The sequence below is a fragment of the Oncorhynchus nerka genome, linkage group LG7 (genome assembly GCF_034236695.1).
Source record: "Oncorhynchus nerka isolate Pitt River linkage group LG7, Oner_Uvic_2.0, whole genome shotgun sequence".
Taxonomy (NCBI): Eukaryota; Metazoa; Chordata; class Actinopteri; order Salmoniformes; family Salmonidae; genus Oncorhynchus; species Oncorhynchus nerka.
This window is the reverse complement of record NC_088402.1, coordinates 55,432,644-55,493,591: the sequence shown is the minus strand read 5'-3', so window position 1 is coordinate 55,493,591 and position 60,948 is coordinate 55,432,644. Positions and strand designations below refer to the sequence as shown.

Sequence of the window (60,948 nt, the reverse complement as noted above, 5' to 3'; positions counted from 1 at the left end):
GGATGGAGATGCTAATGCATGGCAGGGAGGAGAGAAGATGGACTGACTGACTGCATTAGAGCTCTTACTTCCATTAGACCACGTACACCTTTAATTTCCCTCTCAACAGCCTTCATTATACTACTCTATTGCCTAGTTGTATTACCTTGGTCTTGATTTCTTCATTTTTTTTCTCCCTATGTTTTCATTATCCCACCCATGTTGTAGCTATTCTCACAGTATTACTGTATCTCTTCTTCTCGTGCCTCACCCCCCACCCGCCATCAGATCCGCTTCCTACCTGAGTTGAACGCTGTCGCCACCTGCTGTGCGTCTGACCAAACTTCACTGGTGCTCACCATTGTCCCCACTCTCAAAAGGCTCAAATACAGTAGCTTCCCCTGCTTACATAGTGGTCCTCATCCAGAAACCAGGGTTGCAACTTTCACTGGGGTAGCACCATAAAGTGTGATGATGCTAGGTGTCAAGTAAAGTGTTACCAAAAAGTGTTAGCTAGCACGGCTAATTGAGGGACTGTCAGTGACTGACATAACAAGAGGAAAACTGCTGTTGCACAACCAAATTTCGAAATTTAACCCGGTGTAATCTACTATTCTTTACTCTCAATAGTAAATTTCCTCAAATATAAATTAAGTGGCCGTGGAGCTTAAATTCTGACACGTGGTCCCTTTTAAAACCTGCCTTCTCAAATATGATCGGCCGCGGTGGTGGTGGGTCAAACCGAGTACACCTCTGAGCTCCCACGCGTACTACCTTAGCGGTGTCTCTGCGGTTAAACCAACGAGGTTTTTGGACGAACGGTAGACCACCTCCACTTCAGGGCAAAACGGATACCATTGCAGATAAAAATGTCATATTTCAGTATGAATGCAATAGGTGTTCTTTGAATGGAAGAAGGGTATATCAAGTCAAGTGGTGTTCGACCTAGCACGTCGAAACAGAAAGGCCTTGTCTCGCAAGTCCCAGTGAATCTTGTTTGCGTGCTACTTTCCTAGCTGCTAAAGGAGCTATTGTATGCTAGCTAAAACGTACAAGGATTTGAACTCTAGCCAGCTCAAACTGAAAATGCAGTTGCATTGAAACACTTTTCTTAGCAAAAAAGTCTATTTTAACTTTTTCTAGAGATGGCTAGTTGATGTAAGTAGTTCGCTGCTAGTTCATTTATTTGGGTTCCACTGCCTAATAACATTGATTTGAATGTGCAACCAGCCAACGTTAGCTAGCTGACCTTTTCTCAGTAGCTAACTACATTGCTTTATTATGCTTCTTTAGCTACCATAGTTGTAAGCATTAACGTGGAAGTAGCTAGTAGGCGGCTAAAGGAGCATCCGCAGTCAAACAAGGAAGTACATTAATTTGGCTAACTAGCCCTTGTTTTTGTGCCAGACCAATGAGAGGGTGACTCACTGGAGGCTGGTTTGATTTGTACGTTACTAGAGCTGCATTGGGCACGAGCAATTTTTTTTTTTTTAGCCTCAAACCATTCTAGGTAATTTTGCCACCTGTCTCGTATCTCGACAGCTAATCGATAGGCAGGCTAGCTAGTCAGGCAGCTGACTCGAGAGCAAAATGATTCCAGATAAAGCACCAAAGGAGGATGTTTTTCATGCAGGAGGAGCCTTGAAGAAGAATGCTCATGTTCCCAACTTTGAAAATTACAAAGAACTCTACCTGAAATCCATTGAAAATCCAGATGGTAGGCTTTCGCTACACTCGCAATAACATCTGCTAAATATGTTTATGTGACCCATACTTTTTTATTTGATTTCTACAAATACACGTATCAAAGCCTTGTCAACAACTTGTGGAAGTACAAGCATTGCATGAGCGAACACCTTTTCACTTCTGTTTTTACAAATGATTTGCCTCGTCTTTCGAGAAGCTGAAATGAATGTATACTGATTGCACACTCCACACAGCACCTACAGCCAGTGAGCTCACTGACTCATAGAAACGAGTTAGTTTCAGAATGGGTAATTAACAATAAACTGTTCATAAATGCATCTACAACCAAAAGCATTGTATTTGGTTCAAAGCATTCTCTTAGACCTAATCCTCGCCTGGAGTTGTGCATCAAGGGTGTAACCATTGAACAAGTTGAAGTAACATTGGATGGTCATTTATCACGGTCAAGTCATATTGATAAAGTTTTTGTGAAGATGGGGAGAGGTATGTCTGCTTATAAAAATATCTGTATTTTTGATAGAGGTCAACTCTACTAGCTAGTTGTTCAGGCCCTAATCTTGTCCCATCTTCATTATAATCCAGTACTATGTTAATTAAGGTGCAGAAAATAAAGTCCTAGCAGCACACCTTCCCCTTAACTGCATACCAAGAAATAACAACAACCATGCATGATAGTGTTACATGGGTGTGGAGAACTACTTCTAGTCTTTAAGAAAAACGTGTGAAAACGCCCAACCCCTTGTATAATGTATTTGCATACACTTCAAACATACACCACTATGGATTTCTTCACGATACCCAAACCAAAAACAGATTTAATGAGTCGCTCAGTTGTGTATAGAGCCATGTCGTCATTGAGTGCTCTGCCGCCAGAGGTTACTCAGGCAAAAAGCCAGTTTAGCTTTCAAAAACAAACAAATCTTGTATCACAGCGCCTATACTATTTTTCTAAAGATATAACTATACTCTATATATGAATAGTGTGTAAATAGTATATATGTTTCTTTGTGACTTTTAATTTGAATTGAATGTTATATCTTCTTGTCTATAACTGTTCTGTACTTTGTTGTGTATTTGTATGGTTTATGTGGACCCCAGGAAGAGTATCTGCTGCATGTGCAGTAGCTGATGGGGATCCTAATAAACTAAACTTATGCCAGTAGGTCTTGTTTTACTTGGGACCCAACAATGTATACATTTTGCCAGCATATCCTTAATATTTCTGTGCTAATGAGCATAAAACACGCCCCTTCCCTACTTGCCTCGCTTCATGCTCTCTCATATCTGCAGGGGTGGATAAGGATAGCTAGCCAACATCATGCAGTAATACTGTTTTAAATTTTTTTTCTTCTCTGTCTAACATGGATGGCAGTTCATGAGTGTTTACACATTTGCAAATGTCACAAGAAATGCATCTGTCTGACATTTCTGTTCTTCCTGGTGGTGGAGGCTGCAGGTGGCCTTGCATGATTGTCCCTTTCAACCACCAGTTAGTGGTCATCATAATGGCTCATTGTTTCCTTATTCCAGAGTTCTGGGGTGACATTGCAAAAGACTTCTACTGGAAGTCGAAGCACACGGGCCAGTTCTTGGACTACAACTTTGACGTGACGAAGGGGGAGATCTACATCAAGTGCATGGAGGGGGCCACCACCAACATCTGCTACAACGTCCTTGACCGCAACGTTTATGAGCGGAAGCTTGGGGACAAAGTGGCGTTCTACTGGTCAGTGTGTGTGTGTGTGTCAAGGGAATTACGGAGGTTGTCAAAGCACTCTCTTGTTGGCCGTTCTATGGTTCTCTGCTTGAGGGGTGGTGTCCCTCAGGAACAATGGGATGGAATGCTAGGTGAGGAGGCTAAATAGTTCAACAGTGATCCTTGGTCCTTCGTCTCTTGCCTCATTGCGCATTAGTCATATCAAATATTTTTTCCCCCCTCCTTTGTGAAAGCTAGCCTCAGTTCAAAGATGTCCCCATGAATGAATAGTGAATCCATGGGGACGAATGGGCTTCTAGTGCTGGATGGGTTATTTAGGGATGTGTTAGCTATTTGTGTGTTATGTTTGTATAAGTGAGCTTTGAAGTTGAGACGCAAAAATACACATATAAAATTGGTTGTTTGGATCCTGGCTGCTGATTGGACTAGCAGCGTTCCAAGCCTTTCTGTTTTAGCGTCACAGACACACCTATGCCTGCTAATAGTTAAATCTGAAAATTATCACTGCGCCGCCATGAGAATATCATGTTCCTCTCCGAATCATCTCTTGTATTTATCTCATCTCGTGGATTATTTCTTCTTGCTTCCAACCTAGCATTTAGTTTGGTACAGCGGGGCTTAATTAATACAAACCTCGCTGTCTGATTATCGGGAAACAATATTTCACTTTTTAATTTTGATCTCTGTAGTACCAGTGCTCCCGAGTGGTGCAGCGGTCTAAGGCACTGCATCTCAGTGCAAGAGGCGTCCTACAGTCCCGGGTTCGATTCCAGTCTGTATCACATCCGGCCGTGATTGGGAGTCCCATAAGGCGGCGCACAATTGGCCCAGCGTCGTCCGGGTTTGGCCGGGGTAGGCTGTCATTGTAAATAAGAATGTGTTCTTAACTGACTTGCCTAGTTAAATAAAGGATATACGTACATGCATGCATACATACATACATACATACATACATACATACATACATACTATTGTTCAAAAGTTTGGGGTCACTTAGAAATGTCCTTGTTTTTGAAAGAAAATCACATTCTGTCCATTTAAAATAACATTAAATTAGAAATGCTGTATAAACATTGTTAATGTTGTAAATTACTATTGTGGCTGGAAATGGCTTAATTAAAAACATTTTTTTTGAATATCTACATAGGCGTACAGAGGCCCATTATCGGCAACCATCACTCCTGTGTTCCAATGACACGTTGTGTTAGCTAATCCAAGTTATCATTTTAAAAGGCTAATTGATCATTAGAAAACCCTTTTGCAATTATGTTAGCACAGCTGAAAACTTGTTCTGATTAAAGAAGCAATACAACTGGCCTTCTTTAGACTAGTTGAGTATCTGGAGCATCAGCATTTGTGGGTTCAAAATGTCCAGAAACAAAACTTTCTTCTGAAACTCGTCAGTCTATTCTTGTTCTGAGAAATGAAGGCTATTCCATGTGAGAAATTGCCAAGAAACTGAAGATCTCGTACAACGCTGTGTACTACTCCCTTCACAGAACAGTGCAAACTGTCTCTTACCAGAATAGAAAGAGTGGGAGGCCCCGGTGCACAACTGAGCAAGGGGACAAGTACATTAGTGTCTAGTTTGAGAAACAGACGCCTCACAAGTCCTCAACTGGCAGCTTCATTAAATAGTGTCCGCAAAATAACGGTCTCAACGTCCACATTGCGAGGCCACTCTGGGAAACTGGCCTCCTAGGCAGAGTTCCTCTGTCTAGTGTCCGTGTTCTTTTGCCCTTAATCTTTTCTTTTTATTGGCCAGTCTGAGATATGTCTTTTTCTTTGCAACTCTGTAGTCTCAATTAATTGGTTTACGGACACCCAAGCTCCCAGTCACATCAAAGTTGAATTAATTTAGGTGTCTGCGTTGCGTGTCTTGCAAATTGTAGCGCAGATATTGGCTAATGATGAACAACATTAGGCCTACACATAACTTGTACTATGGTGACTGAGGTCTCAACTCTGATTTTTAGAAAGCTGACTTCTCACTACAGGAGAAGTTCTCACTAGTCAAATTTTGAAGTGTATTCCGTACCGACGGGCTACTCATTACATTGGTTAAAGTTAGAAGAGATTTTGCAGAACGTCCTACATTGCTGTAGCTTGAAATGCCATTCTCTGTGCTCATGACTTCTCAAGTGTGAAATGTTTGTCCCATCAGTTCCCATGTCCGATCAGCCTGTGCATACCATTATTTTGGCCCTGCTGCTTATCTTAGTCAGTCCAATGGATATGTCCTTTCTTTAGGAATGACTTTTTTTTGTCTCTGACTGATGTTGTAATAGGAAAGCCTATCGTCTGTTGCTAGGCTACTTTAGCTGTTTTTGTCCCTAAATGCTCTCATTTGTACTGTAGTTCATTGTGTTTATTCTGTGCTGATGTAGGTGCTAGGCAGGCATGTTTTTTCTTTCTGTCCTCTGCTAACCTCTACAACAGTGGAGTGTTTCATCATCTTGTCTGTGAGTGCTGAAAGTGTATTCATAGGACTGGCTGCCTTGACTTGTGTGTGTTTAGTCACACTCTGTCACCACCGTGGGGAGGGGAACTAGTTGGATAACCTTGACCTGCCAGCAGTCGTGTGAGACTCCACCAGAGAGCAGAGTGAAGCTCATAAATAAACATCAATCTAAAAGGGAGGAGTGTACAGTCTATTGAGAAATCCATGTTGTGTGAAAGCAGAGCTTTGCATGGGCCTTTTCGTGCTTGCACATAAACAGTTGCGAGATAACAACAGTGGCCCTTTACAGTATCTGGCAGGCCTATTGTTTCTCAATCTAAATTCACAGCCAGACCCAGAAGCACTCTCTTCCCTTTAGATTTCCTATTACACACAGCCTAATAGGCTGTGTCCCTAAATGCCCTAATTTTTACTGTAGTTCGTTATGTTTATTCTGTGCTGATGTAGGTGCAAGGCGGGCCATGAACCATTTTAGGAATGTTTTACTTGTCTGAAAGCTCAAATTATAGGTGACTTGAAATTGCGCTATTGTGTTATTAAAAATGTACATTTATTATTACCATACAGAGAATCATACAAACATGTATGATACCATCTGCCTATTGGCTTATTTGCAAATTCAAGCCAGTCTCAAAATTGGACACTTTTTCCCTTCTAAGAAAAAAGCTCGCTTTTCATAGACTGATATGTACAAATTCATGCTCTTGTAGGAAGCAATGACTCTCCCATTGCTGACTAAAATTGGCTATAAGTGGGCTAGAAACGAACTAGCAAATAATGTCAACAATGTGCAAACTTTGCTGCACGCGTGCCAAGTGGTTAAGTTCGTTGGACCAGTAACCGCAAGGTAGTTTGTTTGAATCCCCAAGATGACTAAGGTGAAAAATCTGTCGATGTGCCATTGAGCAAGGCACTTAACCCTAATTGCTACTGTAAATCACTCTGGATAAGCGCTTCTGCTAAATGACGTGAGTGTAAAATGCTCTGTGATTTCAGATGTGCATCTACTAGTACTCTGACTACAGGTGATGGAAAGACCGCTCGTGCCAGTGAAATAGAACAAGGCTACTCCAATGCGCTCCTCAGCCTACAAAAAAATGACCAATTCTGTTTTAAAGTGTGGTTACTGGGCAAGTTTGTTTCTCTGTTAAAGCACTATGTCCCTCCTAACACAGTTGGCTATGTCATCCCTCTGTGCGAACACTGGCCCATAACAGGAGCCCCAAGAGACTGCTGAGAAGTCAGAGCAAAGGTCACTTATCAAGTTCATCCATCTATCCCACATTCTGCCCAAGGATAGCAATCACTGTGCCATCCTAAAACATACTTTTACCGGGGGGTGGAAATCCGATTGTGAAACTCCAGATTGCTTAATATTACACAAGGCTCGGTGAATTGATGATAAAATAACTGACAATATAAACTAGCCAACGCCCTGTGAGAAATGTTCCCTCTAAGCTGTGGTGCAACAAACCAAATCAGTGCACACTCTGCAGTCTTAAGGGCTTGTCTTTAGAGTTTACCAGTCCTGCTTTTTTCATTTTAAGAGGATATTTCAAGAGATAAATTACTCCACAGCTCAGGCACATTGCTGAGTAAAGCAGAGGCAAAATGTCAGTATATTACTTCAACCTTTGGCACACGAGACTTAGTTAGAATATATCCATCGTGAGCACGAGCTTTGTGAGCATGTTGGTATGAGTGAATGTTTTGAGTAGAGTTCGACCAATTCTGATTTTTCAACGCCGATACTGATTATTGGAGGACCAAATAAACCCGATGCCGATTTTTGTATATATATTTGTAATAATGATAATTACAGCAATACTGAATGAACACTTTTATTTTAACTTAATATAATACATAAATACAATCAATTTAGTCTCAAATAAAAAATGAAACATGTTCAATTTGGTTTAAATTATGCAAAAACACAGTGTTGGAGAAGAAAGTAAAAGTGCAATATGTGCTATGTAAAAAAAGCTAACGTTGAAGTTCCTTGCTCAGAACATGAGAACATATGAAAGCTGGTGGTTCAATATTCCCAGTTAAGAAGTTATAGGTTGTAGTTATTATAGGAAATATGATGTGTCGGCTATTTATCTCTATACCATTTGTATTTCCTATACCTTTGATCGGCTATGAAAAGCCAACTGACATTTACTCCTGTGGTGCTGACTTGTTGCACCCTCGACAACCACTGTGATTATTATTATTTGACCCTGCTGGTCATTTTTGAACATCTTGGCCATGTTCTGTTATCTCTACCCGGCACAGCCAGAAGAGGACCGGCCACCCCTCATAGCCTGGTTCCTCTCTAGGTTTCTTCCTAGGTTCTGGCCTTTTCTAGGGAGTTTTTCCTAGCCACCGTGCTTCTACACCTGCATTGCTTGCTGTTTGAGGTTTTAGGCTGGGTTTCTATACAGCACTTTGAGATATCAGCTGATGCAAGAAGGGCTTTATAAAATAATTTGATTTGATTTTACTATTGGATGTACTTATAGGCACTATAGTATTGCCAGCCTAATCTCGGGAGTTGATAGGCTTTGAAGTCATAAACAGCACTGTGCTTCAAGCATTGCAAAGAGCTGCTGGCAAATGCAGGAATGTGCTGTTTGAATGAATGCTTACGAACCTGCTGCTGCCTACTACCGCTCAGACTGCTCTATAAAATATCAAATCATAGACTTAATTATAATATAATAAACACAGAAATATGAACCGTTGGTCATTCATATGGTCAAATCCAGAAACTATCATTTTGTTTATTCTTTCAGTGAAATACAGATCCGTTCCATATTTTATCGAACGGGTGGGAACCCTAAGTTTAAATATTGCTGTTACATTGCACAACCTTCAATGTTATGTCCTAATTATGTAAAATTCTAGCAAAATAATTACGGTCACACAGTTCGCAACGAGCCAGGCGGCCCAAACTGTTGCATATACCCTGACTTTGCTTGCACTGAACGCAAGAGAAGTGACAATTTCCCTAGTTAATATTGCCTGCTAACATGAATTTCTTTTAACTAAATATGCAGGTTAAAAAAAAATATACTTCTGTGAATTCATTTTAAGAAGGGCATTGATGTTTATGGTTAGGTACGTTTGCGCGTTTGTTAAATTACCCGTTTGGCGAAGTTGAAGTAGGCTGTGATTCGATGATAAATTAACAGGCACTGCATTGATTATATGCAACGCAGGACAAGCTAGTTAACCTAGTAATATCATCAACCATGTGTAGTTAACTAGTGATTATGTGAAGATTGATTTTTACAAGATAAGTTTAACTTCATTGGGATAGGGGGCAGCATTTTCACTTTTGGAAGAATAGCCTGCCCAGAGTAAACTGCCTCAAACTCAGTCCCAGATGCTAATATATGCATATTATTATTCGTTTTGGATAGAAAACACTCTGAAGTTTCTAAAACTGTTTGAATTATGTCTGTGAGTATAACAGAACTCATATGGCAGGCAAAAACCTGAGAAAAAAATCCAAACAGGAAGTGGGAAATCTGAGGTTTGTACTTTTTTAACTCAGCCCCTATCGAATACACAGTGGGATATGAGTTATTTTGCACTTCCTAAGGCTTCCACTAGATGTCAACTGTCTTTATAACGTTGTTTCAGGCTTCTACTGTGAAGGGGAGCGAATGAGAGCTGTTTGACTAAGGGGTCTGGCAGCAGCCTCGTTCTCAGTCACGCGCTTTCACATGAGAGGTATCTCTCGTTCCATTGCTTTTCTACAGACAATGGAATTCTCTGTTTGGAACATTATTGAACATTTATGATAACATCCTAAAGATTGATTCTATACTTAGTTTGTTTGACAAGTTTCTATGACCTGTAATATACATTTTTTTAATTTTTATTTTTTGGAATTTTACCCCTTTTTCTCCCCAATTTCGTGGTATCCAATTGTTTAGTAGCTACTATCTTGTCTCATCGTTACAACTCCCGTATGGGCTCGGGAGAGACGAAAGTTGAAAGTCATGCGTCCTCTGATACACAACCCAACCAAGCCGCACTGCTTCTTAACACAGCGCAGGAAACACAGGAAACACCGTGCACCTGGCAACCTTGGTTAGCGCGCACTGCGCCCGGCCCGCCACAGGAGTCGCTGGTGCGCGATGAGACAAGGATTTCCCTACCGGCCAAACCCTCCCTAACCCGGACGACGCTAGGCCAATTGTGCGTCGCCCCACGGTCCTCCCGGTCGCGGCCGGTTACGACAGAGCCTGGGCGCGAACCCAGAGTCTCTGGTGGCACAGCTGGCGCTGCAGTACAGCGCCCTTAACCACTGCGCCACCCGGGAGTGTAATATCACTTTTTGAACTTTTAGTCCGACGTTCGGCTGGACCTGAACGCGCGTTTGGATTTGTTTACCAAACGCCCTAACAAAAGAAGCTATTTGGACATAAATGAATGACATTATCAAACAAAACAAACATTTATTGTGGAACTGCAATTCCTGGGAATGCATTCTGATGAAGATCATCAAAGGTAAGTGACTATTTATAATGCTATTTCTGACTAATGTTGACTGCGCAACATGGCGGATATTTCTTTTGGCTGGTTTGGGCTCTGAGCGCCGTACTCAGATTATGCTTTTTCCGTAAAGTTTTTAAAAAATCTGACACAGCGGTTGCATTAAGGAGAAGTGTATCTGAAGTTCCATGCATAACACTTGAATTTTCATCAACATTTATAATGAGTATTTCTGTAAATTGATGTGGCTCTCTGCAAAATCACAGCATGTTTTTGAACTACTGAACATAACACACCAATGTAAAATGAGATTTTTGGATATAAATAATGCACTTTATCGAACAAAACATGTATTGTGTAACATGAAGTCATATGACTGTCATCTGATGAAGATCATCAAAGGTTAGTGATTAATTTTATCTCTATTTGTGATTTTTGTGACTCCTCTCTTTGGCTGGACAAATGGCTGGGTTTTTCTTTGACTTGGTGGTGACATAACATAATCGTTTGTGGAGCTTTCGCTGTAAAGCATTTTTGAAATCAGACACTGTGGCTGGATTAACGAGAATTCCGCTAGCAGAACCCCAGTCCTAGACGGGTTAATGCTAGCTAGCAACTTACCTTGGCTCCTTGCAGCCACAAGGTCCTTTTGACACTGCACTCGTGTAACAGGTGGTCAGCCTGCCACGCAGTTTCCTTGTGGATTGCAATATAATCGGTGTCCAAAAGGCCGATTTTACAGATTGTTATGAAAACTTGAAATCGGCCCTAATTAATCAGCCAGTGGTTAAATTGAACACTGGACATTGGCATCCCGGCAACATGAAAAAACTAAAACTATGGCCGTCTTGGTCGGGAATTATCTCTACAAACATTATGTATGATACATCTCTGTTCTTGATCTCATCACAGGGAAGGGAATGAGCCTGGCGACATGATGAAGGTGACCTACAGAGAGCTGCTCCAGCAGGTGTGCCAGTTTGCCAACGTGCTCAAGTCCCAGGGGGTGAAGAAGGGGGACCGCGTGTCAATCTACATGCCCATGGTGGTGGAGCTGGTGGTGGCCATGCTGGCCTGCGTCCGCATCGGGGCTGTGCACTCAATCGTGGTAAGTAGCTAACAGCCACAATCTCAACCATGTCTGGATGAGGCCTTTAGGTACATATCATACCAGCCTGATTTTTCTACGGCTTGCCATGCTTTCCACCTGGCTACCCCTACCCCGGTCAACAGCACAGCACTCCTTCTCCCAAATCCAGTCAGCTGATGTTCTGAAAGAACTGCAAAATCAGGACCACTATAAATCAGCCGGTCAAGACAATCTGGGCCCTTTCTTAATAAAATTATCTGCCGAAATTGTTGCAACCCTTATTACTAGAATGTTCAACCTCTCGTGTCGTCTGAGATTCCCAAAGATTGGAAAGCAGCTGCGGTCATCCCCCTCTTCAAAGGGGGACACACTCTTGACCCAAACTGCTACAGACCTATATCTATCCTACCATGCCTTTCTAAGGTCTTCGAAAATCAAGTCAACACGCAGATTACCGACCATTTCGAATCCCCACCGCACCTTCTCCGCTATACAATCTGGTTTCAGAGCTGGTCATGGGTGCACCTCAGCCACGCTCAAGGTCCTAAACGATATCTTAACCGCCATCGATAAGAAACAATACTGTGGTTCACCAACTACTTCTCTGATAGAGTTCAGTGTGTCAAATCGGAGGGCCTGTTGTACGGGCCTCTGGCAGTCTCTATGGGGGTGCCATAGGGTTCAATTCTTGGGCCGACTCTCTTCTCTGTATACATCAATGATGTCGCTCTTGCTGCTGGTGAGTCTCTGATCCACCTCTACGCAGACGACACCATTCTGTATACTTCTGGCCCTTCTTTGGAGACTGTGTTAACAACCCTCCAGACGAGCTTCAATGTCATACAACTCTCCTTCCGTGGCCTCCAACTGCTCTTAAATACAAGTAAGACTAAATGCATGCTCTTCAACCGATCATTGCCTGCACCTGCCCGCCCGTCCAACATCACTACTCTGGACGGTTCTGACTTATATGAGTATGTGGACACCTACAAATACCTAGGTGTCTGGTTAGACTGTAAACTCTCCTTCCAGACTCGCATCAAACATCTCCAATCCGAAGTTAAATCTAGAATTGGCTTCCTATTTCACAACAAAGCATCCTTCACTCATGCTGCCAAACATACCCTCGTAAAACTGACCATCCTACCGATCCTCGACTTCGGCAATGTAATTTACAAAATAGCCTCCAATACCCTACTCAACAAATTGGATGCAGTCTATCACAGTGCCATCCGTTTTGTCACCAAAGCCCCATATACTACCCACCACTGCGACCTGTATGCTCTCGTTGGCTGGCCCTCGCTTCATACTCGTCGCCAAATCCACTGGCTCCATGTCATCTACAAGACCCTGCTAGGTAAAGTCCCCACTTATCTCAGCTCGCTGGTCACCATAGCAGCACCCACCTGTAGCACACGCTCCAGCTGGTATATCTCTCTGGTCACCCCCAAAACCAATTCTTTCTTTGGCCGCCTCTCCTTCCAGTTCTTTGCTGCCAATGACTGGAACGAACTACAAAAATCTCTGAAACTGGAAACACTTATCTCCCTCACTAGCTTTAAGCACCAGTTGTCAGAGCAGCTCACAGATTACTGCACCTGTACATAGCCCATCTATAATTTAGCCCAAACAACTACCTCTTCCCCTACTGTATTTATTTATTTTGCTCCTTTGCACCCCATTATTTCTATCTCTACTTTGCACATTCTTCCACTGCAAATCTACCATTCCAGTGTTTTACTTGCTATATTGTATTTACTTCGCCACCATGGCCTTTTTTTCCCTTTTACCTCCCTTATCTCACCTCATTTGCTGACATTGTATATAGACTTCTTTTTCTACTGTATTATTGACTGTATGTTTGTTTTACTCCATGTGTAACTCTGTGTCGTTGTATGTGTCGAACTGCTTTGCTTTATCTTGGCCAGGTCGCAATTGTAAATGAGAACTTGTTCTCAACTTGCCTACCTGGTTAAATAAAGGTGAAATAAATACAAATAAAAAATTAGATGCCGTCTTAAGCCACTTAAGTGCTAAATGGATGGAATAGCCATTTTACCAGCTCTTCCTCGTACAGATTTCGAAGGAACAAAATTATCTACCCACACCCTACAAGGCAAACACTTACGCACACACTGCACAGTGTATTTGATTAGTGTACTTGTGTTTTTATTTGTGTGCTTTCCAGTTTGCAGGCTTTTCGGCAGAGTCGCTGTGCGATAGGATCCTGAACTCCCAGTGCTCGTTGCTGATCACGGCCGGTGAGACTGCAAACTAAACTGCAGTAATAATGAAACTCTTATTAGATGGATTATAGTGCCATATATTATCCCATGACCTCCTAATCCACAGTTTTAATTAGCCCTGCTTTATTTTGCTCATAGAGAGAGAGAGCCCAGTGTATAGGCTTACCGCATCACACTACAGATATTGATCTAGAGTGACGCTAATCGTATAAACGCCATAACCATAACCTCTTTAGATGGGGTTCCTTTGTGTGCGCCAGTGGTGCGGTCATTGGCAATTTCTCCCCTCTGATAACGACTGTTGCTAAGGGGACTAAAAGTTGTTGTTTTTAAACTATTAAATTATACTAGAACCCTAGATGTGCATTTTGGGATTGTTTGACATCTGAAAACCCTCAATACTAAAGTGTTTTGCCACTTAGCTATACATATAATCTAAGACGGAATCATTCCTTTTCATAGTCAGTGGGTTTCAAAATATCAAGATGAAGATTGTTCCCGGACTGTGACTGGTTCATGCCAGTTCACTGACAATCACATCTTACAGTACCAGTAACGTCCTGTCTATGTCAATAACTGCCCTGCCTTTCTCTCATTGTTCGGTGTGCACCCTTTCACCTCATCCATTCTGAACTCCCCCAACACTGACATGCCCCCCCCCCCCCCCCCCTCTCAGATGGTTTCTACAGAGGAGATAAGCTGATCAACCTGAAGGTGATCGCTGACAACGCGCTGCAGAAATGCAGGGACCGGTAAGGACCAAGCTTTTCATGACGCACTGCTTTATCTGACTAGCTCACAGGAGGTTGGTGACACCTTCATTGGGGAGGACGGGCTGGTGGTAATGGCTGGAGCGGAATCGGTTGAATGGTATCAAATACACCAAACGCATGGTTTCCATGTGTTTGATTCCATGCAATCTGTTCCAGTCATTATTATGAGCCGTCCTCCACTCAGCAGCCTCCACTGGACTAGCTAGTCGCATTTACACACTTCTACTCGGTTTGCCGTTCCTGAAGAGATGGTTTGTCTTGGTATTTCCAACAACACATGCCCATGCTTGCCTCCATTAGATGTCTCCTATTTTTCTAGAGTGGGCCGTGAAGACGTGAATCACGACTCTCTTCTTTCTCTCTTCCTCGTCTTCTTACTCTTCCCCCCCTCTTCTCCTTCTGTCAGGAGTTTCCCAGTTCAGAGGTGTATCATGCTGAAACATCTGTCCAAGGAGGTGGAAGCCATTCCCCTGGTCTCCCAGTCCCCCCCTGCCAAGCGGCCCTGTCCTGACCTGCAGGTGAGACCAGCAGCAGAAGCCCCACTGTCCTATTCATCAGGGCACACCATAGTAAAAGGTTTTGCAATGGAAAATAAAAATGGGTGTCGCTTATTAAGAAGATCAGGTAGTCCCTCCCTTTTCTTCCAGTTGGTGCCTAATGAATACGACCCATTTGTTCATAGAGCAGGTCGATCAACTTTACCACATGCTACGGGGGCTACTGTTTTGTAAATAATGGCTTAAGCTGTTAACTAATGTTAACTCCCTCCTGTCTTTTGTTTTTCCAGTTGTATTTCCCGAAACAGTCAAGACTTTTGCCTTGGTGTTTGTATAAGATTAGAAGTATAGATGTATGCCCCTGTATGGCTTTGTCTCAGATGTCACAGTTCAAATGACATGAAGCCACCCCTCTTTTTTTATATACGTCTGTTGAAATAACCGTTTCTATTAACCCCTTCTAGCAGGAGAAACAGAGAGACGGCGTCAAGAAAATCCATCCCGTTCCTCAGGTATTTCAGATTTCCCTGAGCTTGAATTTCTTGTTTCCTTGTTTATTTTTTTAATAAACACCTTTGCCTGATCCTCTTCTCAGCGGTAGCCTAACCCTGGGGGTCGATCCTGTGTTCCACCTATATTAACACCTTAACTGCTGTCTCTAGAGGTTCTCTCTCTGTCAGTGTCTGTCTATGGCCTTACTAACAGCACTCTGCTCACAGCTGGTCTGGGGTCCCTTACCTTCTCTGCCTGGATTTAGCCTTTACTTTTAGCTATACTTAAGTTAAGACGATCAGATCATTGGGTTTAAATTGGACCTGAAAGCAACACTGAAGGATAAACAATAACTAGAAGGTTTCAAATGGGAATTGACCCCTGACTAACCATGTAGATGTAGTGTATCGATATTGATCTCTTATGCCGTCAGTGGGGCCTTTCGTTTCCTGCTGTAGATAATGGCAATATTTCTCTTACTGTGATTGTGCAGCACTGTCAATATACACTGAGTGAGTGTACAAAACATTAGGAACACTTGCTCTTTCCTCGACAGACTGACCAGGTGAATGCTATGGTCCCTTATTGATGTCAGTTGTTAAATCCACTTCAATCAGTGTAGATGAAGGGGAGGAGACGGGTTAAATAAGGATGTTTAAGCCTTGATACAATTGAGACATGGATTGTGTATGTGTGCCATTCAAAGGGTGAATGGGTCAGACAAAATATTTAAGTGCCTTTTAAATTGGGTATGGTAGTAGGTGCCAGGCGCACTGGTTTTAACATGTCAAGAACTGCAACGTTTCTGGGTTTTTCACACTCAACAGTTTCCCGTGTCTATCTAGAATTGGCCACCACACAAAGGATCTCCAGCCAATTTGACACAACTGTGGGTAGCATTGGAGTCAACGTGGGCCAGCATCCCTGTGGAACGCTTTCCACACCTTGTAGAGCCCATTCCCTGACGAATTGAGGCTGTTCTGAGGGCAAAAAGGGATGCAACTCAATATTAGGAATGCGTTCCCAGTATTCTGTACACTCAGTGTATATCAGTATATGTGCAGCACTATCAATGTGATGCACATGTATGGCATTTTTCAGAAACACTATGACGATAAAAGTAGTTGAAGAACATCTGTACAGTATATTTCATTAACCCCACCAGTGACGTTTAACCCCCAAGAACAGCAGCCTGGGAGATGTGTTTGATTATGAATTCTGGAAGTTGCATTATTTGCTCACTTCTCTCACCGTTGTTTCACAGACTGCTCAAGTGTATACACTGCTGCTTCACTTAGACTTGAATCCCTGGCGCCTCGCTTTCTTATTCTCTCGTTTGTTCTATTCTTTCTTGTCTAAGCGGCAGGTTTGATATGAGCTGACTTCTGATTCAAGCGATTTAAAGGCATTTAATACTTCTTCCTACTGCTTAATATGAGTGTTGTCTGTTAGGCTTGGATGTTGCTCTTGACTGAATAGAATCAGCTGAATTAATCATTATTGTTGATGCGGTCTCTCGCACGGGCTGAAAACATTCAGCTTATCTGTTTCACCCGGTCAATTATTCTGTGTGGGTTTTACCTGTGTGTGTGTGTGTGTGTGTGTGTGTGTGTGTGGTTCCGCCAGGTGCCGTGGAACCCAGAGGTGGATCAGTGCTGGCAAAGCTTGCTGAGCGGCGTGTCTGACGAGTGCGAGCCGGAGTGGTGTGACTCTGAGGACCCCCTTTTCATCCTCTATACCAGCGGCTCCACGGGGAAACCCAAGGTGCGCAATATCGCACGCAAAAATGACACTCCGTTTCTGTCTCTCTGTGTCCACTCGGGGAAACTTAAAGTGCACGTCTTCATCTTTCTCGTTCACGTTATCAATTTGTTTGCCTCCCTCTCTCTCTGTCTCTTCTAGGTTTTTGCACTCTTGTTTTTCTTTCTTTCTTCACATGCACGTCAGTGCTGCTGTCATGATCATGTTGTGTGCTTCTTCTCGTCAGGGTGTTTTACACACCGTCAGTGGATATATGCTCTACGTGGCCACCACCTTCAAGCTGGTGTTTGACTACCAGCCTGACGACGTGTACTGGTGTACGGCCGACATCGGCTGGATCACGGGCCACTCCTACATCACCTATGGACCCCTGGCCAACGGTGCCACCAGCGTCCTGGTGAGTGGAGGACCCCACAGGCTTACTACTGTCATCAGTTCCGTTTGGGCTCTGGTGCACTATATAGGGAGGCTTTTTGTGATTAATTATGAGGAACTTGTTGCTTTTCTGGGCTTCCACTTCAAATTTTGTGCAACAGGTTTATAATATCGTTTGATTTTAAATGGTGTCAAAAACCTCCACACTCCATGTTGACAAACTGTATAGAGATATTTGTTGTAATCAAGTCATGTTTTTATTGTGACTCATCTCGTACAGCGACTCATTAAAATGTCTTCTCATAAAAAAAGTTGTAAAACCGGAGGAGAGCGATCAAAGGAGATGTTATTTTCCACCTCTACTCCCCACGTAGTTGAGACGGCATTATCTTTGTTATCAGACAGCCAATGATGACTTAGTTAGTTTATGATCATAGTTGTTTTGACATAATCTGCCTCGGGCTCTGTGTGGTGGTCATTTTGTGACTGCCTCTGACTCTGTTGTGATGTGAATGTGATCGGTGTCCAGTTCGAGGGTCTGCCCACCTACCCGGATGTGAGCCGCATGTGGGAGATAGTGGACAAGTACCAAGTTACCAAGTTCTACACGGCGCCCACAGCCATCCGCCTCCTCATGAAGTATGGCAGCGAGCCCGTCCAGAAGTGAGTCTCCACACACTTGGCTCATACACCCTGTTTCTAACCAGGATTGTGTTCATTAGGGCACACTGTCACAAAATGTTTTGCAACAGAAAACAAAACTGTTCTAATTGGAGAGTACTTCATGGTTTGACCCAGTTTCAACCATTCTGCCCTATTGAACACAACCTAGGCCTGAATATGACAGGACTTCATACAGAAAAGGGTCAGTGTCTACAGATGGGGCTATTGAGTGCTCCATCTGCTTAAATGATCCTTTAAGTACGTCTATTGTGTAGATAGTCTGTTTTTGCCTTCTCAATATACTGCTATATACACAAATGCCTGCATGTTTGATTTTGTCCTTTTGTGTGAGTCTATGGGAGTGTGTCTTCCAGGTTAACACGTCCCTCCCCGTGTTTGTGTCAGGTACAATCGGGAGTCTCTGAAGGTGCTGGGGACGGTGGGGGAGCCCATCAATCCAGAGGCGTGGCAGTGGTACTACAGCGTGGTCGGGGAAAAGAGGTGCCCTGTGGTCGACACCTTCTGGCAGACTGAGACCGTCAGTACCCACTTGTTTGTTTTTAATGAATTGGTCTTTCTCTGAATTCAGCACACACAGCTGTGTTTCTGTTAGTAAAAATAGAAAACAATAACGGGCCACGGTGGCTTCCTTGCAGCATCGACATCTCTCCTCTGTTTCTGTCACTGTAAACAGTAAATACTGAAAGGTAGTTTCATTTTGCCCTTTTGTGTGTGACTGAATCTCTCTTTCCATTTGTTTTTCTCTCAGGGTGGCCACGTGTTGACTCCTCTTCCTGCTGCCACGCCCATGAAGCCTGGCTCTGCTGTAAGTGTTACGTTGATTCTATCAAGTTCTCCATTCCTGCCCACTAAGATGATGCCTGCCTCCTGTCATTATGAGGGCAGAGTCGGTCTAATTTGCTCTCTGGTCTTTCTCCTCCACCACCAGACCTTCCCTTTCTTTGGAGTTGTCCCAGCCATTTTGAATGAGTCTGGGGAGGAGCTGGAGGGACCATGCGAGGGTTACCTAGTAAGAAAACTGTAGAAATTACCCAGTACTTTAATTTAGCTGCAAAAGTAATTATTTCTCATATATGCAATATGTTGTCGGCATTTGATGAATTGGACTTTCAATGCTTTTTTGACTTTGGACATCCTTGCATCTTGTCCTCCTCCTCAGGTGTTCAAACAGCCCTGGCCAGGAGTCATGAGGACGGTGTATGGCAACCACCAGAGGTTTGAGACCACCTATTTCAAGAAATTCCCTGGATACTACGTCACTGGTGATGGTAAGATGAGGCTAACATGGTCTTGAGCACCATCATGACAGATGTTTATAGAATACCGCACAAATATGTATTCTTTAAGTGGCATCATATTATAGACTTCCAATTTGTTTTATGTATACCTGTTTAAATCAAGACCCCCTGTAAATGGCACTTATGTATTAACGTTTCCCATCCAGGTTGCCATAGGGACAAGGATGGTTACTACTGGATCACAGGGAGGATGGATGACATGTTGAATGTCTCAGGTCAGTACTATCAGCTGGAGCTCTGTGAAATGTAATGCGTAGTGTTGGTATGTCTACTATGTGGTCTCTTGTTCTGCCCTACTGCTAATGGTGGAATTCCCCTTTGTGTTGTAGAACATAATACATTATGCACAGGATACAGAAGATGTGAAATGGTTACTTGTTTTTAGACTTGTAGCTAGCTAGCTAAACAATATGCCATGATTCCAACTCTAATGCAGAGTTCAAAACAACTGTGAACTCGGAAATCTCTGACTTCAGTGGGTTCAAAACAACTGCGAACTTAGGGTAAAAAACGTGCTCCAACTGGGGAAAATCTATTTGAACGGTCATCCAACTTGGAATTCCAACTCGGGAACTAGAGCTCCGACTTTCCGACCAGAAGATTAGATCTCTGACGTCGTGATTTGAACTAGTATTTTTAAGAGTTGCCCGTTCTCCCCCTCTGTCATGGATGCCCTTAATTTGAAGATGTAATCCGGAGACAGGTGTTTTATATAACAGCCTTCTGCGTTCTCGTTTGGACACTCTCCGCATATGGCACCCCTCTCTGCTTCCACTGAGCATTCCACTGATTTAGAAACTCGAGTCAACCTTTCCTGTGATAACGGCACCGTTTCCTCCCACAACTGTCATCAGACGAATCTACAATGTCTGGTTCAATGATAAATGTTTTTAACTAAATCAAGGATTTCCTCATTGTCTGATTCATGGAGTGTATGTATATCTGGGTCATGTTAAGTAGGGCACACCGTAGCACAATATTTTGCAACAGAAAATTATTATCTGTGTTGTACAAGTTTAGCTACTACCTCCCCGGTTCTAAAGGTTTTCCCCCTACTGAACACACACCAGGCCATCTGCTGAGTACGGCAGAGGTGGAGTCAGCCCTGGGAGAGCATGCGGCGGTGGCCGAGGCAGCAGTGGTGAGCCGGCTGCACCCTGTCAAGGGGGAGAGTCTCTACTGCTTTGTCACGCTCACCGATGGAGTCGGATTCAACCACACCCTGGAGGCCGAGCTCAAAAAACAAGGTGTTTGCATGCGCGTTAGGCCAAGTACTGCCACTGAACATGACGAAAGGGAATGTCCTCGAAGGCACCATCCTTGTTTACATGCATCTCAGAGACGATAGGTTCCTGTGTTGAAGCAGATGAATTATAACTGGGATTGAGGATGTTCAGATGACTAATGCTGTGTATTATTATCTGTTGTGACAGTGAGAGAGAAGATTGGTGCCATTGCCACCCCCGACTTCATACAGAATGCCCCAAGCCTTCCAAAGACCAGATCAGGTGAGAGAATAGCACATATGATGCAACATTTTACCCTATGATTTGAAAGCCGTTCTGAATGAGCGCTTGTAAATTGCGTTATTGAACAAATTGCCTTTCTTTCTCTCTGTGTATACAGGTAAGATCATGCGGCGCGTGCTACGTAAGATTGCCCGTAACGAGCGGGACCTGGGGGACTTGTCCACCCTAGCCGACTCCTCGGTCATCGAGCAGCTCTTTCTGAACCGCTGCTGTGGCGCAGTGTGAGCTTCCACCTGCAGAGGGAGCCAGAGAGCCCTGCCAGGGCAAAGCTGGAAGGAAGGGGAGGAAGAGTTGCAGAAGGAGATGCATGCATTGAACTGTAGAGCCGTCACTGTGGGGCTCAAGCCAAAACTGGGTTTGAGGAATCACATCCCTCTAGTTTGTCAGGAGTTTCAGTTCTCCCCAGTTATAAAGTACACTTGATGTACTATTAGATTCAAAGTTGGCTTTTTTTTCATTTGAACTATGTAGACTTTTGTCATCTTGTTTTATGTTCTTTGCAGGTTGACATAGGATCGCTATGTGTGTTTGTGTCTGCATGCTTGAAATGTTTTAAGTTGTTGGTGTATTTTCTACTCCCTCTGTAATCTAGAGACAGGGAGTTTGTTAGTGTGTACATCTCTTTTAGTCTGTGAGTGTGGGATGATTGTACTAGAAAGAAAAGGTCACATTTTGAAAAAAAACAACTTTTGTGGTGCCTACCTACTGGACGTCAGCCCCCGGTTCTGTGGTAGAACGTTGCTGTCATTCATGAACAAATGTCATGGGGGGGTACATATTTGGCATAGATGCAAGGGCCTGTTATTGCCCTTTATGTCATAGGACCTCGCTTATACATGATTGTAGTTCTAATGAAGACTTGTTTATTTCAAAGTGGGACCAAACATAAAATGCAGGACCCGTTTAGGTTATTATTATTATTTTAAATGTAATAGCAGAACTGTCATTGTGTTCATGTGCCAACATAACATTGAAGCTGGATGTTATAATCATGTCGGTTAAATTTAAAATGTTTTATTTTGAAATAACTTCTGTTATTAGGGCCTGGGCAAAAATGTTTATACGTTTTGCAATTTTATCTTTTGTTGCCCCTTTGTATCAAAGTGACATGCAATAACTCATTTTAATTTGACTTGACTACTTCATCTAGTTTTAGTGGTCGTTATTTTAGATGGAACCTGGGTTGCATTCACTAGGCACTAAACTGTAGAAAACAAACAAACGGAGAGGACTTTTTAATTTAACCTTTATTTTATTAGTCAAGTTAGTTAAGAGCAAACTTATTTGTCCAATAAGAAATGCTCAATTTTGTCCTCTTGTAAAATGTTTAAAATATTTTCTTTTGCATACCCTAATGAATACAACCCTGTCCTGGGCATGTTTATTCATTCACTTGCATCTCTCATCTCGCACCTCTTTGTGCAGTTTGTCTTGACCTTTCTTACATTCTCCAGTAGATGGTGCTATAACATGTTTTCTGAATTCCTCAGGTTCCTCAACTCTACTACATCTTTTCCCTGTAGTGTTCTTCTTCTATAGCCAGTTTGATCTGTCAGTCAGCAGACAGTTCAATGGATATTATATGCACACAATGATAGACCTATGTTGTGTCCACGTTCTGTATCTGAGTGAACAGGACATGATGCATAGCATGGATGTGATGGAATTGTTTAGTTAGAAGCAGAATACTCTAGGAGACATGAGTATCGCAGAAATACTACTTTATGCACTGCTGCCTGTCGAAACAAATCCGTGGACGACTTATCTTTCTTGTCGACAATTTAGCATTTTCTGCTATAATTGGCATTATTTTTCTTACAAGGATACATTATCATAAGATGAATTATAAAGTCCTTAATCGTTTTAGTATGGCATCCATTTTTCATATAGTTTAATCTTGGTCAGAAAATGTGTATTATTTAAAAGTGTGAATGTATTATAGAATACCAGTATGCTGCTGCTGTAAAGGAAATAATTCTGCAGATTGTGTGTGTGTGTGTACATGCGTCTTGGCCAGGTCGTCATTGTAAATGAGAATTGTTTTTTTTCAGTTGACTCATTTGGTTAAATAAAGGTCAAATAAAAAGCGTATTGTCTGGCTTGTTGAATTGTAGTAGCTGCCCAAATGCTCGGTGTATTCGTTGATGCTCTAGTGTTTCATCAACTGCCTCGTTTACTGGAAGCCACCAGACCATATCTTCTAGGACGAATGCACATGTTAATCATCCATTCCACCTCCATTGTGTTCCATTTGATTCCTTTTCAGATTTCCCCCAGAATGGAACCTACTATCTGAGTGGAACCGGCACCACCCTCAAACTGGCAGTGTTGAAGCATCGATAAGACCTGGTATTTGTCGTTGTGTGTCGACTGGAGAGAGGGTATACTCTTGTGAATATGTTGGTATTGATTCTTCAACTGATGTCTCTCTCCATTTCATCTTTGTACTAGGAATCATGCTTATCTAGTATAGAAATGAAATATGCACTTGTACGATATGCCACGTTGCTCAGTAAGATGAGCCATCTGCTGCCAATGGGGATGGCTGGGATTGAATAATTGATGGCGTTGTGCTTGTTTTTGGGCCAGCCAGTAGCATGTGTGTTCATGTTTATCTCGATTCCCCACCATCTCAGTGTTTGCGAACAGCACTAATGACGCCGTGGTCATTAATCACACGGACAGGTGAAGCTAAGGGGTTTGTCCTTGTTTTTGGGGTTGTGTGTGTGGTTTGTGTGCGCCTGCGTGTGAAAGAAAAGTTCAGGGACACCCCATTTATGTCAGGTTATTGTATTTCCTGTGCATCAAAATCCATAACTAGTGCACATGAACAGCACGGGTCCTACAGTATCTGCCTCTGCTTTGTTCTCTGAGCATTCCCCTCCACACATGAAATCTGAGCAACCTCAGATTGATCCTTTCTTCATCTCAACCCTCTTCTGGGCATGGTGATAGATATATTCAGGTCAATAATAGTAGACCCTGGCTATCCAGTTATATTGCCTACTTGCAGTTTCTGTAAAGGGATGGAGCTGGTCTTGTTTGTGCTGCAGTCTGACTAGTAAGTGCAGCTCCGCTGAGACATGTAAATCATAGGACACTCCCTCTCACACTGCATTTGTGTGTGTGTATGGGGGGGGGTTGATTAGTTACATATCACAATATTATTTTTGGATGAATTATCGATGTGTAAAAAAAAAAGTGTTTTATTTCCTACTGTATGTAGTGTCAGCTGGCGCTAGTCGGCTGTATCTGTGCTAAAATGCTAGTATTTTTCATTCTATAGCTTGTTCTCCATCTTTTGAAAGAGCGAGGCAACATGTTTTCAGCACATATTTCCCTGATTGATGAAAACAATTTTTATATCTCTTGTCTCTATAGTGAGCAATAAGTTTGGAACATCAAATTGCAGTATTGAATCGTTCTGTGTGTGTGTTAAATAGAATCTCAATATATCGTATCGGCACCTAAGTATTGTGATCGTATCGTGAGGTCCCTGGCAATTCCCAGCCTTAGCGTTACTGTACGTGGTTGTTTGTGTACTGCACCCATACATGTGTAATTGTAGGACTGGAGCAGAGTCAGTTCCATCACCCCCACCATGGCCTGTTGATGGGAGACAATGAGGGGACAGCCCTGGGGGTCCCCCGGGTGTGCTGCCTGGGCGTGTTTGCCCAGCTGTCTCAGCCGCTTGACCCCTGTGAGCATATGTGCTGTGGAGAGGCCGCTATTGTTTGTGCACGCAGTGGGCCAACCGTGACAGAAGGAGGAGACTGCACAGGACAGGTGGGAAAGAAGGATCTTGAGATCTCAGAGAGGTGGAAGGGAGCTAAAGAATATGACTGAGAAAGTGATGAGAGAAATTTAGATCTGTGGTGTAAGACAGGAGAATTTGAGGATGTTGGTAAAGAAAGACTGGGGAAGGGAGGCGCAAATATAGAGAGGGAGAAAGTAGTCTCAGATGTCCCATGCCTTGGAGCAACGTAAGGCAACGGCTCAAGATCTGGGGAGGATTTCTGCTTTTTTCAGACATTAAAAAAAAAAAAAATCCTGGGAGGGTTCTCTTTTAGACAACAACAAATCACGAGTTTGGGTAGGCAGTGCTTCAAATGTGGGCAGGAATTGTGCTCATGTTTAGCAAGGTCAACAAGCGGATACGGCAGTGACGTTACCGCCGATGTGCTTCCCATTTCCGACTCGTCCTCGATGTCTGAACTTATGCCAGAACCTCTACAGACGTGTAAGCTGGAGCATTGGTACATTGCCACAAGCAACCCGTCTGTCTGAAGAGACTAGAGAAAGAAACAAAGGGGGGAAATAAGTAACAGATGGAGAAAGAGAGGCTTGATTAGCCTTGATCATGGCCTGGCAAATCTACTCCAGCACCTTACTGGCTTTTCCCCTCAAAGTCCCTTTCTATGGGACACGGTTCATTCAGGCTGGATGTTCCATACAGCCCCTGGGGCTTGAGGAAGGAGGGAAGACGGTGCAAGGGAAATGGAGAACTAGCCAGTAACCTCTCCATAAGTCCCTCTTCTCTTCCTCATCCCCCACCCCCTTCATCACGCCTCCCTGGGCTGTGTGCTCTGGTCCAAGGGGATTTGAGTGTGGTGGTTGGTTGGTTGGGTGGGTGGGTGAGGAGCTGAAGCTATTGAGCAGCTCAGAGACAAGACAGCAGGTGGTGATCTCTGCTAGAGATCTGCACTACGATCAACTGACCAGATTGCCTCCAGGGAAAAGTCGCTTTCTGTTTGTTGAAAGCTTACTGTTGAGCTCAATCTTTACTATGCCATGAGACTAATGTATAAGAACAGATGTGGTTGTATTTTCATCGTTCCTTACTGATCTATCCATCTGACCAATGGTTTATCTGTCTGTTTCTACCTCACCTACTTTTTTCCTCTTCTCTCATTTAGTCAAATGATAGGATTTACCACTCACTCCATCTACCTAGCTGGTGTCGGTCTGTCTCTCTCTCTATAGCTGGGGTCTTACATTCCGATCTAGCATGTAAGGGTGTGTCCATACTGAGTAAATTAGAGATCTGTGTGGGCCCAGGCTGAGTAAATCCATGTTATTACAGATCAGATGAAGGAGGAATGTGAAGCCTCGTCTCCACACAATAACCCCTATGACTGTCATCACAATGAAGCCCTGTTGTTCTCTCCTCTGTCAGCTCTCTCTCTCTCTCAAATTATTTCTACTCACTCTTTCTTCCTCTCAAATGATCTGTTCTCTTTCTTTTCTCTCTCTCTCTGCCCCCGTCCGTCCGTCCGTCCGTCCGTCTTTCTAACCGACTTCAGTAATGATCAGAACTTTGGAATAGCCTCTTGTCTCACAGTGTCTGTGGTCAGCCTGTCCAGTGGACTGATCTGACTGGAGTGACCTGCCAATTCAGTACAGCTCAGACACCCATTTAGAGCTGACCTGCACCCAGACCGGCTTAGATGAACAAGTCTGAGAAGTCAGCCAAGAGTCACTGTGCACTGTTTTTTTGTTGTCTACAACAGATCAAGTGTTTTGTATGAAATTGCTGCATCAGGCACAGCACATGGATAATAAGTAAGTATCATAAAATGACATCTGACGGGAAAATGTAGTTCAGTAATACATGGCTCCAAGAGCTAAGAAGTGGTAGATCTCTCTCGCTAAGTTGATGACACAGCAACATAAACCAACCACCTAATTGGTGTGTGCATGCGTTGGAAATTATGCTCGTTCATGAATATTTGCTAGTGAGCATATCTGCTAGTGTTTCTTCACAAGTAAAACCCAGATTGTATCCAGACTGGAGTTGAATCAGGAAAAAACAGGCATTGCTACCCTCTCACTGGTGCATGAAGGGCAAATGTGTTTGTGTGGGGTTAAAGTTGAACTTTCTGGGTGTTCTTCAGGGAACAAATGCAATTTAAAAAAGTAATTACTGGGTCACTTCAGTGTCACCTTCCGTCTACCCCAGGATCTTACATCCCTTCTAATAATCTGAAGTTCTCTCATCTGAAACCCAAATGGCACCCTATTCCCTATTTAGTGAACTACTTTTGACAAAGACCCATAGGGCTTGAAAAATAGGTGTAGGGTTGTCAAGAATCGAAGGACCATGAATGTAATAAGAAATCTTAGGTGCTTGCTTAAGGCCGGCAGCAACCACTTCAGAATGTACTGTCAGAACAAGGATGAGGCGGATGTCCAGGTTAAGGGGAGTTTAATGGAAGAAGTTCACACATCTGATCACTCATAGTTCAGATAACTGAGAATCATGTCCGGTGAGAACTTACATTAACTCTGGTTCTGAAAGGAAAGAGGCGAAAGAACAGGCTATAGCACTGCTATAATATGAATGAGATGGCTGTGTAAGCTAGCACAGGTAAGTGTATAAAACAGTAAGGGCTACACACTACAGCTGGCATAAGGCCTCGTCACATGGCAATAGACTGAACAACCTATTGGACTTGTACACATGAAACTCAGGCAAATGTTCTCAAATAAACATTACAGTAATGTTGAAATGTGTACATAATATAAATACAGTGAGCATGAGTGATTTATATATAGAATAGAAAATAGCCTAGCACCCTAATGGAGAAATGCTAGTAAACGGCTAATTGCTAAAAAGCTCATGCATTCCAATGCAAAATGCTAACGGTAGTGCTAACGCTAGCGCGAGCTAACTAACAAGGTAATTATACACAACAGACCACAAAACGTAGCTCCACATAATATGACGCCGATCTCAAGGCACTTACGTTTAGATGCAAGCACACTTAAACATCAGACATACAGGGATTTAGTCAAAGGAGGAACAGATCAGCAGGAGGGAAAACTGTGGAAATGCTCATCAGGATGGGGAAAGGATGTTTCTGACCACACAGTGTGCTGGGGTCATAGACTAACTGAAACTGAAGTCCTGGGAATGAAGGCCACTGATAGGCTGAATGAGATGTGGTGATAAGTATTTGGCGTAACACTAACGAAAGTGGGGGTCCTCTGAATGGGACACTAAGCTGCCTGACTAGAACTAACCAGAAGAGATGACTAGAATCAGCTGACTGAAGCTGGCTGTTTTAACAGCCACCCCCAAATATGTTGACAGATTTGTAATCAACAATAAAGGGGAGCAAGGGCTGAGAGGAATGACGTGAATATTTGTGGTCATCCAGATAGGCAGAAATGTAGACCAGACGGGCGACTGGTCCAACAGAAGGCTTGTCTTTTGGTGCACCTGGCCGCCCCATCACAAAGGTGTTGGAGGTCACCAGAACAGGGCGAGTGATACTGTGGGTGCCAGTGCAGGCTGTGAAGCAGTTCTGGAATCGGGGAGCCAACAAGATGCGGTGGTGGATCCGGTGAAGGCTGCCCCCCTTTGCCCAGGAACAGGCAACAGGAGTACCTCAATAGTGAGGGCTTGTAAGACCCCCAGGGGAGGAGCAGGAGTCATATTGACCCCTGGCTTGGTGTCAGCTGATGACTGGAGACTGCAGGGCTACAGCGACAGAGCTCGATGAGGGTCTCGGGACTAGAGACCGCAGGGCTGCTGCAGCAGAGCACGACGAGGACCCTGGGACTGGGTACTTGGAGCCATGAAGCAGCAACGGGCAGTGGCCCCTGGACAGGCTGGGCCTAGGCAGAGGAACCAGGTGAGGGCCCTGGATCAGGAGGTCGGGCCGCAGCAGCAGAGCTCCTTGATGGTCTCAGCGCGGCAGACAGCAGAGGTTCGGCCGCAGGTCTCGACGAATCTCTCAGGACTAAAGACCATAGGTCCGCAGCAGCAGAGCTCGATGAGGGTCTCCGGACTGCAGATGGCGAGGCCACTCCATTTCCACAGGAGAGGTCCCAGGGAAAGGAGTTTGGGTCTCCACACCAGCGACGGACTGAGATCTCAGGACAATAGTAGACCGGACCACCACGGCAGTGAAAGGAGATGGCTCTGGGACCGGAACTGAGATCAACTGGATCCCCACAGCAGCAACAGGCGAAGATATCAGGAGAGGAGACAGCTGCACAACTGAAAAGGTGGGGGTAAAAGACCCAAAGGTGGGAGAGAGCTGGACCCTGGGTTCAAGAGAAACTGACTGAGTGCCTAGAGCTGTTAACTTGGGGCCTGACTGGGTAATAGACTGTGAGCTATGGGATGTTAGATCTATAAGGACAGAAAGCTCTGGGCCTACTGGGATAGGAAAGCTTAGCAGAAAACTGAAGCCACTAGGCGATCTGGGAACTGAGGGCTAAGATACTCTGGGCCTACCGAGGCTATAGACTGAGGACCTAGTAGGGTAGAAGGTGAGGTGTCTTCTACGACAGGACACTGAACACCTTGGTCAGGAGGGTTCCCCACGGGGACGTCAGTAGGGTCTCCCAAGGCTGGAGATAGCGGGAAACAGTTTGGGTGGGCTAGCAAGAATCCCAGGGCTGAGAATGGCAGGTTCTACCAGGCAGGGACTGACAGGGCCTGGACAGCAGACACAGACCAAGCCACTGCAGGAGAGACTGGAGGGGGCTCCCATGGAGGATCAGGGAGATGTCTTTGGATGGTAGTAGGCTGGATGTTGAAGGTAGGATGAGGCAGATCCCACCAGACAGGGGCCGACGCGGTCTGAGTAGCAGGACTGGACTTGGCACTTTCAGCAGCTACAGACAGGGATCCTGCATTATGGACCAACTGACATTCAGAGGTGTCAGCTGGAGTAGGGTTCTCCCTCAGGGTGAGCTCTGGTATCTCCTCCGTCCCTGGAGAAGGCTGTAGGTCTTCCTGCTCGTGAACAGGCAGGGAGGTAAGGATTAATCTTGGGTCCAGAACAGGGGTCGGCAGAACCTCTGTCACTGGAGACATCGATGGCACAACTGTGGGAACCAGTTGAGACTTTGCGACAGGAGCTGGTTGAAGCACAGCTGTGGGAGTGGCGAGCTGTAGCTCCATGGCAGGAGCCGCTATGGCATGAGTCGCTATGGCAGGAGCCGCTGTAGTAGGCCCCGTTACTAACTTGAGCTCCATTGTCAAAAAAAGGCTGTATTTGCTCTGCTGGGGTCGACTGGAGCACAGTGGTAGGGTGCTCTGCCAGGGTGAGCTCTGGTAGTTCCTCTGGCCTTGGAGAAAGCTGTAGCACAGCTGTGAGGGACTCCACAGCAGGGGTCGGATCCGAGACTGGGGCTAATGGTGAAGCTGATGTAGAACGGTGCTGCGTCTCATGCATTTTCTGACGTCTGGTGTAAATGAGCTGGTCGCGCTGGCACCGCAGAACATCATTCTGGCACTTCTGGTGTAGTATCTGTTGCATGACGATGTCTGAGATGATGTCATCAACTTCTTGAGCAGCTTGGTTGCAGAGGTCCCTTTCTCCCCATCTAAGATGTATTTCAGTTGTAAGAGGAGAGGACTGGCTGAGACGGTCAAGTGACAACTGGGAGTGTCCATCAGGTAAGTACTTGCGACGGTGGTCGGGTGGACTGTAGGAACCTTCCATCTTCCAGACTGCTTCAACGAACTCCTCAATCTCGTCACACTGGCTGTGTAAACGCACTGAGACCTACCCGGTTGTCACTGGCGGTCCACGCTCAAGTCGATGCTGATCCTGAGGATCTCAGGTCGAGGTTCGATGCTGATCCTGAGGATCCCAGGCCGAGGTTAGCCTGAGGTGGGAACCCGGTGAATCAGCAACCAATGAAAAGGCTGAGGTACTGTCCTCTATTCTGCTGATCAGCCTGGGTGATGACTTGGACCGGTGAATTGTTGAAGGGGAAGAAGGCCACTTTGACTGCAGTATATCCTTTCTCAAGTGCTTAACTGCTCTCCCTTGTAGGAGTGGTATGCGGATGTGTGTGGTAGTCTATGCCTTGACTCGGAGCCATCGGCGTAATTGTCGAGATATTTTGGCAGGTGAGCTGGTCAGCGCAGACGGACCACATCATCTTGAGAATCTTCTCTGTTAACTGGCATCCTTGGGCTGTAGCAGTTACTAGATCTGGCTTGAAGGACCATGAAAAATAGGGGCAGGGTTGTAGAGAATCGATGGACAGTAAATGTAATAAGAAATCTTAGGTGCTTGCTTATGGCCGGTAGCAACCACTACAGAATGTACTGTCAGAACATGGATGAGGCGGATGTCCAGGATAAGGGGAGTTTAATGGAAGAAGATGTTCACATCACACACACACATCTGACCGCTCATGGTTCAGATAACTGAGAATCCAGTGAAAACTGACATTAATTATGGTTCTGAAAGGAAAGCAGAGAAAGAACTTAGGCTATAGCACTGCTATTGTGCTATAATATGAATGACATGAGCTAGCACAGGTAAGTATATACCTGGCTCCCGAGTGGCACAGCGGTCTAAGGCACTGCATCGCAGTGGGAGAGGCGGCACAGTCCCTGGTTCGTATCCAGGCTGTATCACAGCCGGCCGTGATTGGGAGTCCCATAGGGCGGCTCGTAATTGGCCCAGCGTCTTCCGAGTTTGGCCGAGGTAGGCCGTCATTGTTAATAAGAATTGGTTCCTAACTGACTTGCCTCGTTAAATAAAATAACAGCAAGGACTATACACCACAGCAGACATAAGGCCTCATCACATGGCAATAGACAAAACAACCTATTGGACTTGTACACATGAAACTCAGGCGAATGTGCTCAAATAAACATTACAGTAATGTTGAAATGTTAACATAATACATGAAATAAATACAATGAGCATGAGGGATTCAGTCCACAGGAGGAAAAGGTCAGCAGTGGGGAAAACTGTGGAAATGCTCATCAGGATGGGGAAAGCATGTTTCTGACCACACAGCATGCTGGGGTCATAGACTAACTGAAACTGTAGTCCTGGGAATGAAGGCCACTGATAGGCTGAACGAGATGACCAATAAGACACTAACAAAAGGTGGGGGTCCTCTGAATGGGACACTAAGCTGCCCGACTAGAACTAACAAGAAGGGATGGCTAGAATCAGCTGACTGATGCTGGCCATTTTTAACCGGGCTCTTGTCAAAACTGAGGCGTTACACACAATAGGGAATAGGGTACCTTTTGGAACTCATACCCCTGATAAGTGTATATAGTGTAAACAATACATTCTTTCACAGTAACGTTCTTGCTAAATCTTACTTGTTCACTATGAGTGACATCTTGCTTAGTTTCCTTTTGACACGCACATAGGTGTGTATGTACAAACACTCTCTCACTCACTGACACACACACACACACACACACACACACACACACACACACACACACACACACACACACACACACACACACTAGTTATCCTGTGTAATTAGAAGCAGCAGTAGCACCAGCCCTCAGAGTTATCAGTGATTCTCTAGCTAACGGCTCCTCCCCTCCTCGTTTGGTACAGCCAGCCTCAACAGCCCTAACTGTTTTTTGTGTGTTTTTTTTTTACATTTGTCATTTGCTCTTATCCAGAATGACTTAGAGTAAGATAGCTAGGTTGAGACAACCACATCACAGGCATACTAAGTACATTTTTCCCGAATAAAGTAGCTATCAGCAAAGTCAGCGCTAGTAAGGGTGAAACAAGTCAAGTGCCAGTGTTACACAAAAATAGAAACGCAACATGCAACCATTTCAAAAATGTTACTGAGTTACAGTTCATATAAGGAAATCATCTCTGTTGCAGAGAGTTGATCAGGCTGTTGATTGTTATCTGTGGAATGTTGTCCCACTCCTCTTCGATGGCTGTGCGAAGTTGCTGGATATTGGCAGGAACTGAAACACACTGTCGTACACGTCGATCCAGAGCATCCCAAACATGCTCAATGGGTGACGTCTGGTGAGTATGCAGGCCATGGAGGGTTGCTGTAGGATTATTTAAGCTACTCTGTTTTTAATGCTGCAGCTCCCAGCCGTCACTGCCCGGCCCTGCTGCATACTGCTCCCATACAGCGTTGCAGATGGTCTGTCGGTCGGTCAATCAATCAGTCACTTAGTAAGTAATTCCATCTCTGCAACATACACTCAGTGATTCTGACTTAAATAGCCTGTCCTAGTCCTCTGATCTACACAACCTGAGTCACCAAAGAGGCCCTTTCCTCAATGGTCTGCCCAGCCCAGCCCACCACCTCTCCTCTCCACCTCATCCATTGGTTTGACTCTGCATAGCCCCCTCTGCCTAAGGCCATAACCTTTTTTGGCCATTAGTGGCATCTTCGTACGGCAACATACCAGTGTGTGGCTCTGTGGTTCTGGTGAGTAGTTGGAGAAGATACTGTAAATGCAAAGCTGTTGAATAGCTCTTCTGCACTGTTGGAGGTTAGCAGACCTTAGTTAGCATTCCGTCTCGGTCCTCAATCAGTACAGTTGTAGACGAGTCGACTGAAGGAGTGTAGCGTACTCTGCTCAAGCTCCTGCTCTTCATGTCGGTCTCCTCTTCCTCCATTGAATAATTTGTTCACTGTCCTCTGACTTGTGTCTTCCTGTACACCTCTCTTCTTTGTTCCAGGTTGTTTGTGTTGAGATGCTTCTACTTTCCGTTTGTCCCCTTGTCAACCGTGGTAGAAAATAATAATCCCAAACTGTCTCAAATCTGACACTATCATTCTGTATCTGTCTGTATGTAGCTTTTCTTTTTCCTCACTGTCCACCTTGTTACCAGTGGTTCTACACGGGTTGCTCTGTGGTTGCTCCGTGGTTGCTCCGTGGTTGCTCTATGATTGATCCGTGGCTGCTCCGTGGTTGCTCCGTGGTTGTTCCGTGGTTGCTCTATGATTGATCCATGGTTGCTCCGTGGTTGCTCCGTGGTTGCTCCGTGGTTGCTCCGTGATTGATCCGTGGTTGCTCCGTGGTTGCTCTATGATTGATCCATGGTTGCTCCGTGGTTGCTCCGTGGTTGCTCTATGATTGATCCGTGGTTGCTCCGTGGTTGCTCTATGATTGATCCATGGTTGATTATCACCACCGACACCGAGGCAGTTCAGTTCAGTAGTTTTGTTATCACCACCTGATCTAGCCCTCTCTTCTTGATCTACCCCCACTAACCCACTTTTCCATAATCGTGCTCACCAGAGACCATCTCCGAGGGGTAAAGCAACCCAGTTATCATGACACACATGGAAGAGCCATATGGGCAATTACATATTGCCCTCATATGATCATGCAGTGGTTCAGAGAGAGATGAGAGACGAGCATCGTGTTTTTACTCCCTGATTGCCTCTCATATCACTGCTGCCTTATTCCTCCTCCACTAGAGTCGATCCACAAATGGATGTGTGGTTGACTTGACGGCATGTGTGTTTGTGTGTGTACGTGCTAACGTGTGTGTGTGTGTGTGAATGTAGTGCACGTCTCTGGATGTTGGATTTGCATTAGTCTCATCTCATTTCTCCTCTGTGTGATAGTTCGGGACAAATCCTTAGGGGGGGGGGGGGGGGGGTAACAGGGTGTGTGTGTGGTCTCACGTGTGTAGGTCTCTTCATGCTGTATCTATTTCTCTCACCCTGGTTGAAATGCGAGGACATTTTCTGAGCCTGACCACTGGATCTAATTGGGCAATACAGGGCTCAAGTGGCATTGATATTACAGTTATGGTTGAGTTTTTTTAGGAAGCAATGTAGCTTGTGTGTGTGTGTGTGTGTGTGTGTGTGTGTGTGTGTGTGTGTGTGTGTGTGTGTGTGTGTGTGTGTTCATGCGCCGAGTGTAAGTGTTTGTGTGTGCCCACGCATGCATGTGTATATACGTGTGTATTTTACTCTTCGCATCATCCAAATAAAGGCATTGTAAAAACGCCAAGAAAATAACATCCTTGACTTGCAACAATTTTCTCTCTCTATCCATCGAATTATCTCTATCTGTACAGACCATATAATCCAGGGCAATTTAGAGGGCTTGTAATTCTGCTGTCTTTTGTCATCTGATGGCACATCTGGATGTGCTTCTGATCCGAACCTGTGGTGGTTCAAAGCTTGGGGAGGGGAGAGAAAGGAACACATCTGTACCCCATCAGGAGATGAAGGACTTTGACCCTGCTGCACCTCAATGACGAGTGAGGGGGCACTGTAGCTTTTTTGTTGTTGAAAGTCTTCTGACATTGCCTTTGTTTGAAAGAAGGCTGAAAAAGATAGTGGTAAGTGGCTTGCTATAGAAAGACCTGTTTTGGGCTAAATGACAGACCGTGAAAACAATTCCCAAGTACTTTACTTTGGTAGAGATAGAGGAGAGAGCGGGAGTGGCGCTTGGAGAGGGACATGGAGAGGGTAACATTGTTTATCCTGCACAGAGGAGTAGATTGACAACTAGATGTCAAAATGCTTTCGAGATGTTGCACCGTTTTCCTGCAGCTGTATTCATTTGGTAATGCGGATCTTTTAATGCTGTGAAATTGATAATGGATACAAAGCCAATGTTCTACCTACAACAACTTGTTCTGTAATGCGTTGGGTTACTCAAATGAACAAATACTGTAATGAAGAGATGTATACTGAACCAAAATGGAAATGCAACAATTTCAAAGTTACAGTTGATATAAGGAAATCAGTTAATTGAAATTAATTAATTAGTCCCTAATCTATGGATTTCACATGACTGGGAATACAGATATGCATCTGTTGGTCACAGATTCCTTCAAAAACAAAAAAGGGAGGGACGTGGATCAGAAAACCAGTCAGTATCTGTTGTGACCATCATTTGCCTCATGCAGAGCGACACATCTCTTTCGTATAGAGTTGATCAGGCTGTTGATTGTGGCCTGTGGAATGTTGTCCCACTCCTCTTCAATGGCTGTGCAAAGTTGCTGGATGTTGTCAGGAACTGGAACACGCTGTCATTCACGTTGATCCAGAGCATCCCAAACGTGCTCAATGGGTGACATGTCTGGTGAGTATGCAGGCCATGGAAGAAGTGGGACATTTTCAGCTTCTAGGAATTGTGTACAGATCCTTACGACATGGGGCTGCGCTGTCATGATCGTCGTAAGAAGCGGACCAAAGCGCAGCGTCGTGTGAATGCATAATTTTAATGGATGATGAAAAACACGAAGTAAACTTAAAACAACAAACGTGACTGCTAATGAAACATAGTGCTAACATGCAACTAGATATAGACAATAACCCACGAAACACCCAAAGAAGATGGCTGCCTAAATATGGTTCCCAATCAGAGACAACGATAAACACCTGCCTCTGGTTGAGAACCAATCTAGGCAACCATAGACCTACGTAAACACCTAGATGGAAACAACCCCATAAATCTACAAAAACCCTAGACAGTACAAACACCCTAGATGAGACAAAAACACACATACCACCCTCGTCACACCCTGACCAAACCAAAATATATAAAGAAAACAAAGAATACTCAGGTCAGGGTGTGACATGCGCATTATCATGCTGAAACTTGAGGTAATGGTGGCAGATGAATGGGCATGACAATGGATCTGTCACGGTATGTCCGTGCATTCAAATTACCATCGATAAAATGCAGTTGTGTTTGTTGTCCATAGATTATGCTTGCCCATACCATAACCGCACCGTCACCATGTGGCACTCTGTTCACAACGTTGACATCAGCAAACCGCTTGCCCACATGAGGCCATACATGTTGTCTGCGGTTGTGAGGCCGGTTGGACATACTGCCAATAAACGAAGTTGGAGAAATTCACATGAAATTCTCTGGCAACAGCACTGGGGGACATTCTTGCAGTCAGCATACCAATTGCACACTCCCTCAACTTGAGACATCTGTGTCATGTGACAAAACTGCACATTTTAGAGTTGCCTTTCATTGTCCCCAGCACAAGGTGGATCTGTGTAATAATCATGCTGTTTGATCAGATTCTTGATATTCCACACCTGTCAAGTGGATGTATTGTCTTGGCAAAGGAGAAATGCTCACTAACAGGAATGTAAACAAATTTGTGCAAAGAATTTTTGAAAAATAAGCTTTTTATGCATATACAGTGCCTTGCGAAAGTATTCGGCCCCCTTGAACTTTGCGACCTTTTGCCACATTTCAGGCTTCAAACATAAAGATATAAAACTGTATTTTTTTGTGAAGAATCAACAACAAGTGGGACACAATCATGAAGTGGAACGACATTTATTGGATATTTCAAACTTTTTTAACAAATCAAAAACTGAAAAATTGGGCGTGCAAAATTATTCAGCCCCCTTAAGTTAATACTTTGTAGCGCCACCTTTTGCTGCGATTACAGCTGTAAGTCGCTTGGGGTATGTCTCTATCAGTTTTGCACATCGAGAGACTGACATTTTTTCCCATTCCTCCTTGCAAAACAGCTCGAGCTCAGTGAGGTTGGATGGAGAGCATTTGTGAACAGCAGTTTTCAGTTCTTTCCACAGATTCTCGATTGGATTCAGGTCTGGACTTTGACTTGGCCATTCTAACACCTGGATATGTTTATTTTTGAACCATTCCATTGTAGATTTTGCTTTATGTTTTGGATCATTGTCTTGTTGGAAGACAAATCTCCGTCCTAGTCTCAGGTCTTTTGCAGACTCCATCAGGTTTTCTTCCAGAATGGTCCTGTATTTGGCTCCATCCATCTTCCCATCAATTTTAACCATCTTCCATGTCCCTGCTGAAGAAAAGCAGGCCCAAACCATGATGCTGCCACCACCATGTTTGACAGTGGGGATGGTGTGTTCAGGGTGATGAGCTGTGTTGCTTTTACGCCAAACATAACGTTTTGCATTGTTGCCAAAAAGTTCAATTTTGGTTTCATCTGACCAGAGCACCTTCTTCCACATGTTTGGTGTGTCTCCCAGGTGGCTTGTGGCAAACTTTAAACAACACTTTTTATGGATATCTTTAAGAAATTGCTTTCTTCTTGCCACTCTTCCATAAAGGCCAGATTTGTGCAATATACAACTGATTGTTGTCCTATGGACAGAGTGTCCCACCTCAGCTGTAGATCTCTGCAGTTCATCCAGAGTGATCATGGGCCTCTTGGCTGCATCTCTGATCAGTCTTCTCCTTGTATGAGCTGAAAGTTTAGAGGGACGGCCAGGTCTTGGTAGATTTGCAGTGGTCTGATACTCCTTCCATTTCAATATTATCGCTTGCACAGTGCTCCTTGGAATGTTTAAAGCTTGGGAAATCTTTTTGTATCCAAATCCGGCTTTAAACTTCTTCACAACAGTATCTCGGACCTGCCTGGTGTGTTCCTTGTTCTTCATGATGCTCTCTGCGCTTTTAACGGACCTCTGAGACTATCACAGTGCAGATGCATTTATACGGAGACTTGATTACACACAGGTGGATTGTATTTATCATCATTAGTCATTTAGGTCAACATTGTATCATTCAGAGATCCTCACTGAACTTCTGGAGAGAGTTTGCTGCACTGAAAGTAAAGGGGCTGAATAATTTTGCACGCCCAATTTTTCAGTTTTTGATTTGTTAAAGTTTGAAATATCCAATAAATGTCGTTCCACTTCATGATTGTGTCCCACTTGTTGTTGATTCTTCACAAAAAAATACAGTTTTATATCTTTGTTTGAAGCCTGAAATGTGGCAAAAGGTCGCAAAGTTCAAGGGGGCCGAATACTTTCGCAAGGCACTGTAGAACATTTCTGGGATCTTTTATTTCAGCTCATGAAACCAACACTTTACATGCTGCGTTTATATTTTATTTCAGTTTAGTAGGTTAGTTGGCACTTGGCGACGACAGCAAGAGATTATGTCCATAACACAATTACTGTAAAAAGACAATTTGCAGAATAATATTTATTCTTTCAAATGTCTGTTGGCTCAGCTGATGGATTCTATTTCATTATAGTGAGCTTACATTAAACCAGGGGTGTCAAACATATAGGCCGCTGGGGAACGAATTCAATGTACTTTTAAATGACTAAAACCAAATCACAACTGTGTAGTAATGATAATGGTCCTCCATAGAGTTTCTTGACTGGCCAGCTGCTAATAATCACTGAAATTAAAGCTAGACAGTCAGGGAGATTGGCAAATAAAAAAACAAACAAAGAGTTGAGGAGGATTATTTTGGTAATTTTGTTGGCGAGGAAATATCACCCATTTTCAGTGCCGCCCACCAGACCTCGTTAAAGACCGAATGTGCCCCCCCGGGGCAAAATGAGTTTGATAACCCTGCATTAAACCATGTATCCTAAAAACCTCTGGGAAGAAACTGAAATTAAACCTGTCTTTTTGAATAACTGATACAGTTTAGGGCTTTGCAGCACAATGTAAGTGCTTTGTTGATGTTATACAGTAACGTGCAGTGTGGTCGGTGGCTGGGTAGAAACTGGCTGTTATCAAAGCCAGATTTACTCACAAATAAACCTCGATGAAGCCCAAGTTTACCATACAACAGATAGCTCAGATGCAAGCGGCAAATTATGAACACGCCCAAATGTGCAGGGCTTACCCACACAACATGTTTAGGCAATACGCACGTGCAAAATATGAAAATTGCTCAATGGAACGAATGAATCTAGGCGAAACAGCGAGGCCAATGCTGACCCTGTCCGTCAGCAGTGATTGGAGTCAGGAACGGCCATGCCTGTCAACGATTGGAATGAATGGATGGACGGGAAGGAAGGCATGACTACTAACCTTATGCTTTTCTTTAGGTTTTGATGCAGTTTTAGTACAATAAACACCAGAATCAATTTGCAACTGCGACCTGGCCAAGATAAAGCATAGTAATTTGACACATACAACAACAGAGTTACACATGGAAGAAACAAAACATAGTCAATAATACAGTAGAAAACAAGTCTATATACAGTGAGTGCAAATGAGGTAAGATAAGGCAATAAATAGGCCATGGTGGCGAAGTAATTACAATATAGCAATTAAATGTATAATGTATTTTGTATTTGGCTCTTATAACATCTTATTATGTTTTGTTGTTGACTATTAGAGTAAGCACTGCCTACCCTGCCTACATCACTGATATTGTTTTTTTTCTCTCTCTCTCCATCTTTCCCTCCTTTTCACTGCCAACTCCTCGAATGCCAGGCGGCGAGGTTGCCATGGCAACGTGGACTGGTGCATGCAGTGAGTTGCCGGGCGAGTTCCCCCGCCCCCTGCTGAGCCCAGCAGTATAGAGAGACCAACACAGCTCAGAGAGAGAGAGGCCACACGAGCACATCATCTCCAGACAGACATGGTGTTCAGGAGATGAGGAGGGCTGAAACTGTGACATCAGTGCTGACAGTGAAATCTGTACAGACAGACAGAAGGAGAGAGATGGCAATGCGCCGAACAAGCTCCAATTTACACAATGCCGTTCCCCAGTCTCCTCAATTTACGGAGTTTGCTGCGGGGTTTTATTTTGTTACTCTGTTACTAATGACATTTATCAATCCTATTGGGAATATCTCAGGCCCACCGCGGTGTGTGTGTGTTTGTGCATGTATCTCACATTAATCAAATGTAATGGAGTCTGTTGCACATTTTGTTAATGTTCGCCGTTGATATGAAAAACTAAAATGTTTAAAATATATATTTTTAGGATTCATGAGAAATGTTTAGTTGTCCAAATAAATGTATAAATTGTTTATTTTTACAAATGTTAAATATATTCCAACATGTATTTAAAATGTATATATGAATGTCAAATGTTAAATGCATGTATTTTAGAATATACATTCACATGTTTATCAATGTTTTGTCAAATATATTCCAACATTCATTTTTAGAGGTATTTGTAAGAAATATATTTTGAAATTAGAATGTACCAAGTCATATTGTAACAAAACGGTTTCTACCTTAATTAGACTTCAGTAGGATTTTTGGCATTACATGCGTTTACATCAGTCCCATTATGATTAGAGAACTACCACAGAACAATACAGATTAACTGGCATGAATTGTCGTCACATGGGAGGCCAAAAAGTATTAAGCCCCTAACAAGCCACGCCTCCAAGTGTTCTAATAGGCTGCCACTGCTACAAAATGCTAAATGCAATTTGATTGTACATTGTGCATACCAAAGGCAGGAACATACATTTAAAGGATACAAAAATGACAAACATTATGTGTCATGTGGTGTGGCTGTGTCTTTTATGTGCATATGACAAATAAACAAACAAACTTGACAAAAGCATTTGCAACCAATGTCCAACAGGCAGAACTTAACGTGTGCTGGGTTGTTCCACAAAATCAGTGCCTGAAATGCCCTTTAATATAGACCACATGGATAATTCGATACATCAGATTTTTAATATGAGTAAAGACTTGCTAAAGTGCTCAAATTCAGCATCTTGACATGTCCCTCCGTGCACCATCTGTGATGTCTAAGAAGATTTTAATCCACTAACCCCCCAAAAAACGTTTTCACCATCATTGTAAAGCCCTAGTTATTTTGTTGCTTTGACAAAGTTATATCTCAAGATTATTATTTCATGTGATTAGTGATTCATTGACGTCTGCCCCTCATTTTATGGTAAAAATAATTGAAAGTACTACTTAAGTAGTTTTTTTGGGTATCTGTACTTTACTATTTATATTCTTGCCAATTTTTACTTTTACTTCACTACATTCCTAAAGAAAAGGATGTACTTTTTACTCCACCCAAAAGTACTCATTACATTTTGACAGGAAAATGGTCCAATTCACACACTTATTAAGAGAACATCCCTGGTCATCCCTACTGCCTCTGATCTGGCGGACTGACTAAACACAAATGGTTTGTTTGTAAATTATGTCTGACTGTTGGACTGTGCCCCTGGCTATCCATAAATAAAAAAAACAAGAAAATGGTGCCGTCTGGTTTGCTTAATAGAAGGAATTTGAAATGAGTTATACTTTTACTTTTGAAGTATATTTTAGCTATTCCATTTACTTTTGATACTACTTTTGATACTACTGCTCAAAAAAATAAAGGGAACACTAAAATAACACATCCTAGATCTGAATGAATGAAATATTCTTATTAAATACTTTTTTCTTTACATAGTTGAATGTGCTGACAACAAAATCACACAAAAATGATCAATGGAAATCAAATTTATCAACCCATGGAGGTCTGGATTTGGAGTCACACTCAAAATTAAAGTGGAAAACCACACTACAGGCTGATCCAACTTTGATGTAATGTCCTTAAAACAAGTCAAAATTAGGCTCAGTAGTGTGTGTGGCCTCCACGTGCCTGTATGACCTCCCTACAACGCCTGGGCATGCTCCTGATGAGGTGGCGGGTGGTCTCCTGAGGGATCTCCTCCCAGACCTGGACTAAAGCATCCGCCAACTCCTGGACAGTCTGTGGTGCAACGTGGCGTTGGTGGATAGACCGAGACATTATGTCCCAGATGTGCTCAATTGGATTCAGGTCTGGGGAACGGGCGGGCCAGTCCATAGCATCTATGCCTTCCTCTTGCAGGAACTGCTGACACACTCCAGCCACATGAGGTCTAGCATTGTCTTGCATTAGGAGGAACCCAGGGCCAACCGCACCAACATATGGTCTCACAAGGGGTCTGAGGATCTCATCTCGGTACCTAATGGCAGTCAGGCTACCTCTGGCGAGCACATGGAGGGCTGTACGGCCCCCCCAAAGAAATGCCACCCCACACCATGACTGACCCTCCGCCAAACCGGTCATGCTGGAGGATGTTGCAGGCAGCAGAACGTTCTCCACGGCGTCTCCAGACTCTGTCATGTCTGTCACGTGCTCAGTGTGAACCTGCTTTCATCTGTGAAGAGCACAGGGCGCCAGTGGAGAATTTGCCAATCTTGGTGTTCTCTGGCAAATGCCAAACGTCCTGCATGGTGTTGGGCTGTAAGCACAACCTCCACCTGTGGACGTCGGGGCCTCATACCACCCTCATGGAGTCTGTTTCTGACCGTTTGAGCAGACACATGCACATTTGTAGCCTGCTGGAGGTCATTTTGCAGGGCTCTGGCAGTGCTCCTCCTTGCACAAAGGCGGAGGTAGCGGTCCTGCTGCTGGGTTGTTGCCCTCCTATGGCCTCCTCCATGTCTCCTGATGTACTGGCCTGTCTCCTGGTAGCGCCTCCATGCTCTGGACACTACGCTGACAGACACAGCAAACCTTCTTGCCACAGCTCGCATTGATGTACCATCCTGGATGAGCTGCACTACCTGAGCCACTTGTGTGGGTTGTAGACTCCGTCTCATGCTACCACTAGAGTGAAAGCATCGCCAGCATTCAAAAGTGACCAAAACATCAGCCAGGAAGCATAGGAACTGAGAAATGGTCTGTGGTCACCACCTGCAGAACCACTCCTTTATTGGGGGTGTCTTGCTAATTGCCTATAATTTCCACCTGTTGTCTATTCCATTTCCACAACAGCATGTGAAATGTATTGTCAATCAGTGTTGCTTCCTTAGTGGACAGTTTGATTTCACAGAAGTGTGATTGACTTGGAGTTACATTGTGTTGTTTAAGTGTTCCCTTTATTTTTTTGAGCAGTGTATTTAAAACCAAATACTTTTAGACTTTTACTCAAGTAGTATTTTACTGGGTGCTCTTACTTGAGTCATTTTCTATTAAGGTATCTTTACTTTTACTCAAGTATGAGTACTTTTTGGTCATCCCTGTTATGTGAACTGAACTCTCGTATTAATAGGCTGAAACGATTACTTTTTAAGTATTTATTTCAAAAGAAACATTGAACATCTAATAGTCAAATCATAGTGTAAAAGCAGGTGAGCGAGCTGGTTCTACCTTTTTTGACAATTTTCTGGTGTTTTGTAATGAAAAAACTGAGAGGGTCAAGCACAACACGTCAACCTTGTTACCCATAAATAGACAGGCTAGAAATGTTTTAATAACTGACATTTATATGTTACATACAACAGGCTTATGTCACAAGGGGATTTATGGCTGATTTTACAAGTGTTAAAGGTGGGAGGGCTGTTCAAGCAGATGTGGTAAATTCCCACTTCCTACACACCATAACACCACTAACCATCCAATGTCGAGCTATCCACTGTGGAACCACTCATTGGAAGCACAAGACCTAGACCTAGACTTTAACATATTGTGGAGCGTTGTACAATCTATAGTTTCTGTTCAAATTGATAAAAACTCAAATCAAATCATAATACAAAATCGCCTAGTGCCCGATCCCAGGCACTCGATTAATTTAATTATTTCATGAAGCTGAAGAGAGGCACTTACCATAATCTTTTTTTTTTTTTTTAACGTTTTCATTTATTAAACTAGGCAAGTCAGTTAAGAACAAATTCTTATTTACAATGACGGCCTAACGCAGCCAAACCTGGACGACGCTGGGCCAATTGCGCGCCGCCCTATGGGATTCCCAATCACGGCCGGATGTGATACAGCCATCTGGAGATGGGAAAACATTGTTTTGATTAAGTTGAACAGATGGTCTTTGTGACAGAATGTAAAAATGAGGTGAAATCAAAGTAATGTTTTTACTTACCATCACAATTACGATTATAATGTTGGCAACAAAAAAAATGGACCTCCATTGATCAATAAGTAAAAAGTACTTTAAGAAACTGAATTAGAAACCACTTTAGCCACCCTGTAGACTAGATGTCACAGCCACGCATTTCTAAAATATTGTCAGGCATTTGAGCAAAGATGAAAATGTATCTAAAATGTGTTTTTTTTTTTTTATGTACATCCTTGTTGTCTTTACAACTAGTGAGGTGAACCAGGCAGCATCACCATCAGTGCATATTCACAAACATCCTCTTGTCATGTGTTTTCTTGTATACCCGAACATGCCAGATATTGTTTTTGTGGGGAGACACCGGAGGGAGGTACTCGTTTTAGAAGTGGGCTACTCTTTTGACTTTGCTGCCCAATCTCCGAAACACCAGCCCCCTTGTGTCACGCATGAATAGCCTCGGTTATCAGTGCATACTTGTGGTGCTGCTATTTGGGAGTCTCGGCCATGTACTGTACATAGGCTGAGTACGTAGGCCTTCGATTGTGCATGTGACCAATACAATATGATTTGAGTATGTGGCCTTCTGATTGCAGGCCTGTACGGGACAAAGGAAAAGCAGCTTGCACGGACTGCTCTGTCAGCACTCATGGGGCAGCCTAGCTGTTTGAAGAAAAGGGTATTTTCTGTATCTATAAGTGTCCAGATATCCTTATCTTTGAAATGGTTGAATCCTTCTCAACTGCACTGTGATTTGTGGGGCTTATCAGGGGCTTATGATGGGGTTTTCACAAGCCCACTGTGGTGCGTGGTATGAACATCAAATGATTTGGTTTCTGTACTGGATCAGCACTCCTGCTCTGAGATGCTTTATGAGCACAGCACCTGCTGTGTGGGCTAGCAGTATGTACAGTGTGCTATCCACAGTGTTCCCTCCCTCCCTCTCTTTAATCACTCGTCCTCCGCACTCCGCTCCCCACCTTCCACCTCTGCGCAAAACACAAGCGTCCTCCTTCACGATTCTCAGGGAAATGGCGACGGTGGCGTTTCTCCCACCTGCGTGGTTTAGGAGGCACCACCAGGTCCCCGTCAAGCCACCCATGAGAAGCCATAGTGAAGATGAAAGTCATTAGACTGGCAGACGGTGTGACTCACATGCCCGGGTCTGGACTATGGGGCTCTATGGAGGGAGGTGTAGATAGGCCTCTGCTGGGCCTCTGCCATCACAACCTTACCTGAGGTAATGATGACCATCAAGGTGAAGCCCATTGAATATAGAATGAGGACATTCCCATTTGTTTGAATTAAGTATTTGTATCAACCTGAGTGGCTTATTACTGAAACTCAAGCAAGCACGGAGCACACTACCTCCCAGAACTACTCCACTATCTTCAATTGCACATGTCTGGCCGTCTCCAGGAATGTCATTTCCCGCGGCAGTTGAATCCTTAAGAGTGTATTGGCGTACCCGTGCGTCAATCGAAGTAACATGGTAAAAACATCTCCATCAAAATCTGTCAGTTTAAGATAGAAATAGGTCCTGACTGGAACTTAAATCTAGATTAGAAGTGAACAAGTCAATTGTGTCTCTGGGCAACATTCACCGTCATGTTGAGTCTATGCTGTAGGCACTGTAACACCTCTGTGTAACATATAGTGTGCTCCCCAGTGCAACACATTACAGAGAGCCTGCTTTCCATCACAGATGTGCTGTGGTTTCTTTAGCTGTCCAGAGAAAGGCTGATTGTTGAGTTATCTTAATATAACCTTTACATGGCTCACTGTGTGTGTGTGTGTGTGTGTGTGTGTGTGTGTGTGTGTGTGTGTGTGTGTGTGTGTGTGTGTGTGTGTGTGTGTGTGTGTGTGTGTGTGTGTGTGTGTGTGTGTGTGTGTGTGCGTGTGTGTGTGTGTGTGTTGGAATGTCAGTGTAGTATGCGTGAGTGTGTGGTAAATTAGGTTAGGTGTTAGGTTATGTATGTGTGTGTGTGTGTGTGTGTGTGTGTGTGTGTGTGTGTGTGTGTGTGTGTGTGTGTGTGTGTGTGTGTGTGTGTGTGTGTGTGTGTGTGTGTGTGTGTGTGTGTGTGTGTGTGTGTGTGTGCGGCAGGTAGGTAGCCTAGCAGTTAAGAGAGTTGGACCAGTAACCGAAAGATCACTGGTGGGAAAATGTTCCGTTCTGTCGTTGAGCAATAACCCCCAGCAACAACAACTACTCCCCGTGCGCTGACGAGGTCGGTTAAGGCAGCTCCCCGCAACTCTCTGTTTCAGAGGGGTTGGGTTGAATGTGAAAGACACCATTTCAGTTGAATACATTCATTTGCGCAGCTGACTAGGTATCCCCTTACCCCATTAATGGGCCGTGGTCTTTCAAGCTAATTCATTCATTCACGCTCGGCCCAATGGTTTTACGGTCAGAATTAAGGCACATACGGCAGTCAGTTTTCTTCCAGTGGACCAGTGAGATTCTCCCATTCAATACAGTGTCTGTTGCTCTTGGGATTGATCCTCTGTGCTCAACGCCCTGTAGCTTTATCAAGTTACATCTTTACTGAGATGGTTTGCGGAGATGACACCAGTGTAATGCACAGTTAGGTACATCAAACTACAGCTGCACATCCATACAAACAGAATCTCATTCTAGTTCTGTGTGCATATTCACATTTACCAGTTCCCTACAGCAAACACAGGAAAGCAGTATGTCCAACGCTCAATATCCTGTAGTTCAAGACCAGTTCAATGGACCAGAGTTTGTGCTCTAAAAATTGAGACTTTGTGTTCATTCATGGAATGTTTTAATGGCCATAGTTTTGTCTGTCTGTCTGTCTGCCTGCCTGCCTGCCTGCCCTCCTGCCTGCCTGCCTGCCTGCCTGCCTGCGCCCGCAAAGTATAACTTGAGGTGTTACTTTACAACATCTCCAAACAAACCATCCCACAAGGAGAACATTCATATTAAATGCACTGAGAGCAGAGCCAGCATCGTGGCGCTAATCTGCTACATCTGAATGACTTGCATCACAATGGAAGTGGAAACACCCACCTGGTCCCATGCCTCCTCGTTAGATGCCCCATTCAATTACCCTCAACACTCAGAGTACAAACTCACGCATGCACACGCGCAGAAGTATAGCAGCTCCCCGATATTTGCATCACGTTGTTTACACCTGGATCCCTTTGGTGCTGATAGACATGGCTGTATTTACTGTATTTGATTGGCGTGATAATCATACACGACATGACAATGATTGTGATAATTGACATGATAATGACATCGGGCAAAGCCGGAGGTGAGACCTTGCCCGGAAGACCCAAGGTGAAGCCTCAGCCTCTTGGAGTTGTTTTGTCAGTGTGGATGCTAGACCTGCTAGTACTCTGACGGGGAAGCGAAGAACAACAAGAGATTGGTCGATTCTTCACAGGGCGGCAGGTAGCCTAATGGTTAAGAGCCTTGGGCCAGTAATTGAAACGTTGCTGGTTTGAATCTCTGAACCTACTAGGTGAAATATCTGCCGGTGTGCCCTTGAGCAAGGTACTTAAACCCTAATTGCTCCTGTAAGTCGCTCTGTAAAATATAATGTGGAGTCAACGATTGAGATCAACAGAAACAAACCCCTATCTATCAATATTCCTCAACAGTGTTTTCCCTGGCTAGCATGTTTCCTTGACAGGGCACAGAGGCACCTGATGCAGAAGAACTACCCTGTAATGTCATATCAGTGGGAAACACTGAATACCACTATACAAGTTCAATGTGACTGTGGCACCGCCACTTAATGACCAAGTATTGTGTCATTTAGATTCCTGATATCTCGTAGCCTCACCTCTGGCGACAGCAGCGTCTGTGTTCCACTTGTGTTAAACAATCATGTTACCAGCCTGCCGACCCGAGAGAAAGATTTCCACTAAACACCTTTACTAGAGTACATACCAGACCTGGGTTCAAATACTATTTGAAATCTTTGAAATACTTTTAGCTTTCGCTTTAGCCTGCCTAGAGAACCAGATGTGTGTGGGGCTTGGTTGTTTTGTGTCTATTCTATTTGTTGTCTTGCGCCAGACAAGCTCAATCACGCACAGATAAAGTATTTCAAATGATTTAACGGTTTCAAATAGTACTTCGACCCAGGTCTGTTAGGGCTTCACCAGCCGTGTTCTACAGCTACTGACTGTCTGGCCAATGTCTGGACAACGTTATCTGTGCTTTATCCGAGAGTTACTGCCCCGTTATCGAGCGCCTCGTATCTTTACAGCTCCTGCTGGATTTATGGATGAGGGGCTGAACAGATATATGGGGGAAGGTAATTGTCCAGCTATCCAGCAGACATCACCACCGCTCAAGGTTAATTGGCTGTTGGCCAGAGCTGCTGATGATACCTTTGTCTGCGCAACATTCGTTTGACGTTAGAGAACAGGAACATACAGACCGTAAAATCTACTGCCAACTAACGATCAGCTGTAACCAAAGTATCTCTCCATCAAATGGAAAAATATGTTTTTTATTTAAGTAGGCAAGTCAGTTAAGAACAAATTCTTAATTACAATGGCAGCCTAGGAACAGTGGGTTAACTGCCTTGTAAAGGGGCAGAAAGACATGTTTTTACCTTGTCAGCTCGGGGATTCAATCTAGCTACCTTTCAGTTACTGGCCCAACACTGTAACCACTAGGCTACCATGCTTAACTATGCTCTAGTTCTTTTTTATTACTGAGTCAATGTGGACCCTTGACATTTCTCAACATTCCAAAAATAGGCTACATTTAAGGCTTTCGGAGCACCCAAACAGAGAACAACCAGGAGAGGTCCCCAACTAGTTTTCCCCAGAATAATCTCGACCTTCTTCCTCATTCTCATTTCTCTCACTGTGTGTGGAAGCACATAATTAGGGTCTGGGTAGAGGCAGAAGTGCTTACTCAAATTACAGTCCTCTGTTTTGTGACACCAAAGCAAAGTAGTGTGGACCAAAAAAAGCAATGCTGCACTATCTGCAATGTCAGAACAGCAATTCCCACTAGAGATTTAGCCAGCGGAAAACGGAGCAGTGGCGTTCCACAGAGAAAGAAACTGCAGCTCTGTCAATTTAGAGAGAACAATTGCAATAGGACCGGAATAGGCCTACCTACAGTTGAAGTCAGAAGGTCACATACACCTTTACCAGGTACATTTAAACTCAGTTTTTCACAATTCCTGACATTTAATCCCAGTAAACAAATCCCTGTTTTAGGTCAGTTAGGATCACCACCTTATTTTAAGAATGTGAAATGTCAGAATAATGGTAGAGAGAATGATTTATTTCAGCTTTTATTTCTTTCATCACATTCCCAATGGGTCAGAAGTTTACATACACTCAATTAGTATTTGGTAGCATTGCCTTTAAATTGTTGGGTCAAACATTTAGGGTAGCCTTCCACAAGCTTCCCACAATAAGTTGGGTGAATTTTGGCCCATTCCTCCTGACAGAGCTGGTATAACTGAGTCTGTAACTGGTTTGTAGGCCTCCTTTCTCGCACACACTTTTTCAGTTCGGCCCACAGATTTTCTATAGGGATTGAGGTCAGGGCTTTGTGATGGCCACTCCAATACCTTGACTTTGTTGTCCTTAAGCCATTTTGCCATTTTGCCAACGTTGGAAGTATGTTTGGGGTCATTGTCCATTAGGAAGACCCATTTACGAACAAGCTTTAACTTCCTGATGATTTTTTCTTTCCTCCTGATGCCATCTATTTTGTGAAGCGCACCAGTCCATCCTGCAGCAAAGCACCCCCACAACATGATGCTGCCACCCCCTGTGCTTCATGGTTGGGATGGTGTTCTTCGGCTTGCAAGCCTTCCCCTTTTCCTCCAAACATAACGATGGTCATTATGGCAAAATACTTCTATTTTTGTTTCATCAGACCAGAGGACATTTCTCCAAAAAGTACGATTTTTGTCCCCATGTGCAGCTGCAAATCGTAGTCTGGCTTTTTTATGGCGGTTTTGGAGCAGTGGCTTCTTCCTTGCTGAGCAGACTTTCAAGTTATGTCGATATAGGACTCGTTTTACTGTGGATATACCTGTACCTGTTTCCTCCAGCATCTTCACAAGGTCCTTTGCTGTTGTTCAGGGATTGATTTGCACTTTTCACACCAAAGTGCGTTCAGCTCTAGGAGACAACGTGTCTCCTTCCTGAGCGGTATGATGGCTGCGTGGTCCCATGGTGTTTATAGTTGCGTAATATTGTTTGTACAGATGAACATGGTACCTTCAGGCGTTTTGAAATTGCTCCCAAGGATGAACCAGACTTGTGGAGGTCTACAATTTGTTTTCTGAGGTCTTGGCTGATTTCTTTTGATTTTCCCATGATGTCAAGCAAAGAGGCACTGAGTTTGAAGGCAGGCCTTGAAATACATCCACAGGTACACCTCCAATTGACTCAAATTATGTCAATTAGCCTATCAGAAGCTTCTAAAGCTAGGACATCATTTTCTGGAATTTTCCAAGCTGTTTAAAGGCACACTCAATTTAGTGTATGTTAATTTCTGACCCACTGGAATTGTGATACAGTGAATTATAAGTGAAATAATCTGTCTGTAAACAATTGTTGGAAAAATGACTTGTGTCATGCACAAAGTAGATGTCCTAACCGACTTGCCAAAACTATAGTTTGTTAACAAGAGATTTGTGGAGTGGTTGAAAAACGAGTTTTAATGACTACAACCTAAGTGTATGTAAACTTCCCACTTCAACTGTATATCCCATCTGTCATTATTGGTCCTGTTGGTTAGTGGTCCAACAAATTATTATGTTGTAGTTGTATTGCTGCTGTCCTCTGGGAATTCAATGCATTATTGGTTTCAATTATCTATCGCAGGATAATAACTACGGCAATCGATTTGACAAGGCATCCTTTGATAAGGTCTTGCTGTTTAAGCTACCACTGCGTGCTATGTTACCGTTTGTCAGTGTGGTCAATGACAATGGCAACCCCATTCATGTCAAACCTTCCTTATCTTTCTCATAAAGGACTTGACAGGGCTGAGGAAGTCCAGCAACACATCCACTCCCGACCTCACCCGTCCACACTAACCAGACCACGACTCAGACAGGCTGAGTGGATGTGACACATTCTGTGACATCGCCGCCTAAGTAGACAAGGTCCTGACCTGGGCCATGGCAGGAGAGGGACAGGAGTGGTGGAGAGCAGTGGAGGGACGGTGACGACAGCCCCTGTCCAAGGACAGGGTCATCAGGGGTTGGTGGTGTGCGTGCCACAGACCTGTCTGCCTGGTACACTCTGAGTTGTGAGCCTTGCAGTCATCCAGTGGGACAAAGGGTAGGGGAACAGGGATGGGGTGTCCTGTGCTGTTTGCTGTCATCTTTGGTGGAGGTTTGGTGGAGGATGAGAAGGGTAGGCGTGGGGGTGAGGAAAGGTGGGGTCGGATGGGGGTGGGGGGGGGGGGGGCGAGGCTGGGGGGGTGTCCTGAGCAGCACAGAAAAACAACACAGCTGGCTTTTAGGACTCGCAGGCAGGGCCCTTGGGTAGGGTGACATTTTCCATCTCTCCCTTTGACTAAAATAAGACCTATACCTCAAAAAGGTGTGTGTGTGTGTGTGTGTGTGTGTGTGTGTGTGTGTGTGTGTGTGTGTGTGTGTGTGTGTGTGTGTGTGTGTGTGTGTGTGTGTGTGTGTGTGTGTGTGTGTGTGTGTGTGTGTGTGTGTGTGTGTGTATATGTATGCTGTCAAGAGAGCATCCTTTAAAGGGAGCATGTCCCAGTGCACACACATGCTCTGTTCTGACATGCTCTCTCTCTGTAGGGAGCTGATGCAACTCCTCGAGAATTCAAAGTGAAAAAGAACAAAAGCTACTGGTTAGAAGAGTCTCATGTTAGAGAGGGTTGGAACTAAAATTGGATATACAAATGTAGGATCATAATTTGATCAGCCTGTTGCAGGAGAACTTTCCTGAAATGCAGGACGTTTAAAACCTGTAGTGTATTTGAGATGTAAATAACACTTTTGAAGTTTGTAAGTTCCACTTTGAAATTTAAGGCAACATTTTCCCGTACAGAAAAATGTATTAACCACGACAGAAATGTCCATGAATTATAATCCACATAATAATTCAAGTTTCCTGTCGCTGCAGGATTCTTTTCCTGCTGTAACAAACTGGCTCAAATTAAGATCCTACATCTGTAGACTTTGTTATGAGAGAGAGTTCAACACAGAGTGGTTCAGTATTCTCTCGGATTCCTCTTCCATCTGTGTTTGTCTGTGGTGGATCGAGAGTGGTTTGAAAGGTCTAACTTGTTAATCCCTCTGTCTTGCCACGAGCAAAATTCTTCATTTCGGTTGTACATTAAAACTCACTAGTTCCCCATTAGATCTCAGACGTTGAACCCTTTGGACCGCCACCTTTAACCGTATGACTCCCATCTCTTATAAACACAACAGCAATTATCATCAGGCACTAAATCCACCCACTACCTCATGCTTTTATGATAATGATGTCCTTGATAATCACTCCAGCTTGGCTTGGATGTGTGGGAGCACTTAAAAGAGGCAGCATACAGTTGAAGTCTGAAGTTGACATACACATTCGCCAAAAACATTTAAACTCAATAAAAATTCCCTGTCTTAGGTCAGTTAGGATCACCACCTTATTTTAAGAATGTGAAATGTCAGAATAATAGTACAGAAAATGATGTATTTCAGCTTTTATTTCTTTCATCAAATTCCCAGTGGGTCAGAAGTTTAAAGACACTCAATTAGTATTTGATTGCCTTTAAATTGTTTAACTTGGGTCAAACGTGTCAGGTGGCCTTCCACAAGCTTCCACAATAAGTTGGGGGAATTTTGTCCCATTCCTCCTGACAGAGCTGGTGTAACTGAGTCAGGTTTGTAGGCCTCCTTACTCGCACACGCTTTTTCAGTTCTGACACACAAATTTTCTATGGGATTGAGGTCAGGGCTTTGTGATGGCCACTCCAATACCTTGACTTTGTTGTCTATAAGCCATTTTGCCACAATTTTGTAAGTATGCTTGGGGTCATTGTCCATTTGAAAGACACATTTGCGACCAAGTTTTAACTTCCTGACTGATGTCTTGAGATGTTGCTTCAATATATCCACATCATTTTCTTTCCTCGTGATGCCATCTATTTTGTGAAGTGCACCAGTCCCTCCTGCAGCAAAGCACCTCCACAACATGATGCTGCCACCCCTGTGCTTCGCGGTTGGGATGGTGTTCTTCGGCTGTGGATATAGATACTTTTGTACCTGTTTCCTCCAGCATCTTCACAAGGTCATTTGCTGTTGTTCTGGGATTGATTTGCACTTTTTGCACCAAAGTACGTTCATCTCTAGGAGACAGAACGCGTCTCCTTCCTGTGTGGTATGACGGCTGCGTGGTCCCATGGTGTTTATACTTGAATACTATTGTTTGTACAGATTAACGTGGTACCTTCAGGCATTTGGAAATTGCTCCCAAGGATGAACCAGACTTTTTTTCTGAGGTCTTGGCTGATTTCTTTTGATTTTCCCATGATGTCAAGCAAAGAAGCAGTGAATTTGAAGGTAGGCCTTGAAATACATCCACAGGTACACCTCCAATTGACTCAAATTATGTCAATTAGCCTATCAGAAGCTTCTAAAGCCATGACATCATTTTCTGGAATTTTGACAGCAGTGGAGGCTGCTGAGGGCAGCAAGGCTCATAACAAAGGCTGGAACGGAGCAAATGGAATGGCATCAAACACCTGGAAACCATATGTTTGATGTATTTGATGCCATTCCAGGAATTCCACTCCAGCCATTACCACCCAGCCCATCCTCCCCAATTAATGTGCCACCAACCAAGTGTGCATGAAAGAGTATATTTTGGGCAGCAGGTAGTCTTGCGGTTAACAACGTTGGGCCAGTAACCGAAAGGTTGCTGGTTTGAATCCCTGAGCCGACTTGCTGAAAAAAATCTGTCGATGTGCCCGTGAGCAAGGCACTTCACCCTAATCCCTCCTGTATAAAGAGCGTCTGCTAAATGACGAACATATCAAATGTATAGATTTACCGGGACATGATGTTGTATTGATTTGGGTGAATGATGACTTAAAGACAGACTGCCTGACGAACACGCACATGCATACACCACTGTCATTCTAAACAGTCTGGATACTTTGATCTTTCAGCGGATGCCCTTTGTGTTGTATTAGATTTAAATCATTCGACAAGCGGATCTACAGATGATATGCCTGGCATTAACATTAGGATAACTTCAGTACAACCCTCCAGAGACCCAACTAACTCTCTGCTTGTCTTTAATTCAGCAGAGGAGCTTTGAGCAGGGAGAAAACACTTCTGTTTAGATCTGATGTAGGATCACTCATCTTTGTTTTTGCAGTTCCCACACCATTGGCACGCATGCTCACAGGCACACAGACAGGCAGGCAGGCAGGCATACACACGTCAGACGCACACACACACACACATGCACACATGCACACATGCATGCACCACACACAGACACATAGACACACACACACACACACACACACACACACACACACACACACACACACACACACACACACACACACACACACACACACACACACACACACACACACACACACACACACACACACACACACACACACACACACACACACACACACACACACACACACACACACACACACACACACACACAATAACATATACACAGAAAACACTTTAACACTCATCTGCCATATTAAAGGGATAGTTCGGGATTTTGGCAATGATGCTCTTTATCTACTTCCCAAGAGTTGTTATATTCTCTGTGTCCAGTATGAAGGAAATTCGAGGTAGTTTTGCGAGCCAATGCTAACTAGCGTTAGCGCAATGACTAGAAGTCTGTTGGTTTCTAGAGTTCATCTGACTCTTGGGAAGTAGATAAAGGGCCTCTTTGCCCACAACCTGAAGTATCCCTTTAAAGTGATGCTCACTTAACCTATTTTTTTCATCACATGAAAGCTGACTGTTATTTATACCATTTAGCCTTCACTGTCATCATTTCAATGTTTTTTGTTCCACCTTTAAGTAGTGCCATGGATGAGCAAAGATTTGAGGTTTACATTATGAGGCCCCTAGTCAATGCATTCCATATCATAAATCTCCTTCCACCTTTCAATTGCCTTGGCAACCCAAGAACCAATCTCATGAGTGAGGCTGAGACAGCTGAGGGAGTGTGAGAGGCTAGGTAGGTGGGTGAGTTTGGTGCATGCCTCATGAGGGCGGGGCTCTGAACGCTGAGGGGAGGCTGGTCAGGAGGATTACACAACATTTAGATAGCGATGCTGAGAACTGACCTTAGATCAGCTTATGGATCAACATCCTTGATGGTATTTGACTGACAGGATTGGGTGATTACCACAGGGCCATGAATATGTTCATATCTCCCTCTCTCTCTCTCTCTCTCTCTCTCTCGCTCTCTCTCCTCGCTCTCTTGTTCGCTTTCACTCTAAGACGCTAATGATATATCAGACCTTAAAGTCCTCAAACCTATCCTACTTTATTTGAAGAAAATGTCTGATTTTGATGAACCCAGCTCGCACAGCCTAGAGTTTGCTCGCTGGGAAAGTAGCAATTGTATCCGTATCACCTCTAAAAGCTGTTTGGTGAATGTAACTATGGTTACCATGTGAGATGAAGGCACAGCAGAGATCTGTTAGGCTATGTTGCGTTTGTCATTGGCGCTGTAAGATGGAACTGTGAGGTGCCCCTGTTTGAATGAAACATGAGGTTTTTATGGTTCTGGCTGAAAGAGAAAACACTGACCATTCATGACATGAATAGGAGTCACAGAGGCTGGTGTGGAAGTGTTTGGGTTTTAGAAGCTCTGTGACGTCAGTAAAGGAAGGACAGGTGAAGCAAGATATGCTTTTCTAAGCTTAAGGCCTCTTGCTCTTTCTTTGGTATCTTCTCAGAGGAGTAGTGCCAAGGGAGAGGAACTTTCATCTCTAATTAAGCATATTTATTAGTGTGTGTATGTGCATGCATGCACGTGTGTGAGGGTGCATTTGCGTGTACAAATGATTTTGACTGCAAGTGTGTAAATCAGTCAAAAGTTTGGACACACCTACTCATTCAAGGGTTTTTCTTTATTTTTACTATTTTCTGCATTGTATAATAATAGTGAAGACACCAAAACGATTAAATAACACATGTAGTATGGAATGCTTTTCCAACAGTCTTGAAAGATTTCCCACATATGCTGAGCACTTGTTGGCTGCTTTTCCTTCACTCTGCAGTCCAACTCATCCCACACCATCTCAATTGATTTGAGGTTGGGTGATTGTGGAGGCCAGGTCATCTGATGCAGCATGACATCACTCTCCATTTTGGTCAAATAGCCCTTACACAGCCTGGAGCTGTGTTGGGTCATTGTCCCGTTGAAAAACAAATGATAGTCCCACTAAGAGCAAACCAAATGGCATGGTGTATCACTGCAGAATGCTGTGGTAGCCATGCTGGTTAAGTGTGCCTTGAACTCTAAATAAATCACAGACAGTGTCACCAACAAAGCACCCCCAAACCACACCTTCTCCTCCATGCTTAACGGTGGGAACCACACATGCAGAGATCATCCATTCACCTACTCTGTGTGTCACAAAGACACGACGGTTGGAACAAAAAATCAAAGGACAGATTTCCACCTGTCTAATGTCCATTGCTCGTGTTTCTTGGCCCAAGCAAGTCTCTTATTATTTAGTAGTGTTTTTTTGTTGCAGTAATTCAACCATGAAGGCCTGATTTACACAGTCTCCTCTGAACAGTTGATGCTGAGATGTGTCTGTTACTTGAACTCCGTGAAGCATTTATTTGGGCTGCAATTTCTGAGGCTGGTAACTCTACTGATCTTATCCTCTGCATCAGAGGTAACTCTGAGTCTTCCTTTCCTGTGGCGGTCCTCATGAGATCCAGTTTTATCATAGCGCTTGATGGTTTTTGCGACTGCACTTGAAGAAACTTTCAAAGTTCTTGAAATGTTAGATATTGACGGACCTTCATGTATTAAAGTAATGATGGACTGTCGTTTCTCTTTTCTTATTTGAGCTGTTCTTGTCATAATATGGACTTGGTATTTTACCAAATAAGGCTATCTTCTGTATACCACCCTTACCTTGTCACAACACAACTGATTGGCTCAAATTCATTAAGAAGGAAATAAATTCCACAAATTAACTTTTAACAAGGCACACCTGTTAATTGAAATGCATTCCAGGTGACTACCTCATGAAGCTGGTTGTTAGAATGCCAAGAGTGTACGAAGCTGTCATCAAGGCAAAGGGTGGCTACTTTGAAGGATCTCAAATCTCAAATATATTTTGATTTGTTTAACACCTTTTTGATTACTACATGATTCCATAAGTGTTATTTCATAGTTTTGATGTCTTCACTATTATTCTACAATGTAGAAAATAGTCCAAATAAAGAAAAACTCTTGAATAAGTAGGTGTGTCCAAACTTTTGACTGCTACTGTATATATTTGCAGATATCCTTAGGATTGTATCACTTTCTAATTAACCTGTGTGAATAAGGTTATACAGCGGAGCGACGTGTCTCCCCCTTCCTCTCACTCCGTTTCGAGACGGCCTCCCGCTGAAACGCGAGAACCATGTGTTTTCTAGACGGGTTATCAAAGAACGCTATGTTTTCCCTCTCTCTCACTAGACGACAGACGGGACATCTGCTCTACCACATACACGCAGGTAAGCACACACACACACACACACACACACACACACACACACACACACACACACACACACACACACACACACACACACACACACACACACACACACACACACACACACACACACACACACTCTTCCCTAAAACATCCGTCTTTTCACCTTTTCTTGCCCTTCCCACATTTCGGCCAATGTCTAATTTCCTTTGTGAATTTCTGCCAATATCTCTCTTGGCAGGGTATTACAATTTGAGTCAATATCAGTGGCATTTTCTTGCTGACATGGGGGTAGTGTTTCTAACATCCTTGTTGGGGAGGGTGACAGGGAGTCAACAGAAAGGCTACATCTGAGAGGGGATGGCAGCTTTTTGTGGCATAATTGCATGGCTTGGCATTTCAGCACCGCATGCACATGTCCCCTGCATGGACCTGAGGTATAGACAGTTCTCAGAGGAACATGGGGAAAGAGAGGGAGGGGTGAGAGAGATTATAGTAGAGAGAAGAAAGAGAGAGCAGAGAGCCGAGAAAGAGAAAGAGGGAGAGAGAACCCATTGTCCTTTATGGTTGTGAGGTCTGGGGTCCGCTCACCAACCAACCAAGAATTCACAGAATGGGACACAGCATGCAGAATTCTGCAAAAATATCCTCAGTGTACAACGTAAAATTCAAATAATGCATGCAGAGCAGAATTAGGCCGATACCCGCTAATTATCAAAACAAAAAGATAATTACTTGACACATTGGAAAGAATTAATAAAACAACAGAGCAAACTATAATGTTATTTGGCCCTAAACAGAGAGTACACAGTGGCAGAATACCTGACCACTGTGACTGACCCAAGCTGAAGGAAAGCTTTGACTATGTATACAAAGATACACTGATACAGACTCAGTGAGCATAGCCTTGCTATTGAGAAAGGCCGCCGTAGGCAGACCTGGCTTTCAAGGGAAGACAGGCTATGTGCTCAAAATGAGGTGGAAAGAGAGCTGCACTTCCTAACCTCCTGCCCAATGTATGACCACATTAGAGACACATATTTCCCTCAGACTACACAGATCCACAAAGAATTCAAAAACAAACCCAATTTTGATAATTTGAAATGTCTTTATTCTTTATTCTTCTGGAACTTCTCTGTGTGTAATGTTTACTGTTTATTTTTGTTGTTTATTTCAATTTTGTTTATTATCTACTTCACATGCTTTGGCAATGGTAACATGCCAATAAAGCCCTTAAATTGAATTGAGAGATGGGGTGGGGGATGGGGGTGGGAGGGGGGTGCATTCATCAGGAGGGCGGGGCTCTGAACCCCGAGTGGGGGCTGGTCGGGAGGACGCCTTGATGGTCTTTGATTGACAGGATTGGGTGATTACCACAGGGCCGTGAATAATTAATGTCTCTCTCTCGCTCTCTCTCTAAGACACTAATGGGATATCAGACATTTAAATCAAAGAGAGGGAAGGTAAAATAAATCTGAAATAAATAGAGAGAACTGGTGAAGCTAGGGGGTGAGAGAGCGAGAGAGACTGTACTCTCATCCTGGAATATACAAGGTCTGAGGTCCTCTGTCTTTGGCCTAAATAGTAGGAACCCAGAATTCATCAAAGAAATTGGAAATATAGACATTGTCATCCTACAAGAAACATGCTATAGAGGAGATGAACCCACTGGTTGCCCTCTAGGTTACAGAGAGCTGGTCGTCCCATCCACCACACTACCAGGTGGGTGGTATAGAGGAGAAGGACCCACTGGTTGCCCTCTAGGTTACAGAGAGCTGGTCGTCCCATCCACCACACTACCAGGTGGGTGGTATAGAGGAGATGGACCCAGTGGTTGCCCTCTAGGTTACAGAGAGCTGGTAGTCCCATCCACCACACTACCAGGTGGGTGGTATAGAGGAGACGGACCCACTGGTTACCCTCTAGGTTACAGAGAGCTGGTAGTCCCATCCACCATACTACCAGGTGGGTGGTATAGAGGAGACGAACCCACTGGTTGCCCTCTAGGTTACAGAGAGCTGGTAGTCCCATCCACCACACTACAAGGTGGGTGGTATAGAGGAGACGGACCCACTGGTTGCCCTCTAGGTTACAGAGAGCTGGTAGTCCCATCCACCACACTACCAGGTGGGTGGTATAGAGGAGACGAACCCACTGGTTGCCCTCTAGGTTACAGAGAGCTGGTAGTCCCATCCACCACACTACCAGGTGGGTGGTATAGAGGAGACAAACCCACTGGTTGCCCTCTAGGTTACAGAGAGCTGGTCATCCCATCCACCAAACTACCAGGTGTAGAGCAGACCTAACCCACTCTTAAATTAGTCAAAACAACGAATGAATAAGGATGTCCGTATTAATTTCCAACCAGATGTAAAATGTCTCAACAGAGAAAGATGTCCTTATGTGTGCCATCAATGTGTGCTACCTATATCCTCCCAATAGAATCGCCATACTTTAACGATGACAGCTTCTCCATCCTAGATGGGGAGATCAAACATTTACAGGCCCAAGGACATGTACTACAGTAGTCTGTGGCAACCTAAAAGTCAGAACTGGACAAGAACCTGACACTCTCAGCACACAGGGAGACAAACACCTACTTGGAGGTGACAGTATTCCCTCCCAAATATGCCCCCCTAGACCCAACTATGACGAACCAACAAAAATGGGTCACAACTCCTGCAGCTCTGTCGCATGCTGGGTCTGTCTGTACATGGTCAACGGTAGGCTTTGAGGAGACTGGTAGGTACACCTACAGCTCGTCCCTTGGTAGTTGTACTTTATCACTGACCTCAACCCAGACTATCAGAGCGTTCAGAGTCAGCCCACTGACAACCCTATCTGA

The 60,948-nt window shown here is 43.9% G+C and overlaps 1 protein-coding gene across 1 annotated transcript; it reads left to right on the top strand.

The window, feature by feature from the left end:
* Positions 1-710: 710 nt before the first annotated feature.
* LOC115131989 (acetyl-coenzyme A synthetase, cytoplasmic-like) lies at positions 711-23,186 on the top strand. The gene is made up of 18 exons (XM_029664133.2): positions 711-1,696; positions 3,217-3,412; positions 11,265-11,460; positions 13,631-13,703; positions 14,365-14,440; positions 14,868-14,979; positions 15,423-15,470; positions 17,077-17,214; positions 17,438-17,608; positions 18,116-18,249; positions 18,655-18,787; positions 19,019-19,075; positions 19,199-19,279; positions 19,430-19,538; positions 19,715-19,783; positions 20,639-20,815; positions 21,002-21,076; positions 21,195-23,186. The coding sequence occupies exons 1-18, from the start codon at positions 1,570-1,572 to the stop codon at positions 21,320-21,322; spliced, it is 2,100 nt and encodes a 699-aa protein (XP_029519993.1). The 5' UTR covers positions 711-1,569; the 3' UTR covers positions 21,323-23,186.
* The last annotated feature ends 37,762 nt before the right edge of the window (positions 23,187-60,948 follow it).

What these genes read in the sequence shown, in the direction of transcription:
- LOC115131989 (XM_029664133.2), top strand. Translation starts at nt 1,570, where the DNA reads ATGATTCCAGATAAAGCACCAAAGGAGGATGTTTTTCATGCAGGAGGA. An exon ending in GGGCTGTGCACTCAATCGTG is followed by an intron (nt 11,461 to 13,630) that starts GTAAGTAGCTAA and finishes TGTGCTTTCCAG; the next exon opens with TTTGCAGGCTTTTCGGCAGA. An exon ending in AAATCCATCCCGTTCCTCAG is followed by an intron (nt 15,471 to 17,076) that starts GTATTTCAGATT and finishes TGGTTCCGCCAG; the next exon opens with GTGCCGTGGAACCCAGAGGT.